The sequence below is a fragment of the Akebia trifoliata genome, chromosome 5 (assembly GCF_017979445.1).
Source record: "Akebia trifoliata isolate Shusen 1 chromosome 5, ASM1797944v1, whole genome shotgun sequence".
Classification (NCBI taxonomy): Eukaryota; Viridiplantae; Streptophyta; class Magnoliopsida; order Ranunculales; family Lardizabalaceae; genus Akebia; species Akebia trifoliata.
In genome coordinates this window covers 32,088,893-32,155,866 of record NC_141379.1, presented here as the reverse complement: position 1 = coordinate 32,155,866, position 66,974 = coordinate 32,088,893, and the positions used below count along the sequence as shown (strand labels likewise).

The window sequence follows — 66,974 nt, the reverse complement described above, 5'->3', positions numbered from 1 at the left end:
ATCATTTCTATTCGTCATTTACGATAAAAAAAATCATTGAAAATGATTGGAATCACGGTTAGAAAATCTAAGTATATGAAGAAGATGAAAAAAAATGGTAGTTTAGATATTTCAAAAATATTATATCCTAAGATGAGGTTGAGGGACCATTAAGAAAAGAAAGTTTTACTAAATGGACCATCGAGCAACCGTCCAAAACTCAGTGAATAATTAGAAAGAAATCCCTCCATCAGGGTCTTTTTAGAAATTTTTCCTAAGGTTTTTACTGAACTTTAGCAAATCGTGTACTAACCAATTTGCAAATGTGATCATTTTGCTTGTACAATTTTATCATTAGATTTAATAAATCAAATAGTGAAGATACGATATTTAAAAATATATATATTTAATGCCTCTTTATGTTCATAAAGAAGAAAAAATTACAAATATCTTTGTCTAACTCTTAGAAGAAATTATCTTTATTTAAGAAAAAAGTATTGGAATAATCATGTATGATGCCAAAATTATTGGCTGTAGACATGTTTTTCAAATATTTATCAAAATAATAATATATCCATTCTGGTATTTATTTATTTTTACCAAAATGGGTTCGTGGTCACATGTTACAATTTTAGAATTTTTGGGTTTCAGTACTTTTTTTCTGGGAATTTTTTTTAAAGATGTTGTAAGGAAAAATTCATTTTATTTATATAATTAATACTTAAATAGTTTTAGTTAAAAATTAATATTGTTACACAAAAAATACACGGATCATCTAATATCGATGTGGGTTCATACCCGTTAGATTATGTTGGGGATTTGTAATGTACACACGAATCCCAAGGACATGCAAAGGTCTAGACTCTAGACTGAGGACATCCTCAGGTGGACAACAAGAAAGATCAAATGTAAAAGTTGTGTGGCCAAATAAATCCAAAACTTTGCTTTGGTTTATTCTTCTCTCAATAATTCAAAAAAGAATGTCGTTTTCTTTGGATACTTAAGACGCAAACCTTCCCAACTATCCTTCAAACCCAAGAACTATAGTTTGTATGAGCTATGCATCAAATTTCGATGTTTTGTAATTCATCTGTATGGTTGACAAGGCAGATCAAGTCAAATAATAATTTAGTCAACTTTAGATGGGTATAATTGAAAGATGTCCGATTTCAAACTATATAAAACTAATTTTATTGAGAATTCTTGGATGATGATTACATATGTTCAATGAGTTTATATAGATTGAAAATATTGACTAATTTGAAAAAATAATTAATCAATCCATATTCTAATATACCTAATCGATAATGATTTTCTGACTCCAAAAACTGCACTCTATTGACGTGGCAAATGCATAGAATTATAAATCTTTTTCCTTATATATCTCGAAAAAAGAGATCTATGGTTCTGTCACTTCTGTGACCTTGCCACGTCAATCGAGTGAAAAAATTTGAGTAAGAAAATCACGACTCATATCTAATTAATGCAAATCTAGATCTTCTATATATGCGATGAGATACACAATAACATTGATATGGTGCATCTAGTGTATATAATCATATTGAATACAATAAGTTATCTCTATTAAGTACTTTGTCGTCCATGATGCATAGCACTAGAGACAATATATGACTTAGCCGTAAGCCATAAGTCCCTCTTGAAGTAGTCTTATGGAGCATCATTAAGCTATGGGGAGAATCAAGACTAAGAGAAGCACCCATGAATCAATCGAAGCCACTCTTTACAGAAGTCAAACCTTTTTAGAACTTCATAGAAGAAATTTCATCCGACTCAGTCATAAACCTAATGATCAAGATTTATTCATATTTCCATAATACAAATCCATTGATATATATATTCAGAAGATAAATTACAATCATCGAATTTCAGAATAATGTTAAAGTGATCTCTTCGATAAAAAAAATTTATAATTCCTACACACTTACACGTCAGGATGTGCGATATGAAATACAATCTTGATGTCACTCGAGCACAACTCGCTATTCCAAGTTTTAAAAGTCGAGATTATGTATTTTTTTCCAAGAGGGTAGTCATCCTTAAATCATTTTTTAATAAAATGAGAAAATTAATTTATTTAAAAACTTGATTTTCAATATTTTCATATTTATTACACATGCCATCGTCTTAAATAATTAATTCTCTTATATTTTAAAAAAGGAATATTAAAAAGAAGAATTTTTTTAATAGTCAACACGTGAGCTTTTTTAACTTCGCCTGGCGACTGACGACCGCCAACACCGCCCAAAGACAAGACACCCACCTTTTAAAGGTGGGGGTAGACTCCCAACGTGTCATTATCAGTCACACGTACCGCTTAATGATTCGTAATTACGAAAATACCCTTATTCCAATACAAAAGCATGAAATAAAATGTCATTTTACCTAAAAATATAAATGCCCATGAACTTACTTTAAATTAAATATTATGTTAAAATTTTAATATTCATTTTGAATTTCATGGCGTTGCCTTTTTCACCCCTACAAGTTTTATCAATAAAACGGAAAGAAATTAAGGAAGATAACGGGCAGTAATTTAAATTTTTTTAAAGAGCTTTAATATTTATTTATTTTAAATTGATGGAGTCCATAATTGAAGTTATAAATAAGTACTTAAATTGGCAAATAAAAGCTATCATCAAACGGCATTGGTGGGGAAGAGTGGTACTTTCGTAATTATTTGCCATGGCATGGTTGGCTTTATAGCTTTAACATTTTTTAGTGGCAATACATGACAAAAGTGGGTAAGTATCTGAGGAAATTATGATGGTGTCCCTCTTACCTTTGGTCTAAGTACTTATTATGATAAATGAAGAATAATTGCTTATAAAAAGAAAAGAAAGACTAATAGAATACAAATTTTCATTAGTTATTAGAGTGTAAAAATTAAAATGACTTTAAAAAGAAAATTATGTGTTACTTAAACAATTTAAAGTGATTTCTTAGGTATTTATTTATTTTTTTATAATTGAGTATCCATGTAGAGAGCGGACGCGGTCTGTCTGGTGTGTCCTCGTGGGTGGACCTTGAGAAATTAATGCTCTTATTGGGTATCAAATTCACGATTTACGGGCATTCACGATTTATCAGTCTAAAATTACTGTTGAGTCAATCTCTCAAGATTTTCTCTAGTATTCATCTAATCATTAGAAAATAGAAATATGATTATAATTGATTCAATATGGTTAGGTGTGTTAGTTGGATGATGTGAAAACCTAAGGTCTAGAAGGATCGAGGATTTGGGATTCAACAAGGACTTTGACAGATACAATTGCATCAATTTTGAGTTGTACTAATGTGATAATATGCAGGGAAAGTTATTAATTATATCATAGTTTTTTTTTTTTCTTACCAAACAGGTAATTTATCTTTATATTCTATATGCCAATATCATTTATTTAATTGGATATGATTTGATTTAGATTCGATTCAAATCTTAAGATTCCATAAGTACTCACTTTAACAATAGCTAGATCCAATCCCAAGTGATTCAAATGTTGAGATTCAATGATAATTTTGAACAAAAAGTACTTGGCTGTCATTAGAGTATAATAGCAACATTAGTGATATTAATCAAGTCATATAATAAAAGTGGATGAAAATACAACCAAATTACCAAACTACGTAGATGGGAAGAGTGAAAATATAATTGAATTATAAATCAAAACGGAATTGTGATTATCTTTATAAGGCATGTTTTAATTAAGTAAAATAGATTCATTTTATGATTAATGATGAATTGACTCGGTAAAACATACGTGGTCTGTACGTGGCTGACATGGCAAGGACACAAAACCGTTGATCTTTTTTCCTTGTGTATCCCGAAGAAAAAGATCTTTGATTTGTGCTCTTGACATGTCAGTCGCATACAGATCGTGTATATTTTGCCATGTCGATTTATCACAGATCTTATTTTATTAAAGATTATCACTTTTAAAATGTAAAAGAGTTTAAAAAAAATAAAAAATAAATTATTTGAGTAAGATCCAGTCCTAACTCTAATTGGACCATTTCACAACGAATCCTAGTCTTCAATTTAGGCCTTTTTGAATATTTAAAAGAATTTGATAGGGTCCTCTGTAATTTGGATAAAATAATTCTTCAATATCTTTACGAACCAAAAACCAAAGAAGGAACATTTTCGAGAACCCAACCAGGAGTAATTATTTACCTTACATAGTGGTGACAAAAGACGCCAAAAACTGGGAAATGCGCATTGCGTGGATTTGATTATATAAATGCAATTATAGAAGCTTTTCATTGATTGATTATCGTGTACTCTCTCGAGTTAGATAACTATTCTACTTTCAAAACTCTTTGGATGCCACCCATAATCTCATGGATCATCTTCTTCATAAATTTATGATTAGTCGGCCATAAACATAATCACAAAATTAGTAAAATGCTCTAAATAAAGGAGTAATTGATTATATCAACAAGTTGACGAATTAATCCATGATTTATTAATCAATCATAGAATGTTGTAACATTTTTACCGTTCACCCTGAAAATTCCCTCTCCCCCTTTTTTCTTTTTCAACATACAAATCTCAAAACGAAATAGGGTTTTAACGGAGGTTGAAGATGATGAACTTTGGTAAGAAATTCAAAAACATCATTTGTATATTAATATAAAAAAATTCGATCTTTACGAAGTTTTCACAGTTTTTTCTTAGATTAACCGAATTGAAGCTTAGATGAAAAATTATCGAAACTGAACTTTGTTTCTATGGCCATGAGTAGCTTCAAGGTCTTTAACAAAATGCATTAGGTTAACTATTACATCAAATTTCTGGAGAATTTTGCAATTAAACATGTTTGTTCGGGAGTAGTATTAGAATGAGTGACCTATTTGAAAATCGTTAATTTCTATTAAAATGAATTATTGATTTAAATAAAAATAAATTTATCGATCGAGTTATTAATTAGATAAAAGTAATTCTAAGACGGGTGATATCGTGGGATGTCCTTATATTGCATTGAATGAGTTACCTCTTAGCATGTCTTCGTGTTGCATTTCCTTCACTTTTAATAGGACTTGGGACCACTTTTTGTTGGCATTGAGTTATTAATCTCATTAAGTGGATTTACAGATTGAGTTTTATTAATATCATTAACATATAAGTTTATCAATCAAAATAAAATGAAAGAATATTCCACGTGGCATGCAAAGAGAATTGGAGTCTGTCAGCTACCCCACTCTCTGAAGTACATGATCTTGACTGGAAATATTGATTTATAGATAAATATATAATTATGTATTATTCACAATTCTCAATATTTTAATTTTCCTTAAAACTCAAAACTTATTTCCTTTAACGTCCTTTTCCTCATTCTAAGTTTCTTCTACTGCTCACTATTTGCTTTTCTTTTCAGTCTAAACGGTACAAAGCGCAGAATAAAAAAGCAAATGAAACTGACTCTCACAGAGAGAGAGAGAGAGAGATCTAACAAAATGGGGTGAATGGCATTAAAAGCAGCTGGAGATCGTTAGTCACGGCTGCTGATCAAAACCCTATGATCAAGTTTTGATTTTTCTGGTTTGTTCTTGATCTTCTGCTCATGGAGAATCTGTTTTTCCATGTTTTTGTTGAGAACTATCAGCATAAAACAGTGTTTTTTCTATGGGACTTTTTCTTGGGTTTTGGATCAATTTCTATCCATGTGTTCTAACTAAATTTATTTGGATTCCTTTTTTTTTTTTTAGAGTCATTAGTGTTGATTTTCTGATGTGGATGTTGTTGATCATTTAGTTTTCTTGATGTAGAAGTTAGGATTCATAAAAAGTTTGGATTTTTTTCTTCTCGTGTTTTATCTGGATTCCTGTTTTTGAATCATTAGTGTTGATTTTCTGGTATGGGTTTTGTTGATCATGTAGTCCTCTTAAGGTAAAAGTTGGGAGTGCTAAAAATTTCGGATTTTTGGATAATTTATTGTGTTTTGAGTGATCAAAGGTGTGGTAGAAATTTGTATGTTGGTTCTTGGCCGCTTTTGCATGATCAAGTGGTTCGGATCCATTGTTGATTGAGATAATTGCAAGTTTTTACTACTGTGGCTTGTGAGATTATTGATTTCAAGCTTTTGAGGATCTCTGCCTCCCCATTTTTTTAATTTTTGATAAGGGTGTCTTTGATCAGGGAATTGGAAGCTGTGGAAGCAAGGATTTGCATTTGTTTGGTGATTTAGGACTTTTGTTCTATTGATCTAAGGTAATTTAATGTTCTATAAAAAGCATAAGTTGATCTCTATTTGTTTTATCTTATTAATCCCTCTTATGTTGTTGATCTTGTGTTTTTGTTGGTACAGGAGTGAGGGAGACATACTCTTCACTTGTCTTTTAACACCCAATTGGTTGATTTGAATCCATTTGGTTCTGACTTCTGATCCTGGCTTAGATCCTTTAGCCGGGTTTTTATTTTCGGTGTAAGGATCAGGCTTTTGCAAGATCAGAACATATCGTTTTGGGGTTTCTTGGCTGGACTCATCATGGCAACCTTGTCGCATACTGATTCGAGACGGAAGTATTCATGGTGGTGGGATAGTCATATAAGCCCAAAGAATTCAAAGTGGCTTCAAGAAAATCTTACAGGTATTGATTTCCCATTCTAGTTTTGGTTGGGTTGTTGTGTTTGAGAAATGTAGTAAATTCTCTGACCTTTTGCATGCAGTTTTTCATAGAAATCAAATTATTAATTTTTTCTCGCCTTTTTTTTTTTTCCGGGTTTATTGTGCTCCCATATAAAGGATATAGTATGAAATTATCGTAGATGAGCCGCAGGAGTTTTCACATGTGACTAGTTATTAATTCTTTGTCCATATATACAGCACATTAGTTAAGATAGAAGCTAATTTCTCCCACTTGAGCATCCTTCATTTAAATTTGCCCATCTGTTTCTCCTATGTTGGTGATATGGGGGGATTCATCAGTTTAATAAATGGACATTTTATGAAAAACATGCAATGAGGTCGTGATAGTATCCTTTCCAAAATAATTACCAAGTCATTTTTTTGTGACTAATTTGGCAATTAAGTATATATATATATATATATGTATTAAGGGTAAATTACCATTTCCTGTGCTGAATATGGGAAAATTCCCATTCCAGTACACTGTTCATTTTAATTGAAATATTTTTCAGCGAGTTTTAAAATAAAATAAAATACCAGTGATCTTGCCGTTGCATTTGAAACGATATTTGACTTCAAAATACCTTATTTATTCAGTCACGACATCACTCCTCATGTTTTAATTTTTATCAGTGAGGTTGTCACTTTAACATTAGAATAAATACCTACAATCTTGCTACCTCATGTTCATGCATGTTTTGGGAATTAAAATTAACAGTGTACTAGAATGGGAATTTTAACAAAAGTTGTGCATGTTTTGGGAATTTTTTCCCTTTTAAATGGTTTAGTTGCTACAGATCATTATGGTGAAGTACCATAAGATTAAAACAAATATAGAGGATTAAAACAAAACACGTAAAAAACACTAGTAGGGCGCTTACCACTGTTACGGGTAGCTGGTGGGTGTGCATATTGCTCAGTTTCTTCTTTCTTTTATGGACAGGGGTGATTAGGGTATTTCACTATTAATATTTAATTCCCAAATCAGTAAAAACACGATTAGGCAATTATTTTGGAAAGTGTATTGTCCTGGTAATTTCTCAATCTTTCATTCATGAGTTAGTAATTTCTCCTGAATAGGTTATTGGGATCGAGTAGAATGAGTCCATGCCATGGGTATTTTATTACCCCCCTTGTCAATATCAACCAAATAAGGAATCCCCCTTCCTGATTTTTGTTGACAAAATTATCCAAATTTCTTGTAAAAATTTTGTAATCTAAGTTTGGCAATTTTTCCATAAAGAAAAATTTGACCGAAGTGTCCAACTCACCTGTGATCCATGTATATACTTGCGCCCATATGAAGGTATTTAAAGGAAAAATACATCAGCAATCTTGTTTTAATGCATGAGGGAATGCTGTTTTGAGAAGCAAGCCCGATTATCTTTCTATTATCATCAGACGTTTTAAACGTTGCATTGTGTCGTAAAGCAAAGCCTTGTGCATGATGTTTAGGGGCTTTCAAGGTGATGGCATGATGGATGGAGTTAGGCTAAAGTGATGTTCAGATTTTTTATTTATTTATTATTAGTTTCAAACAAGAACTATAAAATCAAAAATGATCTCCAGCAGCCTACTTTAGCATGCATGAGACTCGTCTCTCCGTAATGCAATTGAAATTGAAGTATCGGATTTATGTTGGATTACTCTCATCGTGGAGCTTCTCCTTTGACAGTTTGGACCCAACTCACTATGTAGTTTGGTGGTTGAAAAGATGATCCTTGATGAAGTACTCCGAGATGTGAAACTTGTACCTCATATTCATCAGTTAATCATGTCTGAATGATTGGCAAAGAAAGTAGTACACCGTGTCATTTTTAAGACAATATGATGCCCAATGTACCGCTCTTTCTTGGTAGGTCTAGTTGTTTGTTGTCTTTTGTGCTTGTCTTTGTGTTTCTTCACATCAACAGAGCAAGAAAACTATTTTGATGAATTCTTTGTCTTTCTAGAGCATCTCAAACCAAACTTGCTTGAGGTGTTTTTTTCTACCTAGTAGACATGACCCAATTCATAGAGATTTTCTGAGCACTTTTTAAGATCTTAGCAGGCTCAAGAGTCTGATGAAGTTCCTCTTCTTTTTATTTCCTAGTTCTGTCTCATTTCCATGTTTAGTAGAAACTTAAATGGACACTTTTCTCTTTCACCTGGCTCTATTATCCTCAAACCTTAAACAAGGAATCATGATTTTGGAAATTTGGGATCAACCGCAATCATGATCGAGGTTAAAGAGCATCACATAATTTTTTTTATAAGTTTAAAAAAATGAAAAAAAAGGAATGCCTTCGAATTTGAATGATCCCAATCCTTTCCTTGGTACAATTTATTTTTTCCTTTAAGAAAGTTACTCAGCCACATCACTAGTATACTAGAGTCCCTAATGCATGAAGAATATATGATACCCAGAGTCCACATATTTATTTTTTTATAACAGAAAATCTCAAAAAAATATCGAGCATTATATTATCAGCATGCCAGTCATTAATTTTTAAAGTAGGATTAAAAATATTTATGGCACTTATATATACTTTTTTATTGCAGGTTATATTTTTTAGTATGTATGTGTATATCCTTTAGTGACTTTTATAGTCATATCTGTATCCAAGCCACAGTTCTAGAAAATGTCGTCGTATCCCCCCAATTACTGTGTCCATGTCCATATCCATACCTGGCAGTTGTGAAGGACTAAAAAATTATACTTTCAAGGGAATATAAAGTCCTATTTCCCTATATACTAGGTCAGCAATGACTTGGCCTTTTTATTGCAGGTTATATGTTTTAGTATGTATGTGTATATCCTTTAGACTTTTATAGCCATATCTGTATCCAAGCCACAGTTCTAGAAAATGTCATCATATCTCCCCAATTACTGTGTCCATGTCCATATCCATACCTGGCAGTTGTAAAGGACTAAAAAGTGTCCATGTCCATATCCATACCTGGCAGTTGTGAAGGACTAAAAAATTATACTTTCAAGGGAATATAAAGTCCTATTTCCCTATATACTAGGTTAGCAATGACTTAGACACTGCCCATTTTCATACCAGGTTTGGCCTCAATTCTCATCCTTGTTTGGTACAGGGTGCCTCCTGCCATATACTCGATCCCTATTCCAGTCTTGGAATCAGTGTGGCTTCAACTTTTCAGTGTCTAAGAGAATATTGTAGAACATAACAGATTTGCAATTTGATGGGAGTGGGTTTGTAATATTTCCCTCTAGTAGTGTTCGTCACTTTGGTTTGTTTGGTGTCGGCTTGGTGTTGTTTTTCTGGTTGGTCATCTTGTCCTCCCTTAATAATGAAAATTTTACTTACCAGAAAAAGAAAAAAAAAAAAAAAAAAGAATGGCCTAGAATATATTATCTATTAAAAATGAAATTGTGAAATAGTCTTATCCCACATTGCATGTTTTTAATCACTCATGTTGTATATCAGTTTTGTGGCTTATCTAATAAGGTGGTTTTTGGGAGTAGAATACACCAATGATTTACTGATGAGATGTATTGTATACTTGAACAGATATGGATGCCAAGGTCAAAACAATGATCAAGCTTATAGAAGAAGATGCAGATTCTTTTGCAAGAAGGGCAGAGATGTACTACAAGAAACGGCCGGAGCTTATGAAACTGGTTGAGGAATTCTACCGAGCATACCGTGCTTTGGCAGAAAGATACGATCATGCAACAGGGGCACTCCGCCAGGCCCATCGAACCATGGCTGAAGCATTCCCCAATCAAGTTCCCTATGTGCTGACTGATGATTCACCATCAGGCACTTCAGCTACTGAAGCTGAGCCACACACACCCGAGATGCCACATCCTTTACGTGCAATGTTTGATCCTGATGACTTACACAAGGATGCTTTGGGCCTCTCACCCTCCCCTGCCCAATTCCATGCCATTAAAAGGAATGGAGCCAATTCCGATGAATCTGATTCTTTAACAACCAAAAAGGGGTTGAAACAGTTCAACGAGTTGTTTGGCTTTGGAGAAGAAGCACATCACCATGTCAAATTCGCTGAAGGAAGGGCGAGAAAGGGCCTCAACTTTCAAGAGGTGGAAGAGGAAGAACGAAGTTTGCCAGGTGGTGTCTCTGAGACTGAAATTCACACACTAAAGGAAGCCCTCACAAAATTAGAGGCCGAAAAGGAAGCTAGCATTCTTCAATACCGGCAGAGTTTGGAGAGGTTATCTAATCTCGAGACTGAAATTGCTCGTGCACAAGATGATGCCAGAGGACTCAATGAGAGAACGAACAAAGCTGAATCTGAAGTTCAAATCCAAAAGCAAGCTCTTGAGAAACTAGAATCTGAAAAGGAAGTTGGTCTCGTTCAATACCAAAAATGTCTTGAGACGATATCTGCTTTGGAATCCAAAATCTCCTGTTTTGAGGAGGATGCAAGAAGGCTTAATGAGCGAGCAAGTAAAGCTGAAACTGAAGCTCAAACTCTAGTGGAAGCCCTCACTAGATCAGAAGCTGAAACGGAATCTGGTCTTGTTAAATACAAGGAGTGTTTGGATACTATAGCTAATTTGGAGGCTAAAATCTCTTGTGCTGAGGAAGACGCAAGAAAACTTAATGAGAGAGCTGATAAAGCTGAAAACGATGTTCAATCTCTAAAACAATCCGTTGCTAAATTGAATGAGGAGAAGGAAGCTGTCGCCCTTCAGTACCAGCATTGTTTGGAGATCGAGATATCTCGTGCCCAAGAGGAGGCCAGAAAGCTTAACAGTGAGATAGTCACGGGGATTGCCAAATTAAACAGCGCCGAAGAGAAGTATCTTCTCATGGAGAAAGCAAATCAAGCCTTGCAGGTTGACGTGGAAACTTTGTCGCAAAAGACAGGGATACAAAAACAAGAACTTTTAGATAAGCATGAGGAGCTTGAAAGATTACGAATTTGCATGCAAGAAGAGGGCTTGCGTTCCGTGAAGGCCGAAGCGTCTCTCCAAACTCTGCAAAATTTACACACTCAATTTCAGGAACAGCATAGTGCTTTGGCAATGGAGCTTCAGAAAAGGGTTATGATGTTGAACGATATGGAGGTTTGGAACCAAGCTTTAGAGGATGAAGTTCGGCAAGTTAAAGAAGAAAACAAGAACTTGAATGAGCAGAACATGTCTTCTTCCATGTCGATAAATAATCAGCAAGATGAGATCTTTAGGTTGAAGGAGATGATAAGGAAACTTGAAGAAGAGGTCGAACTCCGTTTGGATCAAAGAAATGCACTTCAACAAGAGATTTATTGTCTGAAGGAAGAAATAAATGGTTTAAACAAACGACACCAGGGATTAATCGAAGAAGTTAAGTTGGTGGGTTTGAACCCGGATAGCCTAAAGGAATCTGTGAAGGGATTGCAGGACGAGAACTCAAAGCTGAAAGAGATCTGTGAGAAGGACAAAGATGAGAAAGTAGCTCTTTCCGAGAAGTTGGAGAGACTTTTGGAGAAGAATGCGCTTCTAGAGAATTCTCTCTCAGACGTGAATGCCGAGCTAGAAGGGTCACGAGATAAGGTAAAAGCATTAGAAGAATCGTACAAGTCTTTGCAGGGAGAGAAGTTTGGTGTTGTTGCGGAGAAGGCCACTCTTGTTTCTCAGTTAGAGATTGCTACACAGAATATGGAGAAGCTCTCGGAGAAGAATACGTTATTGGAGAATTCCCTCTCTGATACAAATGTTGAACTTGAAAGTTTGAGGATGAAATCAAAGAGTTTAGAAGAATCTTGTCAGTCTCTTGACAATGAGAGGTCTAGCCTTCTTACTGAAAGAGATACTCTTGACTCTCATTTAAAAACTTTTCAGGGAAGGTTAGAAGAGCTTGAGAAAAGATATACAGAATTGGAAGATAAGTACTTGGGTTTGGAGAAGGAGAAAGAATCGACAATTTATCAAGTCGAAGAACTACGGGCCTTCTTGGATCTAGAAAAGCAAGAACATGGAATTTTTGCCGTTTCGAGCGAGACCCGGATGAATAGTCTGGAAGATCAGATCCGTCTCCTGCGAGAAGAAGGGCAGTGGAGGAGGAAAGAATATGAAGAAGAACAAGATAAAGCCATAAAATCTCAAGTCGAAATTATTATCTTGCAGAACTGTATCCGAGATATGGAAGAAAAGAATTACTCTCTATTGATTGAGTGTCAGAAACACTTTGAGGAGTCCATGTCGTCAAAGAAACTTATTTCCAAATTGGAACAAGAGTATCTCAAAGAACAGATCGAAGCCAATTCTTTGTTGAACCGGCTTGAAAAACTGAGACTAGGAATTCACCAAGTGTTAAAGTCACTCAAAATTGATCCTGATGTTCAGTGTGGTGATATGATCGAAGAAGACCGATTAGTTCTGCAGCATATTTTAAGGAAAATTGAAGATACCGAGAGTTGTTTGTTGAAAGAACGGGATGAAAAGCAACTACTGTTGTTTGAGAAATCTGTTCTTCTTACTCTGCTAAAGCAACTGAGATTAGAGGCAATAGATCTCGAGTCGGAGAGAAACACAATTGACCGGGAGTTCAAGATCAAGTCAGAGGAGTTACTAATGCTGCAAAGTGAGAAAGAAGAACTGCTGGAGACGAACGGACGGTTGGGATTGGAACTGAGAGAAGGAGACCAGCGAGAGCAAGTGTTAAAGGCTGAAATGGAACAACTTCATTCGAAATTGTCACATTCACAAGAAGTTTACGTTGTACTACAAAATGAAAAATCCAAGTTACTTGAAGGAAACAAATCTTTGATGAAGGAATTCTCGGAATTGGAGGCGGAAAAGAGGATATTAGAAGAGGAAAACAGTCTTATTATCGGGGAAGCTATTGCTTTAGATAATCTTTCTTTGATTTTCAAGAGCTTGGGTGCAGAGAAATCTGTTGAATTAAGAGGACTTGGTGAAGATCTGAACCGTCTTCGTGGGGTTAGCAGCGGACTTGAGAAGGAGGTTATAAAAATGGAGGAAAAGTTGGAAACGGTTGAAGCTGAAAAATTGCTTCTCAAGGAATCAGTCGAAAAGTTGGGGATTGAGCTGAACACAGTCAGGAATGTAAGCCATGACTTGAATCATCAGCTTGGACTAGGGAAGGATTTGTTGAGTCAGAAAGTAATGGAGCTTTCGGACGTAGAGGAGAAGCTCAGAGCTACAGAACGCAAGAATGAGGAGTTACACCAGGATTTCGAATGTCTGAAGAGGGACTATGATTTGGCTAAGCTGACAATTGCAGAGTTAGAGAAGAAGATTCTCGATCTATCAGAAGATAACGCCAATCAGAAAAAGGAATCTGGATGTCTTCATGAAGCAAATGGAAAGTTAGAGTCAGAACTGGCTAGATTATGTGAAGAAATTCGCGATCGTGAAGTCAGAGAAGAGAATTTGAGCTTTGAGTTGCAAGAGAAGAGAAATGAGGTCGAAGTACGGGAGGCCGAGTCTGAAACATTGTATGGTGAGCTTCAGGTCTCCAATGTTTGTGCAGCCTTGTTTAAAGAGAAAGTACATGAGCTCATCGGAGCATGTGAGAACCTTGAAGATGAAAGTGCTTCAAAAAAATTGGAGATTGAAAAGCTGAAAGAAAGAGTTTGTGTATTGGAAGGAGAAAATGGAGGACTGAAATCTAAGTCGGCTGCGGATTTGGCCGTCATAGCTTCTTTGAAGGATAGCTTAATGTGTCTTGAAGACCATATGGTTTCACGGACAAAGATCCTTATTACTGATGATCAGGAAACAAAGGTACGTTCATCTCTTCTTTATAATAAATAATTAGTAGTTAGTTGGATTTGTAGCCAGACCATCGAAGTTGCATTATAGTTTGTCAACCGAGCTATGGGTCCAAGCCCTTTACTTAATAGTTATTTATCTTTGCATTCTGCTCAGGAATTTCCTACCCTATACCCACGGTTGAGGCTCTCCGTCAACATGACTGTTAGGATTTCAGAGAAAACAAAGATTTCCTTGAGATTAGTTTCAATTTTGGATTAATACACTCTTCCCTAGGGATACATTTTTCTTGGGAATCCCAATGGTCATGTTGATGGAGGTTGTCAACCCGTTGGTGAGGGTAGCATTTTCCTTCTGCTTTTGATTATGAGTTCGACTAGCCTTACTAAGTTAGTAAGGATTTCACCCTCACGAAGGGTCCTTTGGCTCACCTTGTGTCATCCAAAAACATGATCTGATGTTTCAGGGTTGTGGAGGACAAAATTCTATAAACTTTGAAAAAAATAAAATCCCAATTTTTTTTTTCACCGTTGAATTTCAATTTTAAGTTTGGGAATTATGTGAAAGTTCAGTAGCTGTCCATTTTCAAAACCTTGAATCAAGCTCAAGAAATTGTTTTTTGAAAAAAAATAATTTAGGATTTGAGTTTTTTGAAGAAACTTAGAGGGTTGTGGTGTTGGATTGTGGATGTGTTAATCCATTTGAGCAAAATGACCCTTTGTAAGGCTTAAAATCTTACTAAGTTAGTAAGGAAAGTGTTTCTCTTGTTGATACTTTAAAAATAAATCAACTAGTATATTTTCAATTTTCAACACCTCATAAGCTTGTCAAAACTTGGGTAAGCTGGATTGTCTTGGTTCTATTGGCAAATAAATTTGTGATTCTTTTCAATGATGTTGTTCGGATGTTGCACTGATACTTATTTTGTTTTGTTTTTGTTTTCTCTTGCATTTACGTGTTTCCAGGATGCTGGATTGGCAAGTGATCTGCATGGCAAGAGCCTTCAAGAACCGAATGCAGACCAAAGTCCAGTGGTGGCTAATGGAGTTTCAGACTTGCAGGAGTTGCAGGTTAGGGTTCAAGCAGTTGAAAAGGCAGTGATCGAGATGGAGAGCCTCACAATGCAGGAAAGCTTAGTTAACATGATCAAACTTGAGGCTGCAATGAAAGAGATCGAAGAGTTCAAATCTAAAAGCCACTCGATTCAAGAAGAGGAAGTAGAGGTCCGAGGGGATTATCCCCTCAGCAATGTCAAGCTGCAGAAATCTGAACCAGAAATCGGTAAAGTAAGAAATGGGATTGTGATGAAAGATATTCCACTCGATCAGATCTCAGAATCTTGGTCCTACGATCATGGATTGGCCCCACATGGGATGATCAGGAGAGAAAATGCTGAGACAGATGATCAGACAATGCTTGAGTTATGGGAAACCACTGAACAGGACTTCATCGTCGATCGTCAGATCAACAAGGCGGAAATGGTCCCACCTGGACCCACTGAGGAGGATAATCCTGGGTACCAACAGATAGAAGCAGTGGAGGAGCAAAAGAGTGAATATCCGTCGTCGGAATTACAGACCGAGAAAGAGCTAGGCGTGGACAAACAAGAGGTGTCGAAGAGATTTGGAGAGCAACCACGTCAAGGGAACAAAAAGAAGATCTTAGAACGACTTGCTTCCGATGCTCAAAAGTTAACAAACCTTCAAATAACCATTCAAGACTTGAAGAAGAAAGTAGAAATCTCCAACAAGAGTAAAAAAGAAATGGGCACAGAATACGAGACCGTGAAAGGGCAGTTACAAGAAGCTGAAGAAGCACTCATGCAATTAGTTGATGTTAACGGAAAATTGACAAAGAATGCCGAGGAAGCTTCGTCGCCTAGTCATGGAAAGACTGCAGAAGGGTTGGAAGAGAATGGAGGAAAGGTACGGAGACGGAGAGTTTCAGAACAAGCACGGAGAGGGTCAGAAAAGATCGGACGGTTGCAGTTGGAGGTGCAGAGAATCCAGTTTGTTTTGCTGAAACTTGAAGATGAACATGGAATGAAAGGGGCGAGTTCTGCCAAGAGAAGTACAAGAGTTCTTCTGAAGGACTATATTTACGGTGGCGGAAAAAGTGGTCAGAGGCGAAAGAAGGTTCCATGTTGTGCTTGTGTGAGACCTACAACTAAGGGAGAGTGAGGTGAGCATATTTTCAAAAGCTTTATAATAACTTGTAGTTGTTAATGATTTGATGAGGACTTTGTTTTAGATATCGATATTTTTCATTTACTAGAAATGTATTTCGCTTAGAGATGCTTATATCTTGGTTAGTTGTTCAGAGGATCATTATTTTTATTTTCTGTACATGTCTGTCTTGATCTGTTTTTATTTTTTGAAAAAAAAAAAAAAAAACTGCACCTATGAGATTGTATTTTTTTTGTAAGAGGGAGGTCTTGTTGTAGACTCCCAAGCTTGGGTTTGGAAGAGATTCACTCTTTGAAGATCTGAAATGTAAGCAAACAAAAAAAGGAACTCACATCAATCTGACACAATGATGAACAGGGGATGTGAGAAAATATATGCTTCCGAAATTTTAATTAGAAATTTACAATCAAGTTATGTTTCGATCCCAAGGGCTTAGAACAGGCAAACCAATTATGAGTGAGTTAAGCTTGTGAAATCAGCGTTCCTTCCATCCTAATCTTCAAAACCTTGTCCCAAAGATCTGGGGTCAGTTAAATGAATCTTGTTCCTCAGTTTTGCATTGTCTGGATCCATTTCTTCGGTTATGAAAATTGTTGATGTAAACTTTTACTATCTTCCTCCATACACATTCTTTTGGGTTTTGTCAATCACTCTTCTAGAATCTTCAACTTGAATATTTCTAATTGGAGCTATCAAGTTCATTCATTGAACCATTTCAAATCTCATCATTGACGTAAGTAATCTCAATATGTTAAAAAGTGAGATGGGGATACATAATGTTAATCGTCTAGCTCGTTGTCTCATTTGACAGCCGAGATGACTCAGGTGATATGTTGGTTAGTTGAAATTTTGTATTTTTAGATTAAAATAATTAGTTTTTTATTTAAATATTTATGGTCTGAAAAAGTAGTTCTCGTGAACAAGCATCTCTAATCTAACTTATTTTATAAAACTATTTCTAATTATTTGCTTATAATATATATTTATAAACATTCGAAAATAAACTTATATGGTGTATCTCATCCAACTCAACTAAATCTATGTGGTGTGTTAAAACCATGCATTTAACACACCGGTCTTATCTGAACTGCCTACTACTCGTTCCAACCATCAGCTTCAAAGCCGCATGGTTCGGTTCACTCCAGAATTAACCGGTGGCAAAATTTTTGCCATATTCCGAATTTAGTCCAAAGTCATCATGTTTGGTTCACCCATTCTAATCAAATTTCTATAGAATCACTTCAACGGGAACAACTTTATGGGGATATAAAAGCAATTTTGAGAACTCTAGAGACATTTTGGACGAGGGTCTTGTTATGGGCACCCCTCGTATTGATAAGGGCGCACATGAATTTTTCAAAAACTAAATTTTCTAGTTAATTTTATTCTGATATTAGAGCACCCCAACCGTTACCTGTTCATTTTCTTTTTCTCCAACCACAACCAGCGCACCTCCACCCCTCATTTCTTCTTCTCCACCATCTCTCTCTCTCATTTCCTTTTTTTTTTTTTTTCCCCCTTTAGAAACACTCTTCATCCCCAACCCTTGGGCTAGCTCTTCCTTTTTTCCCCTCGTTCTAATTTTATTTTCTAGAAGCATGGGGGCAATGGAGGACAACAATAGTGATGATAGTGGCTGGAGGGGAGGGGGGCCATTGGCTATGGTTGGAGAAGAAGAGAATGATGGGGATGCTCAAATCACTTGGGGTACCAAAATCCACTAATAAAAAGTCTGGGTGCCTTTAAAAAATAAAAAAACGGGTACCTATTGAAAATGATGGGTGCCCAAAAACCCAGCCTTGGGCGAAAACAAGTGAACACACCTTAAGTAGTAGTCTGGGTTGAAAAGAGAGCTACTTTTATTCAACATCCCACAAAAATGTTCAGCTTATGTAAATAATTTTTTAAAACTACATGAAGCACCCCAGGCCCAGATCACAAACTGGAACAATGCCATACTGATATCTATGTCAGGCTTTGGCAGACCTACTGATGCTGTTTTGCAAATATGCTCCACCTACTCAGCACTGATGCTAAACAATAATCATACAAAAATAGCTGCTTAACTCAATTTTACTGGTAAAGGAGAAACAAATAAATGAACCTTCCTTGTGTGCATATAAGCTTCCAATTAAACTCATCACCATGTTTGTTTCCTTCTTTCTGGTCAAAAATAAAATAAAATCTGTGCCGCTTGCTAAATAATTTAAACAAAATGGCTAACCATTTATCCACTCAAGTTTTACGCAACAAACGACAAAAATTGAATAAAAATGGAAATGCTAAACCTTCATTAAGCACCAACAACTTCGGTCTCTCCTTCTGCCATTGGCTCCTCAGCTGGTCTCTCCACCTTCACGCCAACATCTTCAGAGTAGTCACCATGAACCTAAAAACCCAAACACATCAAGAAGAAACTATAGATGAAGAGCTAGCAACTGTATTTCATTTCAAGTAAATTCTGTTAGGAAGGTTAAATAGATCATTGGCTCGTTCAAGAAAAAAATCAAGTTGGCTTGAAATTCAACAAAGTCAACTCAACTTGATCCATCAATCCAAATCAACAAGAAACAAAATTCAACATTTTATGAAGAATAAAGTTGACTAGTCAAATCTTCATAACCTGAATGGCTAAAGCAATGGTTTATCAATTTTCCGAGTCACCAACCCTTTTTTATATGAATAATACTAAACTGACTAATAAAATAGCCACTCCCAACACACTCAACTGACGTGGAATGTGCACAGAACCATAGATTTTTTCCTCGAGATCAGTGGAGTGCTTTTTTAGAGTCAGTTTAGCACAGCTCTTTTTATATATTTTAATGATTTTCATTGCAGTGATGAAAGAAATAGTTTTCCTTGCTCAAGCAAACACAACTTCGGCTTATCAAAATAAAACAAATACCCTGACTTGACCTTGTCTGCTAATTTTTCAAATATTGGTGTAATAATGCAGATGTTTAAATTTAATGTTTGTTGTCTGATTGGATGAGGTTTCTTACTATTTTTGAATAAAAAAGATTATAAAAAGGAACCATAGAGGAGGGAAAAAGAATGAAACATGCCTCCATCAACTTGCCAAGATCGAACTTTGGAGCCTTCAAGATCTTGACTTTCCGAATGAAGACATTTTGTAGTGGGTAAATGCTGGATGTTGCCTTTTCGATCTCTTTGCCAATCACCTCAGGGATGAACTTCTGCACCAACTCTTTCAAGTCACAAGATGTCGCCTGGTTCAACATAATTTCCCTCATCTTTCGGCGAATCTGACAAAGCAAAACAAATTCAACACTCGTACATGTATAACCACAACAAACTATCATATTTAAATGAAACTTGCAAGCAATGTTGATGCATGTAATACTAACTGAAAACAATTAAACATATACAGATGGCTTAAAATGGGTCGAATTCGGCCAGATCTGAGTATCCATATTTGGATCCGGATCCGAATTTGATCCTAATAGCTAAAACCATACCCAAACCATTTTGCTTTCAATAAATCCAGATCTGGATCCGACCCGATCAAATTACTTGATTTGGGTCGCTGATAAATCCAGACCGTTCAATATTTTTGTTGCGAAATTTCTTTTCAAATTGCTATACTTTTCAATTTTACCATTATAATTCTTTTATTTCATAAGAATAAATGCTATATTAAAGTCCTATAAAAAAGACATTCTAAAAAACAAAAAAAATTCAAAGCAATATATCATTTGGATCTAGGCAGATATAGGGACGGATCCATATCCAACCTAGATCCGACTCAGGTCAAGGGACATCAGCCCATATTTTTATTCAGATCTACTCCAAGGGTCCAAACCAGCTAAATTCTGATTTGGATAAAATCTGACCCATTTTATGGTCTTACATATACAAACCACAATTAGGAACATATGTTCAAAAATAGCATGTAGGACCATGAATATAGAACATAAGGAACTTGGATTTGCAAATAATAACTCTACCTGTCTGATCTGGCTGGATTGAGCATAACAGGTTCTCTTGACTTGGTTGGGGCGTCTCTTGGTGAATCCGATGCAGAACATCCTTAAACCATAGTTATCTGTTGTCTTCACGTCCACATGTGCTTCAATCAATGTCTGCCACTTACGCACTAGAGATCTCAACTTGTCTGTTGTGAAGTCCATTCCCTGAATTGCCAAATTGGATTGATATTTTTGTTTCTAATTCTGAAACTTGAGGAAGAAAAAATAAGTTTTTGTCAATTACCCAAAAGTTAGTGAGGACATTTCTTCCTTGGACATCCTCTGCTCTCAGTCGGATCTTTCTGTAGGATTGATCCTCATCGGCCTGAAGATCTGCCAAGGAAACCTCAAACACTCTGTGCTTGAGCCCTTCTGAAGCAATCTGTAACAAGAAAGAGATAAAACTGAGGACTAAATACTAGAAAAAATTAAATGATCTTATTGCAAAGTATAAAATAAAGCACAGAAAATGGATCTCCTAATGTTTTAAAACTCAACTCAACTTGAAAGTACGTTGAGTCTAGTAAAACTGGTGATTCATGAGTCAACCTCCCAGGCCCAATTACGTTGGGAGACAAATTTTGACCTATATGGCTTAAAAGTTTCAGATTGAGCTGATTTTTTATAAGGATGATCTCTATGGTGAGGAGATCATCCGCACAAAAAAATCAGCCCAATCTGAAACTTCTAACCCCATCAAAAGTGGTTTATAAAGTTGAAGAATTGTGGGCCGTCAACTTTTATCGTTAATTCGTAAATCACTTTTGATGGGGTTAGAAGTTTCAGATTGGACTGATTTTTTGTGAGGATGATCTCCTCACCATAGATATCATTCTCACAAGATTGTCTACGCTATATATATATATATATATATCAATTCATTCACAACCATAGATTTTATGAGGAGAAAAAAAAGACACATCAAACGTTAGCTGGAGACCATGTAATCAATCAATCAATATTACGAGGTTAACCAATTACCAAAAATTCGAACAAACAGACACAATACATAAAATCAAATCAAATGAAAACTAATACATAGATTAAAGAAACAAAGCATAGAAAAGAGGTGGTAACCGATATTAATTTTATAAGATCAGAATATCTTACTATTCTGATCTTCAGATCGAGAAATTTTGATTCCTTAGAGAAATTTGGCATTCAAATAATATGATGTTACATAATGAATCACGATGGACATAATATGGTGTTCCCTACTATTAAATTTGAAGTTAAATACTGGAGATTTCAAAAAATAACATAAAATTAGATCGAAAAAAATATAATACAATAAACAGAATGAGAAAGAGAGAAGAAATCACGGACCTTGGTTCCCTGAGTTCTAGAAACTAGGGTTTTCCCGACATTCCTGACGTTGAAGACTGTTGGCGCCTTAATGTCATACCAATCCTTCTTAGTGAAAGGATCGACCCTGTAAAATTGAACATTAATACCAACAGATGACATGAGAAACAACAAAGAGATCAAAAACTGAAGATCTTGATTTGTTAGTGTTTCTATCTATGATCTACTCACGCCTTCTTCTTTCCTCCTTTCTTCCCTTTCGAGATCCTCTTGTTCTTCCTTTATGAAAAACACAAAATCGAAAAACAAGAAGAAAAGCTTAGTAGCTGTGATTAGAGAGACTGCATGAGAAAAAGAGATAAAAGGAGAGAGAGGGAGAGATACCCGACCGCCATTGTCGAGGAATGTGTGAGGTTCTTTAGGGCAGCTTCAGAAGCAGAGCCAAACCACGATCCTCAGAGAAGAAAAACCCTAATTTTCAGCTTTCGTCAACAATGACTCTAATAGATGATTCAATCTTTAACTCGACCGATTCCGATTCGACACGAGAGAGTCGTGATTGACTCGTACAGCATGTTGTGATTTTATGATTATATTCTTATAGGTTGGTCTACACATAAATAAAAATGCAATTACTCGTTAACAGATATTTACGAGAAAAAATGACCAACTTTTAATTTTTTCTAGTATTTAGTCTATCAATATCGAGGTGGGATACACCAATCATAAAAATAGAAAAAGGGGTAAAATAATCCATTCTAACATTATAAACAATTCTGTATATATTATTTGTATAATTATATTGACATTATTGTTAAACTTGTAATTCAGATTTATAAATTGACTTTTTTTGTGAGAATATTGATTTACGGCGAAGAGCTAAACATGATAATATCCATATGAAGTTATGAACACTACAAGCGGCGATATTACAAATAGGGGCTGGAACTGCTTGAATGTTAACCCAATCAAATTTTTTGGCCTTATAATATGAGCTTATCAACAGCGTGATTTTGGGATCTGATTGATATCTGCAAAGACTAATATGAGTTCCGACCGATCCAATCTGGCTTGGTGGATATATTTAGATTTCAACTCGACACTAATTCATCTATAAGATAGCTTGGGTTGGGGCACGAAACATGATGCCCGAGGGTGTGACTCTAGGGACTAGTCAAATCCTGAAGGATGTATGGATACCCTCCGATATCAAAACATTAAATTAGATAAATAAATAAGTAACAAATATGATCATAGAAAAAAATGCCGATCTAATCACAATCAGATGGTTCCGATTTCAGGGGTCCACCTGCCCAAGTACTCTAGATGAAAACAAATCTCTCTCTCAACTAGAATTGCCCCACAGAAGAATACCATTGTACCTACTAATCTATAATCAGTGTAAAATCAACATGGATATTCAAAAAAATTAACTACCCTGTTTAATAAATTTTCTTCAAACTATTCTAAAACTCTTCATTATTCAAAACACCTTTCTGTCAAAACGAAAAAAATACATAGATAATTCTCAAGAATAATGCAGATTAAATTTTTTCTCATTTTCCTAGTTCACATTAAATATTTTAAGAAAAAAAACACAACCAAATAAAATACCAAACAAATTAAGCTTTCGCAATTCGCAGCCATTCTGCATTAAATTGTTGTTAATCCTTCAATTTTGCCAAAAACATGCTTTAATCAGAAGTCATAAAAAGTAGTTAGGATTGAAGCTTCAAGTTTCTTAGTGTGGCTGTAAGCAGAGGAAGCTTATCGGAAGCTCTCTTCTTGTAGTCTTTCTCCAAAGCCATTGCAGCAAGAGATTGCAGCTCTGAGCTCCCTTTGTCTTCTTTGTTCCGCCCTTTTGTAAACTGACCAATGGCGCCGCTACACTGAACAACAAAATTGAAGTCTTGTCTTAGTAATTAAAAGAAATTTGACCATAATACTAAGACTCTAGATTTACTGGAAAAAAAAATCTTCATTGACTATATTTTCTGTAATTTAAAACATCTCTGAGGGAAAGAATGTGTGTCAAGATTGAGTTACACAAATATCTCACCAAGACAATACCATAAAGCGCTCTGGTGTTCTTGCCCCCCGTCAAGTCCACAGTAGTTGCATAGTATTTTTTAGCCGTCTGAAGATTCTCTAGGCCACCAAGAGTGTAGAGTACCTTGTGAATTGAGGGAAGCAAAATGTAAGGAGATTGATTTAATACATCCGTTGCATATTAAGCTGACAAATACACCCATGGAGGTATAATTTAAGGCAGAATTGCATAATGTCGAAGTTTTTAACTGCATATCAAGAGTAGTTCATCATTCTGGGCTGGTAACCACTTGAAAACACTTTGTTTATCTAAGCTTTTATTATTTATTTTTTTTAATTTTGACAAGGGAAAAAGAATTAGGCTAATAAAGAGGAAATAACAGATTATATATAGAACCAAAAAAAATATAAAAATGCCCAAGTGAGAAACTGAGTCATTCAAGGAATGTAGAGTATCCCACCCCTTGAACAAAAATCACCCCAACTAAAAAAATACTCCAAAGTGGATGCCTTGAAATTCTTGGCCAATTGGGGGCCAAGAGAGAGAGAGAGAAGAAAAGCTTTGACATGCATTTTCCTTGTGGGTTTCGATATTCTAAAAAAAATGCCTCTTCCTTTGCTTCCAAATAACATATGGCCAACCCAAAAAGCCTCCAAAGCCATGACGACAACACATTAGAACAATGTCCTACCGAGAAGATGTACTAGGTGAAACCCATCAGATGGTAAGTCACAATGTGAGCCACATGAATGATAAACAACAGTGAGGATCTATTACCTTAATCCCTACAAGACTGAACCAAATATTCCTCTATTAACATGAGAATGTATTCATTGCTCCAACCACTTCTTAAAAAACATAACAAAAAAACAAAGAGCCACACGGTCCTCCTGCTAACCCTCCCTCTAGCCCAACCGTGAGGCATCTTAAAGTTTTCCCTTCTTTTTTTCCTTGTTCGATAGGCAAATTCAATTCATACACCAAAAATAGGAGAAAAAACAAAGGTGATAAGGAAGTAAGTTGAGATGACCTAACTAACCTACAACAGGGCAAGCAATAAGCATCTTAAAGTTTAGATTACAATAAAGAGAACTATGCAAGCATGATTTCTATACAAACTATGACTATTACTTTTATTCATAATAAGAGAGTACTAGACTTGGTTAATCACCAAAAGAACAGAGATGCATGGGTAGGTAGACTTACATCGGCATAGGCAAGGTGGTATAGAGGAACTGTGGGTTGACATAATATTAGCTCCTCGTAACAGAAAGCTGCTTGGTTATACCTGATAGGAAAATAATCACATAAAGCTCATTAATATTGGGGAATCTATTAGGTATGGATAAGGTATGGATAAGCACAAAAGAGGCCGGATTTCTTGGTTAGCTCAACCAGATCAAATGGTCCCATGCAGTTCAAGTTCCAACACTGTCAAGCATTGAGCTACAATGAACCTTATGTGACCACTCTGATGTAAGCAATTGGCTTTTCAGTTGCTTATACAACATGGTTCAAACACAATGGACTGCACGATCAACAGTGTAGAACCACTGGACCATCTAATAGCGCAAGCTATTATATGTTTTCTCAGATAAATACACAAATATCTCACAATTGTAGGGAAACATATATTTCGGCAAGTTCTCTCCAGGCATCATGATCCGCCATAAATCTGAAACAAAAACCAATGATCTCAGCCATGTTGCTGTACAGCACAGATAGTATTAGAAGAAAGTTTTAAATATGCGTGCATGTATAAACACATATGAGGAAAGATATTTGTACACAACTTTTCCATAAATATGGGATGAGTTGAAGGCAGATCATTGGAGGATGATTTCAATGAGTCAAGGGATGATTTTTGGTGAAGATGGTTTTCTCAAGATGGGAGATCCTCACAAAAAATCGACTCCCCATACCCACATACACAATTTTTATTTTTTTCCAATTAGTAATCCTCATTTAGGTTAGAAGTGATGGCATGGGCTGATTTTTGGTGAGGAGACTATCCTCGCCAAAAATCAGAGCTTGACCCATCTCCATGTGGGCCCCTTGACACTAGGGACCACCCATTTTCCTCACAAAACCCAGCCTTCAACTCATATATATATATATATATATATATATATATATATATGTGGTCCCTAACAAATATCTGTGTGCGTGGGCAATCTGATTCATTACATTTCAAGATACTTATTAAGCCCTTCAATAGCCGCTGAGATATTGCCTTGCGCCTTTGCCATAGCAACCCTCCTCTTGTGGATTACCTACAAATAAGAAAAATTGGGACTTCCACTAATCACATTTCTAGGAAAAAAGAACGTCTATGGAATTTACGAAATAAATTGAAAACAAGTTTCATTTCTCTAATGCTAATTCTACTTGATCAAGTGGGTTATCCTCTAGAAGGCTTGAGTAAGCTTTTTCTGCATCTGCCCACAATCCCTTTGCTTCAAGCAACATTCCTTCTAACCTGCCTATGGATTATTGCCAAAACAAATATGACAAACCAACACTAAGTAAGCCCTCAAGAAGCAATTGTAAAGATAAGAAAAAGGAATTACTTCCACCGAATGTATACAACCAGATGTGCATAAACACAAAGGAATATATATCAATTGACTCACCAACTCTTGTACTCTCAGGAAATTTCTTCTGAAGAGCCTTTATGCAATCCTGCAGAAAAGATTCCGAAGTTTACATCCAACTTCATCTCAAAGAGTCCCATATATAGAAGTAGGTGAGACATCTTAGTGTAAGCAAATCAGCCAGATAAAGTAAACAGCTCAATAACTGGTGGATGGGAACTAAACTTTGAAGATGAGAACAAAAAATTGTGATTAGAAAGGAGCATAAAAAGCAGCTAGATTTCTGATATTATCTATTTACTATTTCAAATAGTATACTTTGGCTTCACCAAACAGGCCCACAATTAAAAACCTCTCTTTCAATTAATGATGTAGAACCACCATCTACCTGAATCTCCAAAGTAACCTTTTAAATTAACTATAATTCTACCCTTACACAATCTTTGCAAATCATTTGTAGATGCACATGATACCAGCTAGTCATTGACAAAAATAGAAATATCACTCTTTCCAGTGTTTTCAAAACCTCTATGAGTAAAATCAATTATGTCCCAAAAAAGAGAAGGTGGAATCTAAAAGGAGATAAATAGGTCTTTTAGAGATTAATTGATAGGATATTGCCATTAGAGAAACAAAGGTGTGATAAGGGACTTAGTAGTGAACTAGATGCAAGAGACCTAATAGAAAAGCCATTCTAAAAGCCAAAACAAAGACAAGAATGGTTTTACCTTTGCAACATCAAGGTGCTGGCAGTCCATAGCTGCAATAGCCACCTGTTCATAAAGAGTCCACTCTACATCACGAAACACATGCAAGTTAGTGTGTGATCTTTTGTCCGATAAAAAAATGGCATAAACTAAATATATAAATAATAGATCTCTATATACAATAAGAATTAGCACATGAAATTTAAAAATACATTGTTTTATCTTGTTATCAAGTTTGGACGGAAGATCTTTGGGTAAATGTACAAATGCTCTGCAACCAACCACTCTCAAGTGCTCATATGGGACATGATTAATATTCCAAACTTTCTGGAAAACATCCACTCCTATGAGCCAAACGGGATACATTAATCAAATAGCATGCATTGTGCACAGCCTCGCCCAAAAAAGGATCTCTGCAATCTAGTAATTGAGAGCAAATACCTAATTCCTGTCACAATTATGCAATTAATCCTTTCTGCTAACCAGTGTGCTAGGGGGTGTTGGAAATTACATTCTTGTGTCTAATATCATGAGTCATACATTACTCCACAAACGGATATTAGGTATATTCACCACCAGTGACTATCCAAAAACGCTTCAATAGCTTTCCTCTTCCTCAAGTACCATTATCTTGAATAAGAGTCCAAGCTTATTTAAGTATATTGATGCAAGATACCATTTGATTAGAGATTTTATAAAGAAAAAAAAAATTTGTTGCAACTTGAGAAGATCCATACCAACAAAAATAGTTCATGTATAATGGCTATGTTTTTACTCAATGAAAGAAGTAAGCTTTATAGAAGTATGGAAAGTTTGGGTATGGTGGATCCCGTTTTATTAGTTGGGACAAGGAGAGTGTTAGAAGTCCCTCCTCATGTGATGGTGAAATCTACTTCTCTTTTAGAAAAATAAATCCACAGAATGCATTAAAGAGTTGTGTTTGAATTGGTACTTGAGTGCTGAGAACATTAACTGCTCACCTTCCCAACTACTCCTTTGCGATGGTGGGTTTGGTTCTTGGTAATCATTTTTATATGTAAGGAGAACAAGAAAAGAAAGGACAGTCGGAGAAGAAATTTGGGGATTCTCTTCAGAGCAAGACAAGAAAAGGAAGAAGAAGAAATCCAAGCCCTTTCCAGCATTTTTTGTGTTGATATCTTATCTTTGTTCTTGTTGAAATCCATCTTATTCAATGAGTTATTTTTGTTATCCAAGAGTTGTAATATTCACTCTTAATGTTTGACATTTAGTTTTGCTAGAGAAGACATGTATCCCATTATTTCACATAGTGGGAATTTTGACTAGGTCTCATGAATTTTTTCATTCAGCTTGAATGGTTTTCCTAGTAAAACATCACGATGTGCTCTCTCATTATTAATTGTTGATGTGCTCTCTCATTATTAATTGTTTTTGTCCTTCAAACTTTTGTTCCATAGATAAAGAAGAGATAATTCAATTTCCAGTAAAACTAAGGATAACCTATTTCCATGAATTTGAAGACCAAAAACTCTACAAAATCCCAATTGGCAAAACAAGTATTCCCAGAAAAAAAATCTTAACATTCAGTCATTAGCAACAGAATTCAACAAAAACAAGAGTTGAGATCTCAATTTTAAACCCTAAAATAAGGATTCCAAATCACAAAATTCAAAATTTTCACATCACAAGATACACAAAAACGTGATCAAATCAAATATTCGTTGAAATCTCAATTTTAAACCCCAAAACAAGGATTCCAAATCACAAAATTCGAAATTCCACCTCCTCACAAGATACTCAACAACGTGATCATATCGAATTTCCAAACTATCAAATATACCATAAAAAATTAAAAAAAGAAACAATGAAAACTCACCCTCTCCACCTAGTTTTGATCGCTTCTTTGAGTCGTTCAAGATCGACAATCCGTGCTTCAAAACCTTATCAGAACGACGAACTTTAAGCTTCCGAACGAGACATAGATACTCCCAAACACCTCCTCCGCCATTATCGACCTGGTTCTCAAGCTTATTCAACTGAGCTTCCTCTGCTGCCCCAACCATCTTCAGTTAATTACAAGAACACCACTAACTTCAAACAAAGATTAAAGATTCGCTTAGTTTCAGAGAATTTTCTTCGATAAGATTGTGAGGAAGTACAACAGAGACAAGATCTACAGAGAAGAAATCGCCTCCCTCCCTGTCGCTTTGTTTCTCTCTCTCTCTCTCGCCTTGCGACGACTTTGGATCTGGTGGTGGAGAGTAGTGGATCCAACCACAACTCGATGAACACTTATTAACTAAAAGCCCTTCATATTTTGGTGAATATTTGAGATACCCCTGTGTTTTCAAACCGATGACATCCCTTGACCTTGGTCTTCCTTTTGAGATTAATAGAAAATGACCTAAACTCAATAACAAGTAGGGTTGTCAATGGATCAGATCGATATCAAATTGGGACCAATCTGATGAGGATTGGATTGGACCCGGACCTGATCTGATAGAATTGAATTTGATTTTTTTTGGAATCTCAATATTTGGATCCATACCCGATCCAAAACAACTGACTCAGGTCCAAATCGGCTTAAACCCTATTTAATGTACAAAATCTAAACAAAATTTAGATATTTAAAATAAATATATGATCTAATTTAAGTACTTTATTACATTTTTATCAAACTGAGTCCCTAACAAGTCGAGACATGGTTGATCCATAATTATTTGATAGACTAATGATAAAATGACGCATTACAACGTATGCGTTGATGACGCAGTTGACATGGAAAGTGCACATAACCGTAGATCTTTTTTCCTTGTGTATCCCAAAGAAAAAGATTTATGGTTCTATGCACTTGTACATTAACCACCTACGTTTTTGGTACGTCAATTTATTACGACTCAATCTAATAAGATACGGATCAAACCTTATTAGAATCCAAATCTTGACCCATACATGAAATTATTGAATGAAACGGATTAAATTTTGAAGATGAGGTCTGATAGGTTAAAATTAATTTACTTTAGAGGTTGAAAAGGTTGAAAACAATGAAATTTTAGAAGAAAATTATACTTAGAGATGAGGGTATTTCCATAATTTTAGCGTTAATCATTTAAAATAGACTAAGGTCAAGGTACAGGTCGTCACTTTGAGAAAATACAGGTAGGGGTGTCAATGGGTCAGTTCCAAAGGAACTTAAAACCATAGCCATTAATATTAGTTTGGTTCAGGTTCTTGTCGGTTCCGGGTCCAATTCCTAAAAAAATGGAACCGGAATCGGAATCGGAACCGTCAAAAATTACGGGTACCCATTGGTTCCGGATGTCAAGATTCGAATGAGAAAAAAAGTATTTCAAATCATTATAACAAAAAATTTCCTTCCAAAAATTAACATATTATCAACAAAATTATTAACCTAGTTATAATTTATTATATTAAAGATACAAATTAATGATTTTTTTCAAAAGTAAAAAAACTTACCTATGTTAAAAGTAATAAATTTTTAAAGAATGACTCATTTTAAGTTTTAATCAATAATTTATTCGAAAAATTAAATAATTGTGTATAACATACATTTATTTTGAAATAAAAAATACCTTAAATCTTCTATAGTATATAAATAAATGACAAAATAAATCGGTTTCGGGTGCCTGCAGTTTGGTTCCGGTTCCATTTATTTTGGAACTTAACGGTTTCGATTCCATTTTAAATCTAACTCTAATCGGTTCCAATAAAAAGGGATCCGAAATCAGGGTTTTCGATTCTGGTTCCTGTTCGATTTGGGTTAAATGGGTACCCATTGATATTCCTAAGAACAAGGTATTCAAACGTGTATGACATATGGGTATGACTAAATCACCCAAACTTTTGATTGTGAAATGACTGAAATATCCTTGACTCAAATAGGTTTAGGTTTTATTGGTTTAGGTGGACAGTGGGAGCAAGCGTAATCTTTATAGGGCACACTACAAGTTATTCGCATTTGTAAATAATTTGACAGCAAATAGACGATTTTAACTCATTCAACCTCATCAAAGAAATTATTCAAATTATAAATATAGCCGAAGTACTTTTACATTAACATACAAATGAATTTACAAAAATACCCTATCAAAGGGTATGGTAACCTAAGTATTGGAGTAATAAAAATACCTTTCATCAAATAAATTATTCAAAATATAAAAATATCTTTAATACTTATTACAATAGCATGCTTACAAATTTTCAAAAATACCTCCATGGTGGATATTTTTGGAATAAAATTAATAAGAGTATTTTTGTAATTTTCATATACAAGTAAATGTCATGATGAGATGTATTTTTGTAAAATGACAAAAGGAAAATATTTTATTTTTTCTTAGAATATGAACGTTTAAAATTTGAATGGTGATTTTTTGACGCTCCTTCTGACAGACACATGCATACGCCTCTGAAGTGGCATGAGCTAGAACTATAGATTTTTTACCCTCGGGATACACAATTGTACATCCCCATAAATATGTGCAATTGTGTATCCCGATGAAAAGAATCTATGATTCTGACACATGCCATGTCGGAGGGCATATGGGGGGCATGTGTCAGATGAGGGCGTCAGAAAATCAATATTCTAAATATTTTAATTCTTTGACACATGAGGGATGGGGACGATTTCTTTCCCCACGAATATTAGTCATGCATATCTCATTATGTCACACTTCTCACACAAACACAACCCAATGCATTTGAAATGAAAAAAATTCAACTAACATCATGTTTCCTTTCATTCTTTTTTTAATGATTCATCTATAAATACTCATATTAACACTAATTAATCAACCGAGAGAAAAATGGAGGTATTCCTTTTGGATTCTTTGATTCTCTCATCTCTTTTAGATAATTACCAGTTAATTGGTTTTTAAAATTTTTTAGTATTGACTTAGACTTAAGAAGGATCACTTAACTAAGTGGTAAGATCTTGTGGAAGTTGTTCCCAATGTCTTAGGTTCAAACTTTAAACCCTTGAAACCCTTCTTATACTAAATTCTATTAGATTCAAAATTCTAAAATCTAAATCTTGACTCCTCTCTCAAAAAGATGGTTACGAAAAATAAATAAAGACTTCCTAGAGATCAATAATATCCCCTCGCATATTAATATACTATTTCCTAAAGATACGTTTCTTTTGGGAATCCCTAGCATGTCAAACGTCTGTTTAATAGAATATCAACCATGGGTTGACACTATTTTATCCATTGGTACTATGGCATTACCGTTTATGTTGTCAAAATTTTTTTTTTATTGATTTTAAACTTCTAAATTTTTATCAGTCATCTGCAAGTTTAGTTATTTTAGCTAATTTTCACATTGGATGGTTGTACTACTATCTAATCTAGTTTTTAACATTATAAATTTAGAAAATTAAAATTCATAATTATTAGTTTACACTTTTAGATATGTGCACGCTTGCAATTAAAGTAATCTGAGATGTTGGAGAAAACTAAAATCCATTATCTGCCAGGTACTAATTTTTAACCACTAATAAATTCACTCTCTTTTATCTCTCATTTTCTATCATTCTTCTTTCTGACCAAAAGCCCTATTGAACGAATTATAGTACATAGATGTAATTCTATTTGGTTTTATTATGTTACTTTATTTCGTTTTCCTTTCTTTTATTTATATATATTATTTATTATTATTATTTTTTTTTTTGAGATAGTGTTTGATTCTAAATTTATTTTTTCTTACCCATCCTTCATTTTAATCCTTAGATCTAAAAATATCTCTCCTCTCACCTCCTTATAAGTCACAAACACAAAATCACATCAAGATACACATTGGTTTATGAAGTTGTGGAGCTACTTTCTTTAATTTCTCTTACTCTTTTTATGCTTGTGTTTGTGTATGAAAACATTATTTTAAAAACTATATTTAGTTCCCTTACCAACCCACTCAAATTGTGTTCCATTTTTTTATTGATAAATTTATTTTTAATGAGTCCAGTAACCTAGAGCTGGTAGGATTTCAACCCAAGTCTATGGTATTATCATCTAAAGACTTTACCAACTAAACTAATTGGCACCTGCAATTGTACTCCACGGTTACCTTTAACCCTTAATTTCTAAATCAAATTACTTTTAGATCTGTAATTTAGGTTTCAGTACCCTCAATTTTTAAATCAAGGCCAAACTCTTTATCAAAATAAAAAGGGATTTAACCTCTCTTTCTAGCTGAGAAGGCTTTGAACTCTCTCTCCCCAATATTTGTTAGAAACTGATCCTTTTATTTTTCATTATTTTGTTGTGTTTTGATGTGATGCAACCTTTTTATGACCATCTAGACTAGGCTTTCGGTAATCAGGGATAAAGACCCTTTTTTCCAGTATCAAAGGAGCAAGAAGATAAGGCTAGGCTTTTTGTAACCAAGGATTTGAATAAATATACATATCTTTTCAATTATAATGAGAGGAGGCTAAGAAACTATGATGCGACAGTAAAACTTGAATCCCATAAATGTCTCAACTTTTATGTTTAAATTTTCTATATTCAAAGTCAATTTTGTCAAAAACCAATAAGTTACAGTCTTGCATTAGGTAATTTTTGAAAGAGTCATTCTAAACATTCTAAACCTATGTTACCCAATTCATATCTACTAGCTTGAACCATGAACTGGCATGAAGTGAACTAGTTTGCTGTACGGTTCGTAAAATCAAGCATACCACAAATCCACCAATTTGGTTCGACGAACCAAATATTTTTTTAATTAATTTTTTTTTCATTTTCTATATTTTAAATTTAAATTATTTTATTCAACTTAAATTTTTTTAATATTATAATTATAATTATAACATATATACTTGAATTATATATGTGCACTAGCGAACCAAACTAGGAAATCAAAGCGAACCCAAAAATGAATTTTCTCTACCTACCCCTACGTACTGGGTTCATTTTAGATTGATAAACCATGAATTCCAAACCCAAATTCGAATTGACCGAACTCACGAACCAAGTAACATAGTTCTAAATTGACTTCCTTCGATGTTATTTTCAACACTGCTGACATGGCAATGTTGAAAGAACCATAGATTTTTTACCTCGAGAAACAACGCTGCCACATCAGCTTAGTGTTGAGCATAGTATCGAAGTAAGTCGTTCAAGATTTTGCTTCTTAAAATTAAAAAATATATATATCTTTTTTCCTTATATTATCTACAAGCTACCTTTAATTAATATTTTAAATTACAAAAAGATCCTTATGATTCATGTGGCACATCAACTTTCACTTACAACACACCAATACTTTTGATAATAATCGAATGCATACATATGATTTGGTGTGTTATAAGTAAAAGTTGTTGTGTTAATAGAAGCTATCTAATTTTATAACAAAATTTAAACTGGCTCTAACGATTTGACTCGTCTAACCGAGACGAGATACCTGGTCTATACTCGTAAAAATCGTTTGTATTCTATAATCTCTGTCTATAAGTTACCCCCACATCCTCCCAAATAAAAAGCGCACGGAACCAAAACCTAAATCCTATCGCTGTCGTCTCTCGCATCGTAGGCACTCTCTCAAGAAAAATAATACGAACCCTTGATAAAGAAGATTGACAAGAAGCAATATTCTAACTTCTAAGCCCCTCTTTCTTTGATTTTACGGTCTTTTGGAGAATGCTTTTGCATTATTTATGCTAGCTTTTGCTTCAACTCCATTAACAACCCACCAAATCAACACTAAATATGACTTATAAAAAAAATCAACACTAAATACACATATATGTGAGAAACACAAAGATAATTCCAAGTTCTAAGAGAGAATTTCAAATTATTGTTGCAAGATTTGGTTGCTCTTGGTATGATAACTCTTAGCCACATATTCTTAGGACCATGAAATGATGCTGGTGGGAGGAACACAACATGTGAAAGAGTCCCGCCACCAAAAACATAATCCGATACTTCAGGGTTGTATAGGACAGAATTTTGTGAATTTTGAAAAATTAAATTTTAAAAAATAATTATTTTTCACCATTGAATTTCATTTTTAAGTTTGAGAGTTATGTGGAAATTTGGTAGCTGTCCATTTTCAAACCCTTGGATCTAGTTCAAAAGAAATTGTTTTCTTAATTTATTTGTTTGCTCGTTTGTGTTTTTTTTGTTTTGTTTTGGATCTGAGTTTTCTGATGAAACTTAGAGGTTGTGGTGTTGGATTTCTGATGTGGTAATCCATTTGAGCAAACACAACCCTTAGCAAGGCTCAAAATCTTATTTTATTGGTGAGGAAAGGGTTTCACCATGTGCAATCCTCTTCACATGCTTTTGGTCTATGCCAATTGATTTTCTTCTTTGAAGAAGAAGAGCAACTAGGGCAAGAAGAGGATATTTGGGTCTTCTAGAACCCACCACCTTCATTAAATGGTGATGTCACATGGGGGGTGGCGACATTCCAATTTGTTGAATTCTGGAACATTGGAATGAAAATAGACTCAAACAAAAGTTTCTTCCAGTTCTGGAACAGGTATTCTTCTCCATGAACAAAAGCTTTCAAGCCCTCTTCATATTGATTTTAAACTTCTAAATTTTTATCAGTCATCTGCAAGTTTAGTTATTTTCGCTAATTTTCACATTGGATGGTTGTACAACTATCTAATTTAGTTTTTAACATTATAAATTTAGAAAATTAAAATTCATAATTATTAGTTTACACTTTCAGATATGTGCACGCTTGCAATTAAAGTAATCTGAGATGTTGGAGAAAACTAAAATCCATTATCTGCCAGGTACTAATTTTTAACCACTAATAAATTCACTCTCTTTTATCTCTCATTTTCTATCATTCTTCTTTCTGATCAAAAGTCCTATTGAACGAATTATAGTACATAGATGTAATTCTATTTGGTTTTATTATGTTACTTTATATATATATATATATATATATATATATATTATTTATTTATTTGTTTACTTTTTGAGGTAGTGTTTGATTCTAAATTTATTTTTTCTTACCCATCCTTCATTTTAATCCTTAGATCTAAAAATCTCTCTCCTCTCACCTCCTTATAAGTCACAAACACAAAATCACATCAAGATACACATTGATTTATGAAGTTGTGGAACTACTTTCTTTAATTTCTCTTACTCGTTTTTTATGCTTGTGTATGAAAACATTTTTCTAAAAACTATATTTAGTTCCCTTACCAACCCACTCAAATTGTGTTCGATTTTTTTTATGGATAAATTTATTTTTAATGAGTCCAGTAACCCAGAGCTAGAGGAGCTGGTAGGATTTCAACCCAAGTCTATGGTATTATCATCCAAAGACTTTACTAACTAAATTAATTAGCACCTGCAAGTGTGCTCCAGTGTTACCTTTAACCCTTAATTTCTAAATCAAATTACTTTTAGATCTGTAATTTAGGTTTCAGTACCCTCAATTTTTAAATCAAGGCCAAACTCTTTATCAAAATAAAAAGGGATTTAACCTCTCTTTCTAGCTGAGAAGGCTTTGAACTCTCTCTCCCCAATATTTGTTAGAAACAGATCCTTTTATTTTTCATTATTTTGTTGTGTTTTGATGTGATGCAACCTTTTCATGACCATCTAGACTAGGCTTTCGGTAATCAGGGATAAAGACCCTTTTTTTCCAGTATCAAAGGAGCAAGAAGATAAGGCTAGGCTTTTTGTAACCATGGATTTGAATAAATTTTGATCAGTATTAGAGGAGGAGAAGATAAGTGGTTGGAGCTTTAGAAAGTAATAACAACAATTATAACTGTAGAGTAACCCGTTTGGATCATACATAAGGGAATATAGATTTTTTCAAATATATGTAAGTTTACTTGAATCAAGTTGATTTTCTCAGTTTGAGATTCTAGTTCAACAAAGTGAGGAAAATCTTAGATGTTACTTCATCAAAACTGAGTTGATACTTATTTTTTGTCTTTTCTTTTTAATCTTTGGCTGGTTTCATGAAGAATGATTGTCTTGGTGTGTTGTCTCTCTTTCTTATATGTTGATTTTTAAATTCTTGATTTAAATCGAGAAGCTGATTAGTTAATGTGATATGGTACTTTTAGTAGGTGTTTGATAACGCTTTTAAAAGCACTTTTTTGAGTTTTTAAGTTGTGAATCTGCTTCTTCATCGTTAAGTACCATTTGATAAAAAAAATTTGCGTTTTTAAACACAAATATGAAAAGCTGTATAAAGACGTGTTTTTTATTCACGTTTGCGGGAGAATCGAACACCGAAAAATGGTTCATACGAAATGATCGATATGCCCCGATATAATTTTCTTCTTCTTCTCTTCGTCCATTCTTTTTGTTCGGTATGAATTGATTTGTTATGCTAATGTTTAGTACTTAATGAAGGGTTACATCAACAAACTTGTGGGGGTATTATTAAAGAATTTTGAGGTTAGACAGATAAAATATGAAAAATAATATAATAAGTTAAAATGGGTAAAAGATAAAATATAATAAAATTTAAAAAGTGAAAATAAAGTTGAGGAGTAAAGAGAAAAAACAATAAAGAATTAAAGTATGTCCCACATAAAGATTTGTGCATTACAACTGTACCAACTCAATTGTATTTTATTATATATATTCAAGACCGAGTTGACTTGAACAAGTCATTTATGATCTCATAGGTTACATCCGAGATAGTTAATGCATGTAAATATACATATCTTTTCAAGTATAATGAGAGGAGACTAAGAAACTATGATTCGACAGAAAAATTGAATCCCATAAATGTCTCCACTTTTATGTTTAAACTTTCAATATTTAAAGTCAATTTTGTCAAAAACCAATAAGTTATAGTCCTGCATTAGGTAATTTTTGAAAGAGTCGTTCTAAACCTATGTTACCCAATTCATTTCTACTAATCTGAACCATGAACTGGCATGAAGTGAACTAGTTTGCGGTACGGTTTGTAAAATCAAGCATACCACAAATCCACCAATTTGATTCGACGAACCAAATATATTTTTTTTCATTGTCTATATTTTAAATTTAGATTATTTTATTTAACTTAAATTTTTTTAATATTATAATTGTAATTATAACATATATACTTGAATTATATAAGTACACTAGCGAACCGAACTAGGAAATCAAAGCGAACCCAAAAATGAATTTTCTCTACCAACCCTTACGAACCGGGTTCATTTTAGATTGATAAACCATGAATTCCAAGCCCAAATTCAAATTGACCGAACTCACGAGCCAAGTAACATAGTTCTAAATTGACTTCCTTCAATGTTATTTTCAGCACTGCTGACATGGCAATGTTGATAGAACCATAGATTTTTTACCTCGAGAAACAACGCTGTTACATCAACTTAGTATTGAGCATAGTATCGAAGTAAGTCGTTCAACATTTTGCTTCTTAAAATTATTAAAAAAAATATATATTTTTTCCTTATATTATCTACAAGCTACCTTTAATTAATATTTTAAATGACAAAAAGACCCTTATGATTCATGTGGCACACCAACTTTCACTTACAACACATCAATACTTTTGAGAATAATCGAATGCATACATATGATTTGGTGTGTTATAAGTAAAAGTTGTTGTGTTAATAGAATCAATCTAATTTTATAACAAAATTTAAACTGGCTCTAACGATTTGACTCGTCTAACCTTGACGAGATACCGGGTTTTAAAACCCTGGTTTATACTCGTAAAAATCGTTTGTATTCTATAATCTCTGTCTATAAGCGACCCCACATCCTCCCAAATAAAAAGCGCGCGGAACCAAAACTCTAAATCCTTTCTCTGTCGTCTCTCGCATCGCAGGCACTCTCTCAAGAAATCTCAAGAAAGGAGAAGAGAAGACAGAGCATTGAAAGGTCAACAGAGTAAGTCTCGGTTACTTCTTTCTACTTCAAAATTACGGTTTTTAGGTTCTGTTTATGTTCCAACATTGATTCAAATCTCGATCAACGAAAACTGAAAATTAAGGTTTTTCGAAGAACTCTACGTATTATAGATTAGTGAAATCTCTCCGCCATTAAATCGATTGGTTGAACAGAAATCTCAGTCTGCTCGATTACTTTTGCTTTAGATTTCCAAAATAAGAAACCATAATCTGATTTTCATTCTGTAAAGTTTGCATGGATTTAGGGTTTTCTATGTCTCTAGTTCGCTATTTTTGTGTGTTTTTTTTTTAGTCTGAGAGCTTCTTTTTTGATACCAGAATCATGGCGGACAGCAAAGCAGTGACAATCCGAACAAGGAAATTCATGACCAACAGACTTCTCTCGAGGAAGCAATTCGTGAGTTTTATATAATTTGATTTCTCCAATTTCATTCAGATCTCATCAAGAAAGCAACCAAGTGTAAATGTCTAGACCCTAATTGTTTGATTTCTCCTATAACAGGTCATTGATGTTCTGCATCCGGGAAGACCTAATGTTTCAAAGGTTTAGACTTTAGAGTTCGTTCTGTTCTATACTTATATTTATTCCTCTTTATGATCTCTAATTTTGTGGTAGTGTGGTTAATCTTTTTCTCTCAATGTGTCGTAGGATGAGTTGAAGGAGAAATTGGCTAGGATGTATGAGGTGAAAGATGTGAATTCTATATTCGTGTTCAAGTTCCGGACCCACTTTGGAGGTGGAAAATCCACTGGTTTTGGGTTGATTTATGATTCTGTTGATAATGCAAAGAAGTATGAGCCAAAGTACAGACTTATCAGGGTAAAAATGGATGTTCAATGCTTGTTCATTTGTTTTTATTTCCCTCTATTTTTCTCAATTGGATATTTCATACTGTGCTTTGGAAGCTATACAGAAAGTAGAGATATGGTTTTGTGCTCTGTTGTCCTAGTATTTTGTTTAAATTTCTTGGAAGTAAATTCTGCAACTTTTTTTTTTTGCCAAGTGATTAGTTCCTACCTAGTTTATCTTTATTTGCAAATGTTTACTTCACTTTTAATATTTATTGTCATGGCATTCCAGAGTTAACATTATTAATATTACCTTGCTTTCCAGCATTTTTTTTTTTTGCGTACTCAAAATGGAAATACTTATAATAACTTGAAAATATCACCGCCCACTTGCCCCCTTCAATTTTGCGTTCTTTATCAAGATTGCAGTGGATTTTATGCAAAAGAGGATTGTCAGTTTGAAAGAAAGAAAAAAAAAACCCAGTTTTCATCTTTGGAATCATTTAGTCACCGTCTTTAAGATAAGTTGAGGAGATCTACCAAGGAGCACAACTCAAGCACACCAACACAAACATACACTTGCTCTGTTACACATGATTGAAAAAAACTACTCAGTTGTTTCCATCTTCGGAAATCATTTAGTCACCCTCTTTAAGATAATTTGAGGAGATCTACAAAGGAGCACAACTCAAGCACACCCACACACACATTCACTTACTTCCTGGCTGCCCTTGGAAGTGGGTGCAAAGTAGACCAACTCGCAACACACAATCAAGAAATCCTAGCTTAATACAAATTCTTAAAATTACTCTCTTGAACTCACTTATGAGACTTGGACCAAAGAAACATGGTTTACTTTGATATCCAGGAGTACTCTGAGTTGATGGGTTTTAAGCTGTTGTTATTCAAAACTATGATTTTTTAATTATATTTAGCTCGTATTCTAAGCACTTAATAACCTCCTTAGAAATCCTCTCTTTAGTAAGTTTCCAATTACTAAGAGAACTGAGGGAAGATGTTACAATGGGTGTAGAGTGGCTTATTGCTTAGATTGCAGGCTATTTTTCTTGGGAGAAGTAATCTTTCACTTTGTTATGCTTGGACACCTACAAGTAAGTTTACTGTCTTTTGCGATCTTAAAGTATTTAAAACCTTTTCATTTAAAACCCATAGAGCTGCGGGCTTTTGTAAAACTTGGACATGGGTTTTACATTTTGGATGCAATTCAGATATTTTTTGCCACTACATCATTATTTCAATGCCCTAGGGCGTTGTTGTTCACTTAGAGTGCCTTTTATAATGCATAGGAGGATCAAAAGTGCAATATGCTTGGAAGATGTTTGGGGGCCTTGGAAGAATGGTGGCATGTTATTAAGATGATCTAAATATTTGTGACAAGGGTACTCCATTATCTAAGAATTGGCATTCTTAGGATTGTGTTTGTACTCGTGTCAAACACATGTTGGCAGGTGGCATACTTTCTCAAACAGTATTAATTGTTTTATATATTTTTTTAATCGTTATATATGCATTGTTTGTATTATTGTAGTACGTATAAGCTTAGTTAAGTGCATTCTTTCTATACCTTGTACTTCACATTAAACGGAGTATTTTACCCCTCAACTTATGGCATAAACTGCATGTGTGTGTGTCTGTGTGCTGGACTTGTAAAATTGAACATTTTGTATTGGTATCGACCATGTGTACATTTCCACCACCCGGAGTCACTTATAGTCCAATGTATTTGTGTTCCTAAATCTTTCGCACTGAACTCGTTCTGTTGATTTTTATTATAAACTAAGTCTCTCTGTTTCTTATACCATGATGACATCAACTATCGACGGAAAAAAAAAAAAACTATGATGGCATCTATTTACTGCATTTACATAATACTTCATAAATAAGGTGTAATCACATGTGGACTTTTCAAGGAAATTTTCCATGTACAGAAATTGAGTCTATATGTTTGCCAACCTTTATGTTCCCTTTTGCTACTCCATTTAACTTCATTTACATAATGTAACTTTGAATGAAAACATTTTTGGCATGTGGTTCAAGTTGGAATAATCCAACCATCCAATCTCACAAGGTAACAGGTTTAAAATAGAAGACTTTAAAGACTTCATGTTTTTTTTTTTTTTGGGTGCAAACACTGTATGGTGTATAAAGGCATCTTCTTTGAAGAATTTTATATTGTCTTTGTGCTGTTGCAATAAACAATTTTAATGGATAATTAATTGATGAAATAAATGATAAATGAAGACAAAACATTCTAGTCAGATATAAATGTGGCACTGGTGGGGAAACTTTGGTTTGGTGTATTTGATGTTTTCTTGATCAACCCATGAATTCTGAGCGAAGAAATTGAAGATATCTTGTAAATGTAATGGCATTGTTCGACATAACACAATTTCTCATGCAACTGCTCTCTCACTTCCTCTTGATTCTTGAGTGATATTTGTTTGCAATTCATGATGGCAGAATGGGTTAGATACAAAGGTAGAAAAGTCAAGGAAGCAAATGAAGGAAAGGAAGAACAGGGCCAAGAAGATCCGTGGAGTAAAGAAGGTGAGGAAGTACTTTCCCTTTGTTCGATCTCCTTTATTTAACTACTCACTTTTAAATGCTTTTTCCTTTTTCTCATGTGCAGACCAAGGCTGGAGATGCTGCCAAGGCAGGAAAGAAGAAATGATCTTTCTGTTGTTTGAGTTGATCAAATGGGACAATTTTATTGGTGGGTTTCTTTCTCCCCTTTTTTTGACCCTGCCCTTTTAAGTGTTTTCAAAGGAACACGTTTTCTTTTTGTTATTTTGATATTCTAAAATTCCTACTCTACTCTGAGAGGTAGTTTAGTGTTGGAAAAAACATCTTTAGAGTATTTTAAGTTTCATACAATTTGATTCAACATAGTTTTATCATCTTTCAAACAAAAATATTTAAGCTTTGCAATGATATTGTAGTGGTGGCAGTGAAGTTCTCGGGTTGTGGTACACCTTCTAAACTTTGAGATAGGGTATCAGTATTAGTGGCAAGTATTTTTAATAAGATCCAATGAAGGCATTAAAGAATTGAGGCACTTTTATTCTGATTTAAGCAGATATGTCTACCTTTCTTACATTTTCTATTTAAAAAATTAATTTAAAATTATATTTTTTAATAATTATTATTAACAAATCTCTTTTTTATTTCGATTACGGATACGTCTTTTAACATTTTTTTAATTAATTTAAAAATATTTTTTAAATCTTTGTTCACGACTCTTCGTTTACGATCCAGCATGTACCTTGAATCCTTTATGTGCACAACAATCTCCTTATGAAATCCACTAACTACATCTTAGTCTTGAAACCCACTAACGACTCTTCGTCTTGAACTTTTTGGTTATTTTAACATTATTATTATCATATAATACTAACTACAAGGTGTATATGCAAACAAACAAGTATGGTAATGGGCTCTTTGTAATTTAAAATATTTAATTAAAGGGCAACTAATCAAAAATAAAAAGAAGATATTATATAAATTTGGAAAACTAATCAAAGTGATTATAAAGATGTGGAATTGCAATTCTCTTAGGTTTTTAGCAACATAACTAAATTAAATTTGAATTTAATGACGGGTCATTTGTGAGATTCAAATTTTGGTGTCGAAACACTTCTACTCTGCCTTCTCTCCATTATAATATTAGAAATATAGTATTTTGACTTGTTTAAGTTGACTTACAATTCATCAGTGAGAAAGATATGATCTAAAATAATTCAAAACGTGTACAAAATATAAGGAAAATTGTTTCAGGGACTAATAGAAAGAATTCATGGGACAGAAAAATGAAAATATGAATCAAAGCTGGACAAAATATATGAAATTTCAATGAATTTTATTGGTTTGTTGTCGATCTAATACCGTCCATTGGAAAATTTAATTCGATGAAATTACAACAACACTGATGCAATGATAAACAAATAATTGAATAAGTTTGACAAATTCAAAATGGAAAAGAGGTGAGAGGGAATAATGGTTTGACTCCAGAGAGATACAAAAGGAAGAGGGCAGTAGTTTGATGGTCCATTTAGTAAACTTCTCTTTTCTTGATGGTCTCTCAACCTCACCTGAACTTGTAATATTTTTTAAATGCCCAAGTTATTCTCATCTTCTTCGCATAGTTAGATTTTCCAACAAGGATTGAGATCAATTCCAATATTTTTTTTTTCCATGAATGGTGAGTGGAGAATGATATAGTTCTAATTTTAAACATTTAGATATATATTTTTTTTTATATCAATAGTTTATAATAAAAAAAAATGAAGAATAAAATTGAGATTCTATTTTTTTTTTAAAGATTCGATGACCCATTTCACAATTATAATACATGCATTTTAGGTATTTCAAGAAGATCCATCTAATATCGTAGTTGAAAAACAAAAAAATATATATATCTTGATCACATTTACCTTGTCGAACTCACCACCTTTTATTATCGAGTTTGACATTTTTTAAAAATTATTGAATACAACAATAAAAAATGTCAAACTAAACAATAAAAAGTAGTGAGCTCAACACCGTATAAAATTTTGGAATCTCAACTTCATGCTAACAATGAAAATTAATTTATGTTGATAAATATTGATTTATGATTGTGGATTTTTTTTTAATAACGATATTTTATTTTTGATGGTAAAAATAAAATTAATTTTTTCAATTAAGATTAAAATTTTATTAAACAAGTTACATGAGCCGGGTCAAATTATCTATTCAATAAATATGTTGGGCTTGAGGTTTAAGGTTTTACACAACTATTGAATGGGCAGGCTTTGGGTTTTGATAAATTTTCTTAATACCCTTACTTCAACACGACCTGACCCATTGCCACCCCTAAGGCCTAGGTACCATAGACCTCTCGAGGGGCATGAAATTAAAAAATTTACTGCAACATCCCGACTCAAAATTGAAAACCTAAGATGTAGCATTTTGATTGAGGTTTTGACAATTATACTTAAATTGAGTCATTCTCTACATAAAGATGACCACCACAAAATCTGCTTTTAAACAGAAATTTAAATAAAGAATCAAGACCCTTATAATAATAATAATAATAATATATTTTTTTTTATAGTGATGTATGCCATAAATGAAATTTCTCAAGTACAATCTTCAAGATATGGACATCTCACTGTACAGTGGACTTATTTAATCACACCACAAGAGAGCAGATTTACGGTGTGCAGTTACAAAGTTTGCATCGATTTGCAAGCACACCAAACATAAAAGAGAGAGGGCAGAGTAGAAGCAGTTCCACACCAAAATTAAAATCCCACAAATGATAATTGTGGGAACAATTAAGCCAGGAAATGGTAATTGTGAAACATAATACGCCAAGAATGAAAGATACTATTATAATGAGAGGGTGGAGTAGAAGTGGTTCGACACCAAAATTGAAATCCCACAAATGCCCTCTCCTTTACATTTTAACTTAATATTATGAAAGTTATTTTCATCAAAAATCAGTAAAATTGGAATCGCAAATCCCTTTAGTATTTTAAATTACAAAAAGACTTATAATAACCGGCGTTAGCACATGCCAACTACCAGTAGTTAATCAGGTCTTTAAGGAAACGTTTTGACCCTATGGTTCAACATGCCATTTACCTGTTGTTGACTAGGTTCACCAGATGCGCACAAAACCTACAAAACACAGGGAAAGAAGATGAATGTGAGAGCCCATTAGTGTCTGAGAAACCTACCGCCGAGGACAATGTAAATTCATTTTTCTTCAGCCTACAAAGCTTGAGTTTGAGATTTTATTTCAGAATTACGAATTATAAATGACTGATAAAAGAACATATTCTAAAAGTAAAATAAAAAAGGTGTATATGTTTAGGAAATGCATCCCATCCATGATATTTATCTGCAATGATCAAGATACAAGGATTGGAACTATCCAACACAACTTTTTTAGGAACTTTGCCATATTATTCTCTGTGCAAATTCCAAAACATGCAATAATTCAAATGGTTACAATTAAGTATATTAATATAATACACATTATAAGAAATGGCATCAAATCATTGGATGCTCCACCTACCACTCCACTGAAAACCACAAAATTACTTAAAATCAGTTCATGTTCCGGTCTTCTTTTTTTTGTACTTTCGCCTTTTTCTTTGTTTCACTTGACTACAAGTGTGGTGTAAAGATGAGTCAATGTCTATGTTGTGGTTGAGAGAGGTGTGGTGGTACATCATGTGGCAGAGAGAGAGAGAGACGCGTAATTGTTGCGGTCGAAATTGGGGTGGAAGCAGGGGCAGAGCCAGGATTTTGCCCATGTGGGAGCAACCAAGAGTAGAAAAAAATTTTTGTGAGGACAACTAAGAGTGAAAAAAATAGTTGTAGGTGCAACTAAGATTGGAAAAAAAAATTGTGGGGGCAATAGTGGCAGATTTTTTATCCGCCGCTAAAATCTGTTGCAATATCTCACTAACTCATAAACTTTGAAAATTCTTGTGGGAGCAAGCGCCCCCACTCTAATCTGCCCCTGGGTGGAAGGCAGGTTGCGATAGAGGGTGAAGAGTAGTTGGGAGAGACGAGCAGGGGCAGTATGATTGATTAAGGAATAGGTGGCGCGATGGCCATAGCATTGTTGGACAGATATATTGATTATCAGAATTATGAGGTATGTATACTGATTCGTCTTATTTTAGTTGCAATCTTCAACACGAGCACTGATTTGGGATCAATGAACCAAAAAATGAAGAAAGATGTTTTGAAGTTTCTATCTCATAACTTACAGGGAAAAAACATTTCTATATATAAAAAAAACAAAACTATAACCATTGACTGAGTCAATTCCAATCGACAAAACATACAATCTTGACAATATCTGAAGACACATTACTCAAAAAGCTCCTTATTCAATACCTGAAACCTTCAACTCCACTGTTTCTGAGAGTGAAGTTCTAACCAATCTAGCCATGGTTTTGCGATTCCTCATAAAATGGTTTCCTCGAGTAGAGCCACCAAGGAAAAGTGAATTTGAAATGGGAAAAATTCGTGAAGAGAGGATTTCAGAGATTTAAGGTGTAGAACCAGACAAGGAGATCACCATATCAACAATAACAATGATAAGGTTGGTACTACATTGTGGGAGTTGCTTGTTAGCATTCTACCTATTATTATATGAAAAGAATAATTATGTTCTAAAGTATTTTAATCTAAAGCCTAGTCTATGAATCTTAGCCCCTGAGGTTTGCCACATCTTATAAGATACTCTTTGCTTGTACCAGACTATGTGCCCGTATCCATGCAATGTTTCCTAGATGGGAGTTGTTAAATGGAATATCCCAACCCCTCAGCACATACATCATGAGTGGCAGAGGTGAGTAAACCAGTGTTCTCTCTATCACCCAGCCATTCATACTGTCTCTTTTAACGAGAACGTGCATGTGGGGTAGTCAATCAACTGCTTAAGTATAGCATGTAATAGTGCAAAATACAGTATTAAAATTAAACAAGTACAGAATGTATGGTGTGCATTTGGGGAATAGAAAGAGCATCGACACATTTACCAACATACAAAATTTTCTCCTTTCATAAGTTACGAATATAAAATTCAAGTAATCTAATTGTTATACACGAGGGAGGAGAAGAACGATTCTTACATGTATTGTCATTTTCCTCAACTTTTCGTGTGCTATCAAATTCCTCTTTCCAAAGGCAAGGAAAAAAGGTATAAAAAATCCCAGAAAATATACAACTTTAGGAGTAGTAGCAGATGAGATCAATGGTTCAGCGTTTTATGAAAAGTAACCTGCAAACACATGGAATCCATTAGTGTCAATCAAGGAAGCTCACATGTGTGTGTGTGTGTTTGCGTGCACATGCTTTTCATTGTAATGTTAGCAGGTTGTTATTTTGGAACAAGCACGCCATGTTTTTTACAAGATAAGTAGGGATATTTGTCATTGTTTACACATTATATTTTGCGCCTGATGACCAATTTTGACATGCTTTCTCCTTTTCAGAAGTGAGAAACAGGACTACCATCCAAAATAAAGCGAGCAATGATGCCAATCTAATTCAATCTCGGCACCAGAGGATTCAGACTCCGAGTCTCAAACTAAACCATGTTGAGGCTTACACCTCCACAGTTTCGTTGATTAAAGTTTCTTGCCCGACAACTCCCCATTTAAAACATTGGAGCAGTAACATCCGGAAATGTTTTCAGAAATTGAAGTGCAGTTGAACATAGGATAAGATACACGAACACGCAAAGAACAGAAAATGCAAAACTTCCAAAGCTAAAAAGTACATACCGATGTAGATGTTTTAAGCAGCTCCCTTATGGCCATCGTGGCATAACAAGAAGCCGGCAACGTAAAGCCTAACTTGAGAGCCATCTGGGGTGACTGAGCATCAGAAGTACAGATAGAACTGATTTGTGGAATTCCTACCTCTCCATCGGCCTCAGCCTCATTGTCATATGTTAAAGGTGTTGTCCCATTTTTTATATTCTCAGCTTGTGTCTTGCAATTGACAGACAGAGTATTGGGATCATTTTCCTCTCCAGTTACAGATTTTGATTTAGCAATAATGTCCAAATCTGTCTCCACCAAGGGTACATTGGCATCAGTATACTGAATCAATTCCCTGCAATCCCATAAAAAAATACTGGTTTAGATGAACATCCAGAACTGATAACCAAAAATCGTTTTAAGAGATGAAACAGTTTGAGAAAAGGGCAGACATACCATTCAAAATCAATTGGCTTCTGAAAAACCCGTCTGTAAGCTCCGGTCATGTTGGTTATTGAGAACTCCCTGAAAGGGGCAATCGACAAGTGCTTAGTCCTATTAATATCAAGGGATAGAAACGCATGCTTGGTCATAATTTCAATTACATGAAAAGGGCAAAGAGCCTTTAGTAACTTACTTGGCACTGTGTACACAATCTGTCAAGCTGATACCATCCTGCGTTGTAATTAGAAATGATAATATAAGTTGTGGTCATGCAATGGAGAGATCAAAGATGAAATTAAATGACAACAAATCCAAATTCATTTAATATTTCTTACTGCCTAAAATTCATCATGCATCCAGGCTCATATCCTTTCTGAAAATGAACAAAAAAATAGGGAGGTGGTTCATCTTTCTTTCTTTTCTTTTGGTCAGTAATCTGGGATGGAAGAAGTGACCAATGGTCAGACTGAAAAATGAAGCAATTGAGCCATAGCACTGAAGGAGGCAGCGGTTCATCATTTATTTATTTTTTGGTTGCTAAGCTGAGATAGGAGACAATATTTTAAACTCTCAGTTCCAGATACAGTTTACATCTTTCTACCTACAATTGATTATGAGCTCATTTGTCTTCTCATAAAGAAAAATGATAGGGAAGTGGTTCATCTTTCTTCTTTTGCTCGGTAAGCTGGGATGGGAACAACCACTTTCAGCATCTATAAAGCAATTGGGCCACAAGGCTCAACCCTGTCAGTGTTTTTCCTTTGTTTTACTCTTTCCCTCCATGTTTCTTACTGCATACAACTCATCATGCATCCCAGCTCATTTCTTTCCAATTATGAACAAATTCTAGAGCCTGTTTGGGAACCCAATAAATGAAGCCCCTTTCCTTCTTTCCTTTCCTAAATTCTTTAGGGTCATGCAGAAAGGGATCAAAAAGTGGAGTGGTGCAATTGGAAAAATGAACCCTCTTGATGTTTAATTTTTTTTATTTTAGCCTCAACATTAACTGGTTCTAGTTTAGAACAGACCCATTTTGGGGCCCAAATCCATACAAGTGAGGTCCCAAAAAGTGGGAAATACAAGATTTCCAACAAAAGTTCATAAAGATGGAACTAGAACTGACTTGCCTGGCCATATTTATTTATTTTGGGTTTCCAAACCTGGAACTAACTGCATTGACAAGCTCAAAATGGTAAACAAGAAACTACACACCTTCTTTGCCAAATCATGATAATCTTCAGCAATATCATTCATCGGATACATTACTCTTGAACTGCCAAAAGGATCAACAAAAAGAGAAAACAAAACAAAATACAGTTAATCCTCAAAGTAGAGAAATCCCTGAATAAATTGAGAATCAGGTTAAGGTTTCAACGTTGCCACACCCAGGCAAAGGCAGTATGACATCTTCAATTGTATAATCTCCATTAAGCAGATCCTCCACATCTACAGCCTGCTATTAAGGTAACTCTATGAGAAGGCTTAACCTTAAGTAGCACTGAGTAGTTTGATATATCAAAAGAAGAAAAAAAATTCAATGGTAATAGGAAACTTAGAAATCACAAATAGAATTATCATCAAATTTTTCCTTTTAAGATACAATTTTCTGTATAAAATAGAGCAATGGTCGAGCAGACCACCAGAGTAGAAGACTACAAGTACGCAGGGTAAGCCCTCTGTTTTACGAGTCCTCCCTGAATAATAAAGTCTTCAAAAAAGACACCTTTAAACTCCTTGAATAAACTACACTAAAAGAAAACAATACTCTATTGTTCCTTCACTTCAAACACAGTTATTTCTCTCCTTCTCCTTCCAAAGGCCACAACTGATTGCAAAAGGTATGAAGTGCTAATGAATCCTCTAAAAGTGTACCTCCCTAAAAGTGTATTAACTAGCACAAAGAGTGCAATAGTAAAGTGTTAAATGAATAAAGTCTCAAATGGCCCATAAAGAATTTGGTTTCTTGCCTTGACAGGATTATCCTTCTTTTCAGGAGCTGCTGTTTCAGAGATCTCATCTAGATGATTAAAATCACATGTCTCATTACAGCTGGCATCTTCACATTCAATATCAACAGCTTCAATCACTCTTTCAGCAGAACCTCCTTTACAATAGACCAAATCCCCCAACACAACTTGCCCAATTCCTGCCACAAATATAACTTTTCATGAGAATGGGATATAGACTGGGATAAAAATGAAGAATACAAAAACAAATTTTCTGTGTCATGGTAAGTTGGCCACCCTCCCCCTAATGAAAAGTCATATTTCTCTTTACAAATGAATTCAATTTGACAATCCAACAATGGAAAAATATAATTCGGTGGCGACCACAACCAACAGCAATTCCAAATAAGTAGAGAATCACCATTAGCATTATGAACAAAAATGCTAAGCAGCCTTTTGATGTGTTAACCATGTAGTACTTGAGATATTTGATTTTTTCCTCAAGTCTCCATCATGTCTATAAACTCATGCTCCTAATTGTTTGAAACTGGCTGTCATGCCGAGCACTCTGTCTTTTTAGATTAAACATAATCATGCCCAGACCAAGACTTCTTTTTTTTTTTTTTAACTTTTTTTATTGAAGACATTCACACATTTTTTATTTTTGATCGGTACATTTTTTATTTCCATCATGCAATGAACAACTGCCCATGGGTATCCTCCATTCATTCAATTCATAGTTTAATCGTACAGATAGACCAACAAAACTAAGCAACAATGAAAAGCACATACCATGTTTTTGTACTCTATTACTTGCTGCATGGTTCCATAAGTAGCTTTGGTAACTGTGCACATACCTAAACAGTTCAGCAGAAATGCAAGTGTGAAAATCAACAAAATCTGCAAAGAGCAGCACAAAATGACATAAAATAACTCTTCTGGAAGATATAAGTTTCTTCCCTCCTTTTTTCTTTGAATTTAGGGATACCTAAAAGAAATTAAAACATTTGAGTGCTTTAATACATTTGAAGACCTAAAGAAGATTTTAAGCACCTTTCTAGCTTAATCTCTTTTGCAATGATCATAGTAAACCAACGAAAAACAGCCAATTTGAACATCTCCAAGAATCTATTGAACAAGAGATGACATCAAGAATAAGAAAGTAACATAGGATCATCCAACTTCAAGAGAAAAGACGTATGGAGTATTGTTCCCACATCCCGTTCATACCTCCATGAACCCAACTTCACCTTGCCAACTAACCACTAGTTGCCCTAAATTTTAGGCAGAGAATCTGCCTACTTGGAGAGATTCAAGGGAAAGAAATGGTAAAATTTTCATTAAAGGTTGATTTACTACCCAACACAAAACTAACACTTTTCCAAGCATACTTATACACATCTCATGCATATGTCACTATTTGTCGGTATATAAAAGAAAATTGCATCATTTTCCAGAGAACATCAACCCTCAGCTTTATTTCATTGCTTAGTTTTGCGTGATAAGGTTATAAAGTTTAATGAGAAAAATTAACAACCTTATTCTAAGACTCTGAAGTAATCACTTACATCATTCTCAGCGTCCTGGGTATAGCCTTCAGGGCCTGTAAGTAGTTTCCAGGGCATTTCTTCAGACACTGGAGCTGGTTCAAGTAAACAGTGAACCAGAATGAATAAGTGCATCCATCAAACAAAAAACAAAGGATATGGAATCTAACAAATTAGTCTTTTAATTGAAACCCATAGAGAGTATTAAACGTCAAAAAGTTCCCAATGAGTTGAAATCATGAAGATATAAATGCACAAACATCATGTCAAGAAACTTACTACAGCCCTTTCAGCAACCAAATAACGAGGTAATCGTCTTAATGTCCCCTCAATATCACAACTTTCCTTATAATACTCGCGTGCCTCCCTGATAATGTCGCGTTGTTTTTTCAAGATTAAGTAAAAAAACAACAGTTCTGATGATTCAGAGGTTCATACAACTAAATTTATAATAATAAAATGAAACTATGTCCAAACTCTGATAACATTAAAAGGATATCCCCTTCCCTTGGATCAAGAATCATGCTTACAGCAGCATTCCACTCTCCTCGAAGTAATGCCGCTCCAATGAAGTGGGTTGGCACTGAGCCACTTCCAAATCGCTGAAAATAATTTCTTTAATCAGCTCAACGAGTAACTTCAGTAACCAAAAGACTAGAAGCTTTCAGATCTCATCACTGCCTCACAAAATGAGGAAGTTGCATTGAGCATTCAATTGTAATAACCTAAAGAATGAAGAGATGACAATAGATATCATCCTCAACCCGATGATACCTATTGTACAGTCCAAAAGAATGTATTACATCAAATAGCTATGATCTAGGATCATCCTACTAGCTCGATTTTTAGATTCAAACTCTTTGGTGTGACCCAACCAACCCAACCCCATATGGTGGTGTGGGTCACAACTCACAATTGCCTCATGTGTTGATAATATCACCAGTGAGGGCAGCAGTTTCTTCCTGAGCTCACATCATGGGGGTACTCTTATATGAAATAAAAAGTGTTAATCATATAAAAGAAATACCTGCAAACCAAAGTAGTTGATAAACCCATTCTTTCCCAAGGAATCTGCTGCCACCTTTATAGTATCTTCAGAATCTGCAACTACTCCTCTGAAAAAATATGTAAGAGAGTGAGTATCATGCATCTGTTAACCAATTGAAGAAATAAAGGTTGCTTTCATACAACATTGTTGAACATCAAAAGTGAATTAATATGTATGAATGTGGTACCTCAAAGTAATTGTGAATCGATTTCCTTGGAGCTGCCCAAGAAGAAGTCCTTCTCTGACATAGCTGGAAAAAATGAACTTTTATCATCTGTTTACCAAAAGATATATTAGCAGAAAAATCAAAAATGAAAAATGCTAAACTGACTCAAAAAGAAAAAGAAAAAAAAGGGCCAGAAAAGATACTCACTGACGTGGCAATCTGCAAAGAACCATTGATTTTTCCTTATGTATCTCGAGGAAAAAATCTATGATTATCTGCACACTGCCACGTCAGTGAGTGTCTTTTTTGAACCAGTTTAGCATGACTCATCAAAAATATATTTGCATATTATGTAACCCATACCAAAAGTCCCCAACTTTAATACCAATCAACCTATCATTGAGAGCAGACAACCTTTTTCCATGCTGCTTGAAAACAGTTACCTGCATAGAAGGAAAGACTTCCTCTATGAGTCCTCTAAATAATTTGGAACACACATTCAATCCTCTTAATAATTTGGAGCACACATTTAAAAAATAAGTAATTTTCAATATCATCGACCCTCAATTTTCTCTGTTCGCAGGATAGACCCAGCCTTAAGCGAAAAATGATATACGAAACAAGTAAATCAGGATCACAACACTTTGAATGCCCATCGGACTTAAAAATGTAAATCAACTATTCTTGCTTGCATTACACTTTCCTGCCTTAACTCTCAGTACCTAGTTGCCTGAAGAACATACCTTTCCCCCATCCTAAAAGCTTTTTCCTCTATTAAATCCTGCACTAATCTAGTCTCAATCCTGACTTGTAAGGTAAATCAATCTCTACGACCTTCTTATTAGGAGCTAGAGAATAAAGAAAGGGAGTAAAATTCCTGACTAAATCATAACATGAGAAATGTTGCATTCTCGGGTTCTATAAATCATTTTTTTTGATAAGTCGGGTTCTATAAATCATATCAGTCAAGTACATGAAACTTAAGAATACCTTTCCAAGGAAAATAACACAAGCGTAGCATCACCATTAATTTTACCAATCCAACTTGTATTTAATGATTTACAGACGCCTCTCGTGCACACTTGTTGCTTCCACAATATAAATCACCTTATTGGGCTCATGGTTTCATACTTATGCACTCGAAGAAGACATACATTCAGTGTGCTATGCATACGAGTAGCAAGCACACTCCAATTCAAGCAGCTATGAGGAATGTAAATTTAGATAATCAGATAAACAAGTGAGGGCGGAAAATAAACGGTTAAGTGAAGCTAAATTGTGAACCAACCAATAAGATCAATAGACCCACGAGAACATAGAACAAATCAGAGAAAATTTTACCCTTTGAGTTGATACAGAACGCTTATCTTTTGTACCGGAAAATCCAAAAGACCGTTGCTGCCAAAAAAGAAATATTAATCAAACAACTGGGTAGACATCTAATAAGTACTACAGCTAGAGAAACTCGAAGTACTGTATTTATCTAACATGTTTAACAAATGGAAATAAATCAAAATTCATGGTTCTGAAGAAAAATGCAAAAAAGATAAGTAAAACTTAAGTGAGAAACATTTTGAATATCTGTTCTGTTTCTCACTCAAGTTTTTTTTAACTTATCAAAAAAAAAAAATGGCTTGAAGTGAGAAACAGCACGGATGGATGTGAAGTGACCATTTCAAGACTGAAAAACAAAAACAAAAAACATTTAGAATGTACCTGAATACCTAGCATCTTTCCTATAAGTCCCAAGGCCTCTTGTGTGTCCTTATTCTCCTTGTAAAGATGAAACCTGAAGGATTTAAAAATCTTATATTCAAAGGTTGAGAAAAAAAAAATGAAATGGGAAACATTTACAATGTTAATAGTGTTCAAAGCTGATAAGTGAAACCTCCACAACCAATTTAAAGCCTATTTAAGATACATTGGATCCTTACTAAATCATCAACTCCCTCCAACAAAAAGGATATAAAAGAAAAGGCACACATGTGTATATTCCATATCACCATATCTAGTCAGTTTAACATTATCTATTATTTCAGATTTCCGAAGAAAAATAGATACCAAATTTCAATGCACCTTATCCAGATTTGGAAAAGGCACGATGAAATAATAAACAGCGAAACTCACCTGAAGACTTGAAAAAATCTTCGGAGAAAAAGATAAAAGAAAAAAAATGCACCATAAAAAGTTGCAATTCGGTTATTGGCGAATAAAGAAACTGTCTCCTTCTACCAAAACCCTCACATTCATTTTTTCGACTCACAAAACTCTTTTTGGTTTCAATTTTTTTTTTCTTTTAATGTGAGAATAAATTGACTGTTTAGAAACGAACTTGTTAAGGTTGTCAATGGCACGATCTAGAAATTTGAACTAGACCAAATAACCCAAGACAGTAGAACAATTCCCTTCTAGCAAAAGTGACCACTTGCGAGAGTACACTACAAAAGATAATTGCAGAGTAAAGATTTCAAAAGACTGTTCATCACCAAATGCAAATCTCATTTAAACTTGTTGTTGGTCTACAGTGACAATAATAATTGTTTAAGTAATCCATTCCTTCCAACCCAATTAAATAAATTCAATTAGTGTAAAAGGGTTGGCACAAGATGTAACAATTTACCTAAGAAACTTGCCAACATGCTCGGGCCAATCATCACAGCCTCTGCTGTCAAAGGGCTTATCGCCTCTTTCTTTCCGTTTCTTGGCATTCTTCCCCTTGGCATGCCCTTCGGACTTTAGCCTCACTCGAACGCATTTTGATGTGGTCTCCGGTCCTTCAACCGTATCCGTGACTAAGAATTTGAAATTCTCTTTAAAGAAATTATGAACTGCCTGAAATACTTCAAACAATTAAAAAACTGACAGGATACATTAGGAAACTTAAAATTTGAGGTCGAAATTGAAAAACTTGCCGTTCGATGGGATTTATCAGAATCCGGAGAAAGAACGATTGGAAATGTTTCATCTCCAACACCAGATGTTATTTTATCAATAAAAGCTTTCAAAGAATCCGCATCAAAGTCACCAACAAGAGATCTAAACATTTCGATTTCGGATGTATAAGACACTTTTGTTTCCTTCTCCTTTAGATTTTCCTCAACATTCTGAAAAATCCGATAAAAAAATATTACATTTTGTTAATTATTAAAAATCTCCACTACAACAAAGATAATGCAACTCAGATTACCTCTGGAGGCGCATCTAAACAGCTCAAATGAACAATATTTCCATCCAAATCTACTTCGTTTACGATAAAATCCGAATATCTACACACACAAAAATAAATAAATAAATAAACTAACGAGAAAATGAACAATAAATTGGGGGGAAATGTCGTTGATCGAACAAACAGCACATACGGGGTGGTGATTCAGACCTTTGTTTCAGAACACCACGAAATCCAGGAAGCTGAGAAATGTAGCCGAGGATGCCAACTTCGGATTCTTCGATAGTTTTCATGGTTAGGGTTTCTGTTTTAGTGGAGTTGCAGTAGGGTTTTAGTTTGTAGGGTTTTAGTTGAAATAGTACGGGAACCGGGCCTGGGGAGCTTAAAAAGTTAGTCCACATATACACGCGAGGCAGGTTTTCGATGTGTCACCTCGTTGATGTTTGCGATATTGATAGGCTTTTGAAGGCCTTATTTATAATTTAAAAAATTAATTAGATGGTGCCTTTCAACATTACATGAATATTTTGTAATTTTGAAATTTAATCAACTTAATTTCAAGGATGTGAGATGGCAATTTTTTAGGTTTCTGACCATTATGACCCTGATTATATCAAGTTTAAGAATAATGTTGAATTGACCTCATTTTGCACTTTCCTGGCATGTAGATGTGTACGAACCGTCCATATGAGTGAAAAACATCAAAGGTTCCATGTTGTCTTCACGTCAAGAAAGTGCAAAATAAGATCAATATTGAGGTCACACTATCACAACTCTTAAGTTTAAATGTTAAGTTAGGGGTATTTTAAGAATCCAGATTTTGATATCAAACCACTTCTACTTCACCTCCCTTTATAATAGTGAAGACAAAATATGATTGTTAATTGCACCATTCGCATTAAGTGATCTTCAACCTCTACCCAAAAACTCGTGATCATTTTTCCAAATCTATAGTGTAGAGGTTGAATCGAGTTTTACCTTAATCGACCTTACCTATTGATCCGAAGTAGTTGCTCAGTCTCTCTTATAAGATCCTTCGATGTCCAAGTTAGAATTGCAGAGAAAATAATATCAAAAAATAACAATAGTTTTAACCATTTCTCTCATTGCTAAAAAAATTATCTTGCCTCTGTTAATCCTCCTATTTATAGGTAGTCCCTTAAAATCAAGGTTTCCCCCTTAATTGAGATGTGATCAAGGTGAATCTCTTGGTTGTAAGGATCCTAAACAGAATTGAGATCTCTAAAATTGCGTCTAAAATTCTTTAGAGACGTCTTCCGAGATCTTCAAATTTGACGTGCGCAATCCAAAAATCACATAGATATTCGATCTAGGCCTACCCTGCTAAGCAAATCAGATTTCTTCTTAAATTGTCTTGCCCCATCAGTTAGACCAAGCAATGCTAACTTGGTTTGTCCTTTGTTGAGCAAGACTGGCTTTCTTTAGATACCACTTACTCTGCTAAGACACGTGTACGATCTAGATAACATACCAAACATTTAGTATTTACACTTTTCATAATTGTTTAATCAAGTATTGGTGACACCTCTACATGGGGTTGATCCATCCCACATGGCATACCAACCATTTATTGTTAACACCTTCACATGAAATTACTCATGGTTTTGGGACATTCTTTTTTTAACTATATACAAGGGATTAAGGTGGTGATCATTCTAAGAACATTCATAATCTTCGGAGAGTAATTAATATTTCATATATAATATTAAATTTTGACATATTTCTATCAAATATGTATAAATAGTTGAATTTTTGAAAGGTTTGATATTAAATTTAATTGTAATTTTTTTTTATATTTCTCTGAAAATTACAATTTGTTTTCAAAAATTAATTTCAAATGAAATAATGAAAATCTTGTTGTGTAAACGTCTTGTATTGTGTTGGAGGTATGCTAAGTTGTGGGTTGTAGGGGATGACAACCCCTGCTCTATGTAGAACTCCCGAATCAATTTTTTTAAAATTTCACAAAGGACAGTTATGTAATATTTTCTTAAATATATTCTATCATTGTGAAAATAGATACGTTTTCTCTACCTTATTTAATGGGAAGTAGTAGAATTTTAACCTAACAAACATTGTTTTCTATCTCAGTTATTTAACAAAGATCAAGCGCAACGATGAAGGTTAACTTAGAACAACTCTATTTAAATTCAACTACTTTTCTCCTTGCCATCCATGAGCCCAATAGTTGTTAGGCTAAATTTGGGTCCTCTCTGTCCCTGAAACCTTGTTCAAACTTGAACCGGTGATGGAGGGCAAAATTTGGCCCATCTTTGTTCAAACTCCAATTTTTCAATTTTTTGACCCTTTGTTATCTGACCGATCACAAGACCATAAAGTCACCACAAACTCAAGTACAAGAAAGAAAAATATGGAGTCCCTAAGACGTGGGGGCGTATTGTGGCTAGTCTACAAAACGCCTACATTCCCTTTTTACCTGTCTTTGAAGCTTGACTCACGTGTTCTCCTACTACTCACGGCAAAGAGGACCCCCTTTGTGCAGATATTTCCATAGTCCTCACATGCATCAGATTTGATGTGGATCCCACACGTATCTATTATGGTCGTGTAAAAATTGTACGTTTAGAATCCACGTGGCATTGCCAGCTACAACAAATTGCACATCAAGATCTAAACGTGACTTCTTGCCTGATACAGTCGTACGATTCGCACTTAGCAACTGCCGACAACAGTTTTTGAATAAGATTTTGGTTTGTTTTACCTGACTCGAGAAAAGATAATTGAAATTTACTCAACTGACTTCCATATGCACGGAGCCATATAAAAATTTTCAAAAAATTAAATATTATCAATAAAATTATTAACTTAATTACAATCTATCATAATAAAGATACAAATTAATGATTTTTTTTAATAAAAAAATATTTTTATTAAAAGTAAAAAATTTGCTAGAAGAGTAACTCATTTCAAACCCCAATCAATAATTTATATGAAAATTGAAGAATTCCATGTAACATATATTTATTTTGAAATAAAAAAATATCTTAAATCATCTATATTATGGAAAAAAATGATAAAATAAATCAGTTATGGATACACATAAGTATCTGTTGGATAGAACCTAATAGTTTTGATTCTTATCAGTTCGATTTCATTTTAGACTTGGCTCTAATCGATTCCAATAAATGGGTATCCATTGACACCCCTAATGTGAACCCATATCAATGGGATCGAATATATGAGTATTTGAATTCAAATATCTTTTTATTTTTCTTTGATATTCAATTTTGAAATCCAAAGAATAACGTAAATAAACATTTGAATTTGAACCCAAGCAATTTTTCAAATATTTCATCTATGGAGTAGATTGATTTTGGCATTGATAGGGAAACGTGTATCGAATCCCTTTGAAAAGAGTGTACTTTCGTTTTTTGAACCTACTAAAAAATGATTTTTTTTTTAGTCAAAAACCCTATAACTTAAAGATGATGGATATTGAGGAGCAAAAACTTTTTTTTTCCGGTCTTGGGGAGAGATCAATGCTTTTCTTGCTTAAGGACGACAATAGTGAATGTTTTTAGAGAAATAATCGAGGGCTCTATAGCTTGAAATTAAAGACAATGGTTTTTTTGAGAAAAATCAAGAGTTAGTTGGTTTGAGGTTGAAAGAAAGAGATAGAGAGGAGACTTACATCGAGTTGCTTTGACTTGTTATAAAAGATGATAGGTTGGTTGGTGGGAGGCGGTCGCTCTTTGTTCCCAGCCCCCAAGACTTTGACTGCGAGCCTATCGAGAGCGTAGAATGGAGATAATCAAAGAGACCTAAATTTTGTAAGTATTTAGAATGGAGAAAAATGATGTGTACTATTATTATGCAATAAATATAATTATTATTTACACTACAATTCGGATCGGATTTTATTGGATTTAATGCATCGACATATTAATTCACATCCAAAATGTATTTGGATATCAAAACAATATTTGAAATCATGAATATGTTCGAACCAGATCTAGATCATTGACTATATTGACATGCCTAAGGTTACGTGACAAAGAGTAACTCATTTCTGGTTTGGTATACAAAACTTTGGCGTAACGATTTTTAACCATTACATAGACTTGATGTCTAATTGCCTAAAAATCACAGTCCTTTAATCACAAGCCTTGTTTATTTATGTTCACTAATTGATCAATGAACATCTCAACCCATGAACATTTGTGTTGAATTTTGTCAGAAGTTGTATCTTTTTCGAGTAATTTAAATATATTCCTTTTGGTTTTAATAATTATTTAAGATATCCATGTGTTTTCGAGTTATCGACCTCCTCCTCTAGTGCATTATTTTCTCGTAGGTTAACAAAAATGACTTAAATGCCATCGTCTTCAGTCCTTTTTTTTTTTTTTTTTTTTTTAAGAAGGGGGGGGAAGGGGGGTGGTGGTCACCATTTTCAACTTTTTTTTTCCCGCTCCGCAACTTAAACGTTGAGATTGTGTATTCTCGACCGCGAAACTCAAAAACAAAAATACAAACCTCGAGGAAGTCAAAGATAGTGGATTTTGAATAAGAGAAAACAAGGACTTTTGGAAAGATGTCAAAGACGAGGCCTAATAGGTTTTAAAAAAAAACAATTTGAAGATTGACACATGAAAGATAGCATGTTTTGGGAATGAGAAACAATTTGTTTTCCCTTAAAGGTCGAAAATAAAGGCATTCAAGTTATTTGAATTAATTTATTGAAGAATATTACGCTTAGAGTGGACCTGTATGTTTGAGAACATAGGGGATGTCTCAAATATAAGCTATATTTTTTCTGTTACACTTCATTATAAAATTAAATGCATAATCATATAGGGATAACTATAATATTTTCCACCACCACACACTGCTCCTCATCCTTTTCTATCTTCCACTCGTTTTAAATACAAGCATTTACTTCTTTTGAAACTATATTCCTTGAATCTATTTTTCAAAGTTTTTTATTTTTTATTTATTTTTGCATGAACTACCAGCTCAAGTAAAGATAAACAATTGGGATTTACCCAACCTAACATTAAACACAAAAATCCTACTTTGTTGCTGTCGTGGTTGCTTCGGACCAACAATTATAAGAAGAGAAGTAACTTAGTAACAAGTTTTCATTTAATAAATCTTCACAGGGAAAGGTGGGAACATTAAGGTTGATTCATTCACTAAAGCTCGGGCCTCAATATCTATTCCTTATGGCCAAAGGTATGCCATCATTTTGAAAATACTTAAAAGTTTCTTAAAAGAGTGGTAGTAATTTGACGCCCCCTCTGACATACGCCCTCATCACAGAACCATAGATTATTTGCATTGGGATACATAATTTTTTTTATGATTATGTGTATCCCGAGAAAATAATCTACACTTTTGTAATGAGGGCATATGTACGGGGCATTACAAAATCATTATTCATCTTAAAACTAGTAGAAGTGCATAAATCATTAAATAATTATTTTTATTTTGCTTATTGATAAATAAAATGGTTCTAAGATTATCATTTTTATTAAAAAGTTTATAAATTTACATAACATAAAAATAAAAAAAAATAAAAAAAAATAAAAAAAAAGAGGATTTTGGGATAAGGATAGCTAAAAGTTATGATTTAAAGCCCATTCGAGTTTTGAGATGGCTTAAGGAATCTTAATCACCCAATCAATAGGTAGGTGTGTCGGTTCCCGTGGCCTATCCTCCCAACCACTTATTTTAATCACAAATATGACTTAGCAGCTAGATTTAACAAATATTAATCTTTCCAAAAAGGTATTCTTCCCACCCTTTAATATATACTTTAATAAGATTCCCTTAATTTTAAAAATAAAATAATAATAATAATTCAATGAACCAACTACGCGACAAAAGACACGAAGTTGACTTATTGGGAGTGTGCGGAGCACTTACAAGTTCTTCTACGCTTAATATAAAAAATCAAAAATAAAATAAAATAAATGAAACATTACTCATTTACTCCGTTGTTTGTAATTTATTAAGATTTTAAAATTTTAAAACATGCTCTGTTCACGTATTTAATTTTATCCTCAGTTACTACTTCGACCGTTTCGCTTTTCAAAGAAAAGTATATAAAATGACCAAGTTGCCCTTATCTCGTTCAGTGATATTTTAATCACAATTTCTCGCAAAAAACCCCCCCATAACGTTATGAGTGTCCAGAAATACTAGTCATAATAACTAGACATTCTATTAAGAGAGTCATTTGAGATATTCCATAGGCATGCATTCCAAATGTATTATCCAAAATGACTCTCTATAAATTTTTTTTACGATTCTACTCAAAACATACCACAGTAGAGAGAGAATGGCATAGTGCGTTGGAGATCATTCAAAGGGCTCTGTCTCTCCAAAATGATTATTAGGAGGAAATGCAAAGCCTGATGCTAAGTGTGTTGGAGTTACTCTAATAGATGAGTCTCTAACGTTAAGGTGGTAGTCCACACTCCATTTAACACCAATGAGTTCAATTTTGATCTAATGTTTATATTCTTTAAAAAAACATAAATAAATCAAGGTGCATTGATGAGGTACTTTTGGATAATTTGGTGCAAACTAAGGTATATAATACATGTGTGTATGAAGAACATCCCACATGCGTCGAGCAAAACGATGAGAATTCATGTAATCTCATTGTCAGTAGTAAGACTATCAATGGATCGGATCAGTTCCAAAATCTAATCTGTTTTGATATGGTAACTTTATAATGAATTGAGAATTTAGATTCCAATAGGAATTCGATTTGATAACTATCGGATCGGTTATAAAACAATCATATCCAAATTCGATAGGCTGATAGATTTGTAAATTATATGAAGTTTTTTTTTTTAAATATATATATTTTATATATCAGATCAATTTTGATTTGATCCAAACCCAATTTGATTGTTTTCATATTAGATTTGGATTATAATATTGACATTTGATCAAAGGAACGATACAACAATAGTCGATCCGATTTTTATTGGATAAATTTTTCATTTGATCCAATCCTTATCTGGTTCATCCTAGATCAACCTTGATCCTATTTGGACCCGATCCATTGACAGCTCCGTCAAAAAGAATGATATCCCTTGATATGCATCACATCTGATGCAGTAAGTGTCTAGGGATCAGAAAGAACTTTCCACGTGGCAGTTTGTTAAGGAAGCACACCAAACTTTGATGAGACCGATTCACCCACAAAACACGGGCATTTCTTCTCCCGTCTTCACTCGTCACAGGTGATACTGGCATTTTCGGAATCTAATAAGGGTGTTATGGTCATTAAAATAAAAAAGATCCGAAAGTGCAGAATTGGGTCTCGTGATCGGGTGAGTAGTTGTGAACTTGTGATCAAGGAGTGGGGCCACCTATTTTGCTCTTGTTAATTGTCAAAAAGCGCTAAAAAATTTACTCAAAACTCACTATCAGTGTCTCTCAGCACTCCTCTTCCCCCCGAAAAAGTGAAAAATCAAACACAAACAAACATTTTTCGAGTTTTCAGAATCCCCAAAAACAGAAAAAACAAACACAAACGAAAAAAAGTCACTTTGACCTCTCTCTCTCTCTCTCTCTCATTTTGAACTTCGAATTCCTTATATCACGCTTGCTTTTGCATCGTTTGGCGCTCTCTCTGAATGTAAACGAGAGAAGAGGAGCAAATGTTGAGGTTTCCAGCAATTGTTCTTCGATAGACTTGTAAGAGATCTCGTTGATCGAAATATCTTCGACTTCAGGTATAATTTTAAGCTTTTTATGCTGTTATGCTCTGATCTACTGTTTTGACAGTTTTTTTTAAATATTTTTTTTTTCTACTTTACTGTTCTTATAATTTCTTTTTTAACATTTTTACTGCACTTGGACTTAACTTCGTTGAAATTTCTGCTAGAGTTTTAATGGCGCATTTGTCATTTTGAAAGTCTTTTGTGCTTTGAGCATTCGAGTTCTGTGTGAGATTCTTTTTGTGATTTTTCTTGGTGTTTCGATGACTTGTGTAAGCGAAGTGACGTGATTTAGTTTTTTTTTTTTTCCCTTTCTTCTTGGATATCATAGTTTGTTCTTTTTGGTTTTTGAGAGAGAAGTGTAATCTTAGAGTACGAGAAATTTGTGATTTTTTGACGTTTCGGAGATCTGTGAAGCGTAGTGATGCAATTTTGGTAGAACGTTTGGCTTTGATTTTTTGATCTTTTTTGGTTTTCAGGAGAAATGTGATTTTAATCGGAGAAAGTTGTTTATTTTTAAATGTAGTTCTTATGCGCTCTGTTTTTTTTTTTTTTTTTTTTCTTTTTCTCGATTTCTGAGGCCTATTTTAGTGTCATTTCGTCCTATTTTTTTTCGAGCTGGATGCACATAGTTGTTCACTCATATTAATTTTCTAAAAGATATCTTTTTTTTCTCGTGGATTTATTCACTTTTTTTTGGCTTTAGAAAATTTCCATTTCTTGAATCTTATTGTGGACGTGGTTGTATGAATCTTTATTTCTAGGGTTTCATCCCTGTTTGAATGTGTTTGTATTTTTAATCTGTTTCAATGAACCGAAATGCTTCGTTAGGTTCTGGAATACAAAGTTGGATTCATGTAATTTTTTTTAATACTATTTTTGGTGATAGATGAATTGGCTCCACGCGGCAGCGAAACTTATGATTTGCTGTTATTTGAGCATATTTTAAAGAAATGCGTGCTTTTAATGTGAGAAACCCGAGATTATTCACTTGTTAGAGGGATTCTCTGGTCAATTTTTTGGATACGCAAAATATTTTCCAGAGTTGGATCCAATTGAGTTGCATTTATGCTTTGCACGATTTGAGATTTTGCTTTTTTTTTTTTTTTTCTTCTTTCTTCGTTTGTGAAGGATTTGTTAAGTAAATACGAATTTTATTAAGGATTTAGTTAAGTAATATCTTGGCAAATTGAAACATAATTTGTGCATTTTAAGTCGTAAATATGTAATTTGTTTCTTATTCTAGTGAAATTCATCTTCTTTTGGCTTTAAGTTGTAATTTTACATTGATCGTGTCTTTGGGTTGAAATTCTTTTGAAGGTTTTGGAGAGAGAATAATAATTGAAACTTAAATGGAGCAGTACGAGATACTGGAGCAGATTGGCAAAGGGGCTTTCGGTTCTGCTCTTCTCGTGAGGCATAAGCATGAAAAGAAAAAGTGTGGATGAATGCTATAACTTTGAGATTTTTAATTGATGTTTAAAATCATTTTTTTTCCAACTTTTCTGATTTTGTACCCTTCTAAATTTGCTATTATAAGGTATGTCTTGAAGAAGATTCGTCTTGCCCGCCAGACTGATAGGTGCCGGAGGTCTGCTCACCAGGAGGTCAGCTTTCTTTGCAATATATTTGTTTTTTTTTCTTTCTTTTGTTCAACCAAATCTGAAGGATCAATAATTATTCATCTGTCCCTAGACTTTTGGGATATGGCTGTTATGTATGATGATGATGATTCTATAGTTTGCCTTTATAGAAGTGAATGGTTGGAAGTGAGTACTACTTGAAATTGAGGAATGAATTCCAGTTCACAAAGCTTTTATGTATGATTTTTATTTTTTATGTATGAAAGTTGAAATTGAAAGACTTGTGCATTTTTTGAAAGGAAATGCACCGAAAAAGAGGAGAACAAAGTCTGACATACTATTTTACAAGTGAACCTGAAACACTTCTACACTTTGGCAACGTTGTTGCCAGTAATCCTAAGTAATAGCCTGGATATGGCTAGATGTTAAACCTGGATATTGCTTAGAACTATTTGAAAATTAGTTTAGGAAACACATTTTTTTTTGAATTTGTTATGTGATTGGATGTTCCTTGGAGTTAGACAGGATGTAATTGATTAGATGATATTTCAGATGTATGAGGAACATGATGCATATTTGGTTTGTTAATGCTGCCATACTTCTAGGTTTTACGATACTGATTTGTTTCCTGATTGTATAGATGGAGTTGATTTCCAAAGTGCGAAATCCTTTTATTGTGGAGTACAAAGATTCTTGGGTGGAGAAGGTAAGTATTCTTTGTTTTTCATTATTGATAGTGGTGTCTATCTTCCACCTTTTCATACTGTAGTTTTTATTCAAGGACTGTTGTTGACACTTGTCAGTGACTTTAATTTGATGTTTCCTTGAACTTTATGTATCTTTCTAAAGTGTTTATTTATTTATAGTATGTCACTGAAAATATTTGCGAAGTATGGGTGTTCATTGTAGATCATTCTTCTTAGTGCAATTTTGTTGCTTCTTTTATATTGTGGATGGTTGAGGGCTTCCCTGCCTTTTTTAAGTAAATAGAAATAGATATTACATAAAGTTCTCCGGTTTACATATAAACTATATGTATTTAGAGCTTAAAGTTGGCCATCTGTTTTGGAAGTTTATTGCGTGTAAAGAAGATGAAATTTTAGACTTGGCAAAAGTATAACTAATATCTTTCACAAGATGAAATTATAATTATTTTGTTGATGCTTTTATAGATAATATGTTATGTTATTGGACAGGAAAAGCTTTCAAATGATTTTTTGAAATACTTTTCTCGTATTTCTCATCCTTGGTGATGGAAAGAGACTTGCAAGGCAACAAATTTATTTG

The 66,974-nt window shown here is 34.2% G+C and overlaps 6 protein-coding genes across 7 annotated transcripts in view; 3 read left to right on the top strand and 3 right to left on the bottom strand.

Annotated features, from left to right (window-relative positions):
* Positions 1–5,373: 5,373 nt before the first annotated feature.
* Positions 5,374–16,664, top strand: NET1D (kinase interacting (KIP1-like) family protein). Its single transcript, XM_086443860.1, has 5 exons — positions 5,374–5,536; positions 6,134–6,205; positions 6,303–6,585; positions 10,142–14,331; positions 15,285–16,664. Exons 3-5 carry the CDS (start codon positions 6,483–6,485, stop codon positions 16,497–16,499), a joined length of 5,508 nt encoding a protein of 1,835 aa, XP_086299986.1. The 5' UTR covers positions 5,374–5,536; positions 6,134–6,205; positions 6,303–6,482; the 3' UTR covers positions 16,500–16,664.
* A 1,912-nt stretch (positions 16,665–18,576) lies between these two features.
* LOC147402254 (small ribosomal subunit protein eS1z-like) lies at positions 18,577–22,323 on the bottom strand. The gene is made up of 7 exons (XM_086443862.1): positions 22,187–22,323; positions 22,034–22,081; positions 21,824–21,929; positions 20,742–20,879; positions 20,477–20,662; positions 19,574–19,774; positions 18,577–18,894 (listed from the first exon to the last, which is right to left on the bottom strand). The coding sequence occupies exons 1-7, from the start codon at positions 22,195–22,197 to the stop codon at positions 18,799–18,801; spliced, it is 786 nt and encodes a 261-aa protein (XP_086299988.1). The 5' UTR covers positions 22,198–22,323; the 3' UTR covers positions 18,577–18,798.
* Positions 22,324–23,243: 920 nt separating this feature from the next.
* On the bottom strand, positions 23,244–29,385 carry LOC147402253 (Protein prenylyltransferase superfamily protein). Its single transcript, XM_086443861.1, has 9 exons — positions 29,009–29,385; positions 27,175–27,239; positions 26,486–26,534; positions 26,241–26,335; positions 26,040–26,125; positions 25,468–25,527; positions 25,059–25,140; positions 23,862–23,975; positions 23,244–23,691 (listed from the first exon to the last, which is right to left on the bottom strand). Exons 1-9 carry the CDS (start codon positions 29,193–29,195, stop codon positions 23,521–23,523), a joined length of 909 nt encoding a protein of 302 aa, XP_086299987.1. The 5' UTR covers positions 29,196–29,385; the 3' UTR covers positions 23,244–23,520.
* A 9,442-nt stretch (positions 29,386–38,827) lies between these two features.
* Positions 38,828–42,686, top strand: LOC147402252 (small ribosomal subunit protein eS24z-like). The gene is made up of 6 exons (XM_086443858.1): positions 38,828–38,972; positions 39,311–39,389; positions 39,495–39,536; positions 39,642–39,812; positions 42,263–42,349; positions 42,432–42,686. The coding sequence occupies exons 2-6, from the start codon at positions 39,315–39,317 to the stop codon at positions 42,471–42,473; spliced, it is 417 nt and encodes a 138-aa protein (XP_086299984.1). The 5' UTR covers positions 38,828–38,972; positions 39,311–39,314; the 3' UTR covers positions 42,474–42,686.
* Positions 42,687–45,151: 2,465 nt separating this feature from the next.
* On the bottom strand, positions 45,152–56,818 carry LOC147402251 (Pseudouridine synthase family protein). The gene is made up of 21 exons (XM_086443859.1): positions 56,597–56,818; positions 56,408–56,486; positions 56,129–56,324; positions 55,841–56,048; positions 54,937–55,009; positions 54,562–54,618; positions 53,584–53,663; positions 53,242–53,304; positions 53,034–53,121; positions 52,506–52,608; positions 52,286–52,389; positions 52,028–52,101; positions 51,252–51,316; positions 50,481–50,659; positions 49,899–49,966; positions 49,726–49,786; positions 48,707–48,744; positions 48,526–48,594; positions 48,091–48,424; positions 47,437–47,585; positions 45,152–45,463 (listed from the first exon to the last, which is right to left on the bottom strand). The coding sequence occupies exons 1-20, from the start codon at positions 56,785–56,787 to the stop codon at positions 47,556–47,558; spliced, it is 2,160 nt and encodes a 719-aa protein (XP_086299985.1). The 5' UTR covers positions 56,788–56,818; the 3' UTR covers positions 45,152–45,463; positions 47,437–47,555.
* A 7,027-nt stretch (positions 56,819–63,845) lies between these two features.
* LOC147402250 (serine/threonine-protein kinase Nek2-like) overlaps positions 63,846–66,974 on the top strand; it is a 12,565-nt gene continuing 9,436 nt past the window's right edge. The window contains exons 1-4 of one of the 2 annotated variants that reach the window (XM_086443855.1): positions 63,846–64,119; positions 65,425–65,542; positions 65,645–65,711; positions 66,328–66,393. In XM_086443855.1, the coding sequence (XP_086299981.1) occupies positions 65,457–65,542; positions 65,645–65,711; positions 66,328–66,393 (219 nt within the window). In that variant the 5' untranslated portion in view covers positions 63,846–64,119; positions 65,425–65,456. Of the gene's footprint in view, positions 64,120–64,257; positions 64,377–65,424; positions 65,543–65,644; positions 65,712–66,327; positions 66,394–66,974 lie in introns of those variants that run through there. The other variant, XM_086443857.1, reaches the window with a different exon arrangement.

What these genes read in the sequence shown, in the direction of transcription:
- NET1D (XM_086443860.1), top strand. Translation starts at nt 6,483, where the DNA reads ATGGCAACCTTGTCGCATACTGATTCGAGACGGAAGTATTCATGGTGG. An exon ending in GCTTCAAGAAAATCTTACAG is followed by an intron (nt 6,586 to 10,141) that starts GTATTGATTTCC and finishes ATACTTGAACAG; the next exon opens with ATATGGATGCCAAGGTCAAA. An exon ending in CTGATGATCAGGAAACAAAG is followed by an intron (nt 14,332 to 15,284) that starts GTACGTTCATCT and finishes ACGTGTTTCCAG; the next exon opens with GATGCTGGATTGGCAAGTGA.
- LOC147402254 (XM_086443862.1), bottom strand. An exon ending in ATGTCCTCACTAACTTTTGG is followed by an intron (nt 20,663 to 20,741) that starts GTAATTGACAAA and finishes TTGGCAATTCAG; the next exon opens with GGAATGGACTTCACAACAGA. An exon ending in ATCTTGGCAAGTTGATGGAG is followed by an intron (nt 18,895 to 19,573) that starts GCATGTTTCATT and finishes TTGGGTTTTTAG; the next exon opens with GTTCATGGTGACTACTCTGA.
- LOC147402253 (XM_086443861.1), bottom strand. Translation starts at nt 29,195, where the DNA reads ATGGTTGGGGCAGCAGAGGAAGCTCAGTTGAATAAGCTTGAGAACCAG. An exon ending in CTTAATAAGTATCTTGAAAT is followed by an intron (nt 25,528 to 26,039) that starts GTAATGAATCAG and finishes TTTTTGTTTCAG; the next exon opens with ATTTATGGCGGATCATGATG. An exon ending in ATATATGTTTCCCTACAATT is followed by an intron (nt 25,141 to 25,467) that starts GTGAGATATTTG and finishes TTTTCCTATCAG; the next exon opens with GTATAACCAAGCAGCTTTCT.
- LOC147402252 (XM_086443858.1), top strand. Translation starts at nt 39,315, where the DNA reads ATGGCGGACAGCAAAGCAGTGACAATCCGAACAAGGAAATTCATGACC. An exon ending in GAAGACCTAATGTTTCAAAG is followed by an intron (nt 39,537 to 39,641) that starts GTTTAGACTTTA and finishes AATGTGTCGTAG; the next exon opens with GATGAGTTGAAGGAGAAATT. An exon ending in AGATCCGTGGAGTAAAGAAG is followed by an intron (nt 42,350 to 42,431) that starts GTGAGGAAGTAC and finishes TCTCATGTGCAG; the next exon opens with ACCAAGGCTGGAGATGCTGC.
- LOC147402251 (XM_086443859.1), bottom strand. Translation starts at nt 56,787, where the DNA reads ATGTGGACTAACTTTTTAAGCTCCCCAGGCCCGGTTCCCGTACTATTT. An exon ending in GATTGTGTACACAGTGCCAA is followed by an intron (nt 48,595 to 48,706) that starts GTAAGTTACTAA and finishes TGCCCCTTTCAG; the next exon opens with GGAGTTCTCAATAACCAACA. An exon ending in AAGCCAATTGATTTTGAATG is followed by an intron (nt 48,425 to 48,525) that starts GTATGTCTGCCC and finishes ATGGGATTGCAG; the next exon opens with GGAATTGATTCAGTATACTG.